The 72,089-nt window shown below is 45.9% G+C and overlaps 2 protein-coding genes across 2 annotated transcripts in view; one reads left to right on the top strand and one right to left on the bottom strand.

The window, feature by feature from the left end:
• LOC119371886 (carboxypeptidase inhibitor SmCI-like) overlaps positions 1–16,301 on the top strand; it is a 20,793-nt gene extending 4,492 nt beyond the window's left edge. Inside the window, exons 2-5 of the mRNA XM_037642335.2 lie at positions 6,082–6,285; positions 10,272–10,466; positions 11,894–12,082; positions 15,972–16,301. Coding sequence (XP_037498263.1) covers positions 6,082–6,285; positions 10,272–10,466; positions 11,894–12,082; positions 15,972–16,174 — 791 coding nt within the window. The 3' untranslated portion in view covers positions 16,175–16,301. The remainder of the gene's footprint in view (positions 1–6,081; positions 6,286–10,271; positions 10,467–11,893; positions 12,083–15,971) is intronic.
• A 12,421-nt stretch (positions 16,302–28,722) lies between these two features.
• LOC119372658 (carboxypeptidase inhibitor SmCI) lies at positions 28,723–57,945 on the bottom strand. The gene is made up of 5 exons (XM_037643114.1): positions 57,808–57,945; positions 47,567–47,770; positions 35,536–35,730; positions 31,743–31,931; positions 28,723–29,082 (listed from the first exon to the last, which is right to left on the bottom strand). The coding sequence occupies exons 1-5, from the start codon at positions 57,845–57,847 to the stop codon at positions 28,841–28,843; spliced, it is 870 nt and encodes a 289-aa protein (XP_037499042.1). The 5' UTR covers positions 57,848–57,945; the 3' UTR covers positions 28,723–28,840.
• Positions 57,946–72,089: the final 14,144 nt, after the last annotated feature.

Raw genomic sequence — 72,089 nt, 5'->3', positions numbered from 1 at the left:
CGCCGAAAACTCTATTGTCGTTTATTGTATCATCATAGGCTGATTACAGTAAGATAAAATGAAGGTGTGAAAGTATCAATTCAAAACTTAGTGCCGAAATGTGCGCACATGACGTCACAAATTTTAAAATGCTTTATTCGTATTTTGATCATATTGGCTCCACGAACTTTCCTGAAACTTTGTATGCTAAGTGTCAGACCCCCTAAGAGGACAATGTACTTCATATTTACCGATTAGGAACAACGTAGGCATTAGTAGACGCCGTCAAAACCTATGACGTCACGGAGATTGGTGCGGGAACTTCAATGTGGTGGCATCACCCGCATTTATTATTTTTTTGCGTGTTCTCTCGCTTAGCAAGCGTCTTCTCGCGGGAAGCGTAGTGATCTTGGTATTCTGAAAGAATAATTTACTGATACGAGAAAAATCGTTTTCCTCTTTAGTACCCTTTTCGGATGACATTGCGAAGGGTTTTGAAGAGCACATCTTCATTCAATTTCCACTTTATTAATATCTGATGAAGGAACGTTCGAGGGAAATATTTTTTTATGATGTGCAGAACCGAGTTTGTGGTTAGCAACATTTGATATTTTGCACATTGTAAAGAGACCGTGTTAGAAATAGCGACAATTGAACACCTATTTACGTCTTTGTAGCACGTGTAACTGAAACGTCGCAGTCATATATCTATTTTAAATAACACTGCGGGCGATTGAAACACAGCACATAATGTTTAAAGTCATTAGCCATTTGTTAGACTACGCTTTGGTTTGATGAAGGTCAGTTCTGGGCAAGTCAACGTTTGATACCTTGGTATTTGGACAATAAATGAACCAGTTGTCTTCGACGCACGTCATGTTCGAACGAATGCTTCTCTGTGGTCGTTAATATGCCAGTAAAAGGAATATGCCATGGAGCTTGCCGTGAGACGTGTCCGAAAAAAATGGCAGCATGATATTTTCTCTGTAACAATTGAAGGCGAAAGCGCGCTGCACACTGGGTAATGCATTGAATTGTATAATCGAGGACTAGACGTCTTCCAATATGCAATAAGGCGCAGTGTGAGAAACATGCGAAAAATTACTTGCTAGGTTCTCAGTCGATTCCGATGTTCATCCCCCCTCCACTGATTCCGATGTTACTCCCCCTCTCCGCATCTCAGGTAGCATTACACTGCTTACGAGATTGGCCTGCCTTTCAGCGATCGACGATGTAAACTGATGACATCATCATGTGACTTCGCGATGACGTCATGATGACGTCATGGTGCGGCATCATCGCTTGCTCGAATGAGGTCATGTGTCTTGTTAGACGGAGGCTTGTGAGACCTCACGAGAACTGACGAGATTTTCGCGAACTTTTACTCTCTCCCAAAATCTCCCGGACGGCAGCGCCAAGATAGCTACGTGAGACGTTTGCCTTAATAATAGCGAAACGGAGAAGACTCATTATATGAGTAAACAAACTGATGGCGGCTAGTGAAGAACAGCTGAATTCATTGCAGTGAATAAGTCACAAATTTAGCACTCGTCTCATGCCTTTTGCTTGTGTCATTGTTCTTTGCGGTACATCCTCAAGTATGAATTAAAACATTAGGGTCATATTTAAGACAATAAAGAACAAAAGAAGGCAGTTAACGTCCTCCGTACCTTCCTTGACCTCATTATCTGTTGGTTTTCATTAGCATTAGGCATGTGTCAAACAAAAACGAGCCCTGTAAATTCCTTTCTTTCGTTCATTCATAGCGAGGGTCTCGTTCCGGCAGACTTGATGCCTTGAGGTAGTATGCGAGGGCTTATTGGTCAGCTGTCCGGTTGTTAAATGTTCTCGTGCATCGTGACGCCAGCTGGCAAAAAAAAGAAGAGTGTTCAACATTCGCTGTCATAGCTACGAGCGGCGCTGACTAACGCTCCCAAGTTTGCATGGACATAAATATCCGATAAAGGGGACAGGACTACCGCCGCCGTAGCTGAACTGGTAGAGCATCGGGCGCGTTATCCGAAGGTTGCAGGTGCGGTCCCTGCCGGCGCCAAGTCGTCATTTCGTCCCCTTTACTTTCTTCACATTTATATCATAATTACTATAATGCAGTTACAACTGTACAATTAACGTCCCCCGTACCTTCCTTGACCTCATTATTTGTTGGTTTTCATTAAAGCTGTGCCAAATAACAACGAGCCCTTAAAATTCCCTTCTTTCGTTTATTCATACCGAGGGTCTCGTTCCGGCAGGCTTGATGCCTTAAGGTAGGTTGCGAGAGCTTATTGGTCAGCTGTCCGCTCGTTGAAAGATCACGTGCTGCGTGATGCCAGCTGGAAAAAGAAGAGGTGGTGACCGTCGAGCCGAATCATGAGACTAAAGTAATCAGAAGAATAAGAATGGGGTGGAGCGCATTCGGTATACATTCTCAAATGATGAATGGTAGTTTACCACTACCCCTAAGAGGAAGGTATATAACCTCTGCATCTTACCGGTACTTACCTACGAAGCAGGAACCTGGAGGCTCACGAAGAGGGTTCAACTTAAATTGATGACGACGCAGAGAGCTATAGAAAGGAAAATGATATATGCAACCCTAACCCCTTGAGGGTTTTCGCCGTACATGTACGGCAGAAGCTTCCTGGTACCAAAGGGTTTTCCTCGTACATGTACAACATAGCGTTTATTTTTAAAACGCGCGCCTTTTTCGATCATTTCTCTTGCTTGGCTTGTGCTGCTACACTTGGGGAATACGTGGAATTTTTTTCACGCGCCGATGTCTCTCCGTTGTACTTTTTTCGTGCTTCCCAAAACGGCGCGCCGGCTATCGCTTGCCCATCCGAGCGCATTCGTGGTGCAGCTGGTTTGAAGTGCGCGCCTTTTTCGATCATTTGTCTTGCTTTGCATGTGCTGCGACGCTTTGGGAATACTTGGAATTTTTTCATGCGCCGACGTCTCTCCGTTGTTACTTTTTTTATGCTTCGCAAATCGGCGCGCCGCGCGCCGGCTATTGGTTGCGCAACCGAGCGCGCCCGCTGTGCAGTTGGTTTCAAACGCGCGCCTTCTTCGATCACTTCTCGTGCTTGGAATGTGCTGCCACGCTTCGGGAGTACGTGGAATTTTTTTAATGCGCCGATGTCTCTCCGTCTTTTTTTTTGTGCTTTCCAAAGAGGCGCGGCAGCTTTCAGTTGAACGCGTGCACGCGGTCCGGCTGGTTTCGGTTTCGTCCTTGGGGTGGTTTTCGCTTCTTGCGCCCGCAAAGCTGATTGCAGTTTGGTTTCTAATCTCTCAAAGGGTGACCGCTTGTCACCCTCTCGTTTATTGCTCCCCGGGGCGTGATTACATCTGTTTCCGTGCGGCGGTAAATTACACAAACGACGCCACCGTGTTGCGTTTCCTGTTTTGGGGCCTCGGAAAAACTAACTACGTACGTCTTGTTGGCGATAAGACGAAGGATTACTGTAGTCTTTTTTCACTCATTTTGCTTTCCGGACGGGCGCACAACCATAGAGTTTTCTTCCGTGCGCTCACTGACGCAGTTCGCTTACGCTATAGAAGCGCGCGCCGGTTGCTCTGCTGCCGCTGAGTCGAGCAGCGATTCTTCCGATGCGGACTATTCCCCAAGTGCCGAATCAGAATCTGATTCATTGGATTTCAGTTTGTCAGAGGATTTTTTGATGAGTTCAGACTCCGATGACGATCAAGGAGCGACATCTGACAAGCGTGCGTGGCGAGCCATGCTTCAAAAGCTATCACACGCTGAAAAGTTTTTAGTGTTTGAGCACGAACATTTTTAACCGGAGAAGTATTCTGGTGCGCCTATTTTTGTATGTCTGTGAGCTATGCTTAATACAATGCATATTTTTTATTTATAAAAAACTGAAGCTTTTTTACGATTTTGCTCAATTTTACTACGAATAAACCATGTGTATGTAACAACAAAAATGATTTTTTTGTCACTTTACGGCCACGAAAAAAAAATTTTAGACAATTTTTTTCTGAAATAGAAACGTCTGAAGAATTTATTTCAGCAATAAAAAATGACACATTTTTGGACTGGATTTTCGGAAAAACTCGATCCCCAAAGGGTTAAGGGATGAGAAGGGAACAGAGTGGGTCAGGGAACAAACGGGTGTTAAGGACATCTTTGTAGAAATCAAGAAGAAGAAATCGGCATGGGCAGGGCATGTGCCGCGTACTAAAGATAACTACTGGTCATTAAAACTAACAGACTGGATTCCAAGAGAAGGCAAGCGTACGAGAGGACGCAGAAAGTTGGGTGGCCAGATGAGAATAAGAAATTTGCGGGGGTAACGTGGCCGCAGCAACCACAGTACCGGGTTGATTGGTGAAACATGGGAGAGGCCTTTGCCCTGCAGTGGTCGTATAGTCAGGCTGATGACGACGATGCATTCCAAGCGCTTGAGAAGAAAAACAAAGCGCGGAAAGAAAAGAACGCAAGATGGGCGCTGGTATTCGTATGTCTTCACTCTACTGAAGTTGAAGTTGAAGTTGATTTCACCACAGTGTTACACCATTTTTTTTCCACTTTTACTTTCAAAATTTTTGTTCTCGAGCACTGGATGCACACCATGGTGGTATTGCAATCATAACAAGCCCATTTTTACGATGTAATGCAAATAAAGTCAGAAACTGCAATAAAAGCAAAATATACAAAAAAAGTCAGTTTCCCCGAAACAGCGAAGCAATGAATGTGATAACAACGCGTAGGAATGCTTAGTAATGATAGCAGCTAACTTTTGGATCCGATCTCGCATAACTCTACAAAACGCTGATGCAAGGGAATGCAGCCACTCCAGGGAGCTAAGCGGTTTTCATGTTGTCTGTCGTCTCAACGCGAAGTAAGCGGTGACCGCACAACACGTGCAAGGGTATATGAGGCGTTTGCGGATTGATTGAAATAATTTTAATGAGGTCCTGCGGGGCGCGCCCTAGCGCGCAGTGGGCGACTCCCACGTCGGGACCGTCAGGCCAAGCCTGTCGGCCGCTTCGCGGGCCTGCTGGACGGCCCAAAGCTGGTCGGCCAGGAGCGGGCTGCGGATGGCCGCCTCCCACCTCTTTTGATCAAAACGCCCTTTTGATCAAAGTTCGCAGTTGCTGCCCCCCCTTTCCCCCTCCCCCTCCGCGGCGCTCATGCATGCTGCTTCGGCTGACGAGAAACGAGGGGCTCGTTTCCTCTCGGCTCGAGGAGCTTCGCACACGGGGCGATATGTTGTAGCATGCGCCCATCGTGCGACAGAGATGGCCGGCTCGTTTCATGTCCGCTTCAGCCGTGTTCGTCGCAAGCGTTCACGCGCTTTCACTCGCGTGTACAACTTACGATGCACGGGGCGATGTTATCGATTTGGAATTTATACGGAACATGACAGCGACGGCAACCCTCTGAGAGTGTACTTTCAATTGCCATCGCAATGAAACAAGAACAAAAACACAACAGCGACTGGCAACTTTTGTTCTACAAGAAAGTTACAATGTTAGTCCACCATATGCAGATGTGAGCACGAATGATACCCAAGAAACTGTAAAATGACTGACTGGTGCTTAAACATGGTGCCATATATGAGGTTTGTATGAGCATGGATACCAATGCCTGAGAAAGTCGCATTCTTTTATGCTGCGTGAATATACATGCATGTTGCACGTGTGCGAAATGCCTCTAAAATCCATCTGAGTTTCGATTATCGTAAAATACGCCAGGAATTCCCAGGTTCTTCTTTATTAATCTCGTTCTGTAAATCACAAACGTGACTGTACGCATAACACGTATGTTCGACTGTAAGTATGTGAGCCTATTGCCAATTGTGCCTTTTCTCCCACTTATTCTTTTCCAAAGTGCAGGGTAGCAAATCGGGCGTCCAGCCGATTAACCTCCTTGTCTTTCCTTGCTTCTCGCTCTCTCTACTGCCAGTTGTGATTGACGTCAGTATATTTACATAAAGACAGAAACAGAAAAAAACGAAGTCCTTTGTAGTGAAGCTTCCCAGTAGCCTATCGAAAAAAAACGTGTTTCAAACGTGATGTCACCTTTCTCTTAGGGCGCCACAAGTAACACTAGTGGCTTTTGTGCTGTTATTATCGCAGGTGTTTTAGGTATGGAAACCGTCGAAAATTCCTGGGACCGCAGTTATTGCTTGCTCGAGCCTGAAGTCGGAGTGTGCCGGGCCGCATTTCCTAGATGGTTCTACAATCACACCGCCGAAGAATGCCAGCGATTTACGTATGGTGGATGCCAAGGAAATGAAAACAATTTCGAGATTAAAGAAGAATGCAAACGAAAATGCTCCGGTAAGACTGCCTTGCCTGATATTTAAAAAAAATTGTTTTGGCCGTGGAGTTTCTCACACTCCGTAAGTGCAACGGGTTTCTAGCAAATGTGAAGAGGTGTCACGACGGAATAGGTTCTGTAAACAGGACGCTCCTATAAACTTGAAAGACTCCACCTCCCCAAGCGCAAGAGAAGGGATGTGAAACAAGTATGTGTCGTTTTAGGGGCGAAGCTCCTTAAAGCGGCACCCGTTCGTCCCTCGTAGTTGTAGTGCGTAACCAGTCGTAACGCTAGTACCAGATCTTGACCTCCAAGGTGGTGCCGGTGGGAGATTTCTCCTGTGCGTTGTTGAACAATAAAAAATTCGCAGCGTGCGCGTTAACTAAAAGCCGAATTCTTCTGTCTCTCATTTCCCATTAGCAGCCATTGGCATGTTCCAGTAGGAAACGTTAGTAGAAGTAGAAGTGTAAGTGTTAGCTGAAAGCCGACTTTTTCTGTCTCTCATTTCCATTAGCAGCCATTGTTTACCTCCAAGGTAGTGCCTGGTGAGATTTCTCCTGTGCGTGATTAAACAATAAAAATTTTGTTCAAAACGCCGTTGATTGATGAAATAAACCAAGGAAAGACGCCAGATGTTTTCTAAATGCAAAACGAAAAGACGCCAGATGTTTCTAAGCAAAACGAAAAGACGCCACCTGCTTAACGAAAGACGCCAGATGTTTTCTAAAGCAATGGTTTTCTAAACAATGAAAATTCACAGCGTACATGTAAAATTAAAGTGAGCTGCAAGTCGTCATAACTCTCAGCGAACCTTTAGTATAAACGCGCCCGATCTGACGTCGGTGACGATGTACTGGGCAGAATTCACGGAAGATTCACGGTTCCGATGAACCTCCGCAGCTTCGCCCACTCATCATCATTCACTCCGTGGATATGCTGTGATTTTTTTCAGCTTTTTGTTCTGATGTACGCACGTGGGAAGGTGCAGCTACGTCCAAGTCAAACAGACAGACAGACAGACAGACAGACAGACAGACAGACAGACAGACAGACAGACAGACAGACAGACAGACAGACAGACAGACAGACAGACAGACAGACAGACAGACAGACAGACAGGGAACTTTTATTTGGTCCCGAGGTGATGATGAGTGCCCCGTCAGGGGGTACCGTCTGGGGGCCGCATCCATGATTGAGCCGGGAGGTTGAGACTCTCGGCTACTTCGCGGGCTCTCTGGACACCCCTGAGCCGTTCTTCCTTGGCGGAGCTGGTGAGGAGCCGGAGCCAGTCTTCCTCTGTAGAGCCCCCGTGCAAGTCGTGACACTGCCAGAGCATGTGCTGAAGGGTTCACCTGGGATGTCCACAGCACGGAGAGCCCGGGTCAATGCCTTCTATGAATTTTGAATAAATAAAATGAGATGGATATGTCTCCGTCTGTAGCATTCGCAGAGTGATTGCCTGGGGCCTGTTTAAGTGTGGTTGTGGAAGCGGAAACTTCTCGACGCCCCAGTTGCTAGAGCTTACAGACCTCGTTAAAAGTGAGAGGAGGGTCCCGTTGCTACTGCCCTCCCTCGGCCTCCGAGTGCCCACTTCCGGCGCGGTGGATGAGACCTCGGGCATGAGAGTGTGCAAGTTCGTTGGCGTTAGGGATGGTTTCATGAGCATCGTTGTTCACGCGACCGGGGAACCAGATTAGGGGTTTTTTGCCTGTCCAAGCTGAAGCAGAGAGAACGCAAACGGCTTCCTTGCATACCGAGCCTTTCATGAATGCTCTAGTGGCAGCTCGCGAGTCTGTGAAAATAGTGGAACGGTTCATAGTGGCCATGGCGATGGCCACTGCCTCCTATTCGGCTTTGCCGGCGTCCGTGTCTTTAGGCGTAAGCAATGTCAGCAGCTCCCCCCGTAGCGACGTAGCCGCTGAAACAAAGTGATTGGAAGATGCGTATTAGGCAGCCTCAACGAAGGCAACGTTGTTCGATATCGTAGCCGCTGCGCTAAGAAGGGCCCTGGCCTCGCTTTGCGTCCACCGTAGTTGTATTGGGGGTGGATATTTCTAGGCATTTGGGATACAGAATACATTTCTCTAATTTTGACGGGGAGCGCGCACTCCCTCTGTATGGTGATTTTAGAACGTATACCAATAAGCGCCAGTAACTCTCTGGCGGCTTCCGTGGCTGCCAGTCTTGCAACTTGTGCCACCATTTGCGCCTCTACTATTTCGTCAAAGGTACTGTGGACACCTAGCTCTAATAGCCGTTCGGTACTGGTGCTCTGTGGAGGACCCAGTACCTTTTTTATGCCCTTGCGAATTATTGATTCTTGTGTAGCTTCGTCCCTTCTGCTCCACTTGTGGGCCAGAGCTATATTTGATGGGGCTTATGAGGAAGGTGTAGAACAGTCACCGAAAGTTCTCCTCGGATAGCCCCCCTCGTTTGTTGACCACCCTATTCATTCATTTTGTCATGGAATCGGCTTTGGTTGCCATGCGCTCTAAGGTATAGGCGTTACTGCCATCCTCCTCCAGGAGCATGCCCAGGAGAATAACTCTGTGTACGACAGGGATAATGGATATGGTTGGCAGAAAAATAGTGGAAGGAAAGCGACGTAAAAGAGATCACATTTGAGTAATTCATCAGTTACTTTAATGAGGCATTAGGCAGTAATTGTAATCACTCGCATTTTCGACCGAAGTAATCGCAGTTGTCTTCAGTTAGCTCTCTCCGTAACGTGTACAAGTCTGTAAACAAATTCTAAGGCGAAAGCCTTGATCGTTTCGTTGAGCGGTTCCTGAAGCGAAACACAGCAGGCGAACAAAGTGGTACAGAAACAAGTGTGGCCTATACCACCATTGCTGTCACGGTGCGGCGTCACAACGTGACGTCGTAGTGAAATTTGTGATACCATCATGACGTCATCGTGATCTCAAATGACGTCACCGTATAACGACAGCACATGACGACGTCATCGCATTGCCTGGTCGCTTGGTCAAAGGTGGACTGATACCGGAGGTATTTCAACGCCACCTGAGGTGCAGGAAACTTCAAGGGGATGTGCGGGGGGACGAACAATCCAATCATCCGAGAGCGTCAACGTAATTTTGTGCGTGGCTACCACACTGTGACTCGGTATGTCTCTCAAGAAGTCTGTTTCCCGACTATATAACTTAATTCGTCGGCAAGTTTTCAGCGTGCATTCGTTTTCAAGGGTTACGGAGTGTAAGGTGCTGCCAATTTCTAAGAGGGAAGCTGTTGTAGCTCGCCGCAATCTGTGCGGTGTTGCAAAAACATCCACAGATGGGTGTGCGCCGCAGGAATTGCACAAGCCCCACTACCGAGTACAGGAGGTGCAAGCGTTAAACGAAAACTCTGCTCGGTGAAGTGGAGCACGTGAAAGACGTGGAAGAGAGAGAGAGAACGAAAGAGATAAAAAGAAAGAGAGAGAGAAAGAAAGACAGAGAGAGAGAGAGAGAGAAGAGAGAGAGACAGAAACAAAGCGACAGACAGAAAGAGAAGGAGAAAAATACAGAGAAATATAGGGAATAAAGACATAAAAAGATAGAGAGACATAGAAAGAGAGAGAACGACACAGAAAGAAATAGACACAGAAAAGACGAATAAAGAGAGAAATAAAGAGAAACAAAAAAAAAGCGAGAAAACGAAGCAGAGATAGACAGAGAAAAAAGAAGGAAGAGAAATAAAGCTAGAGAGAGAAAAAGAAAGAGGCAGATAGGGAAAGAAATAAATAGAAATAAACAGATACAAATAAGTGGTACAAGGAGCAGAGAAAAATAAATACGTAGAAGAAAGAAAGCAAAAAATAAACAGAAACAAGGAAGGCCACCCAGCTGCGCTCTTCCTTCGCGCTTGGCACCACTAGTGGGAAGCAGGTATTTCTTTGTTTAATATCTTCACTTTACTGATTGTTGCCAGTTGTATAAATTTCGTAAAACAGAACATCCTAACAAAGACGTACGTTAAGAACATGCCCTTTTTCTTTTTATTGCAGACAATCTGATTGCGGAGAAACATACACCACGACACATTTGCTTCCTCGAAGCCTCTGTGGGAAGGTGCAGAGGGGCATTCCCAAGATGGCACTTTAATAAGACAACTAGAAGATGTGAAATATTTATTTATGGTGGATGCAAAGGCGGCGACAATCAATTCGTGACCCAAAGCGCATGTGAGCAATTTTGTGAGGGTAAGAAAATCGCTTGTTGCTCGTTTCGAAAACGTGTCTCACAGTGTACAACGCATAGCGACGCACGAGGTATGAAAATTACGTTCGGAATGCAGCACAAGATATACAACGTTGGCATCTAATTATGGTGCGTACACAGCAGCTTAATCATGTTTTAAAAGAAAAAAAGCTAAACAAGATAACTAAAAGAAGCAAACAGCACCTCTAACAAAATTTGCGATCGCTCGTGTTTAACTTTTACGTTATTAGCAGAATGGCGGTGTAGCTGGAAACTGATGAAAGCAGTGGTAGGTGCGGCGCACTTTAGGAGCCTTGATTGTCGTATGCTGTCGTGTGCTGTCGTACGCTGTCGCATGCTGTCATCGCTTGGCGTAACGCAGGCGAAACCACGTATAGCATAGCCATCTGTAGCATATTGAGCGCGTGCTCGCGCCAAGGAGAAGACTTCTTCCTCTTGTTCTTCGAACGCCTTGATGATAATAAGTGCGGAGCACTTTAGGGGCCCGGACTGTCGTATGCTGTGGTCGCTTGGCGTAACGCAGGAAAAACCACGTATAAAAATAGAAAAAAAGAGGAAGCAAGCGACAAAGTGAAAGAGACAAAAAGAAAGGGAAAAGATAGGAAGAACAATAAAACTAAACAGAAATAGAGAGAGGAAAAAGGATAGAAAAAACTGGAAAGAAGAGAAAGAAAGAAAGAGAGGAGGAAAGAAAGAGAAAAGCGAAGAGCAACGAAGAAGGCTGCCCAGCTCCATACTTTCTTGAGGCTTGGCGCCCCTAGTGCAAAGCCACTTTAATTTTTTTTAATTGTTTGTTTTATCTCATCTGTGAAACTGGCTTTGCAGTAGGTAAGCTGAGGATGCGCGACGTTAAAATACAGGAACCGACCTAGTCCTCCTTTGTGTTCTGCGTTGAACTTTCGCGCTGTATACGAAACGTCACGTGCCACCAACCAGCGCAGTAAGGCGGCTCTTGCAGACCTGTGAACTACGTGATTCTTGGATTCTGACGGTGAGCTCATTTGAGGACGAGTAGAAGAAAGCGGGGAGCTCACTGAATAACGGAAGACCTCAGAGACCCAATGGCTAGGGTGGCCCGGCGCTAAAACTATCTATCAGCGAGTTTTAGTGCTTGGTGCGTTGCGTTCACAACGGCTTTGCGTACGATAGGACGCCGCGTTGCTCATAGAGTGCGTGCACAGAACCTCTGCGGATGCCGACTATGCGAGAGGGAAGCGCATTTACCGGCGCAAAGCGCGCATTACTAACACCGGCTATAATTGTAAATGAGCCATAACGGTCACGTAGGACAGCGCATTTCGACACTATAGAAGTGGTGAAACGGATGTGCGAGGTATTTCGGTTGGCACTTATTTGTTTGCTTCTGGCGCTTAAAAATTTCTAATATTTGTTATATTTCTATTCGCAGAGTTCATAACGGATCCTTGTTCACAGCCAATTATTACGGCTTCAAGGAAACCGTGCGATCATCAGAAGGAGGGACTGAGATTTGGCTACAACCGGAAGACGAAAAAATGTGAAAGCTTTTACTATTCTTCATGCAAGGAAAATAAGAACAACTTCAAGACCAGGAAGCAGTGTCTTGAAACATGCGCAAGTGAGTTGAACGTCGAACGTTTGCGCATTCGTAAGCGACGTCCTGCGTAAGCGACGTAAGCGACGGAAGCCAGCGTAAGCGACGTCCTGCTCACACAGGAATTATTCAATTTAAATATTTCTGCATAGTTACTTACAATATATAGTGATCTCCCCAACGGAGCGAATCAGCTGCCAGGTAATATAGAAAACTGCTAAACACTCACATTTTTATATTAAGATTTATCGCATATTGCCACGCGCGTTTTGTTAGTGTTTTGAGTGGCTTAAGAACGGTGCAGTCAGCTTCCTTAATTCTGCAAGCTTCGGTACTCTTCAAACGGGCAGGTTGACCCATACCTTTAGTTTTTATTGCCACAAATGTTTACTGGTAATCACCTATTTGTCTTGCTACAATTAACGCTAAACTACTGCTTTCTTGCTCTGTGAGGGTGCATTACACCGCCAATGCCCTCCTTTTATGAGAGATGCAGAAATCCACGATATTTATTTGAACGAGAGAAGGCGGCTTTTTCGAGTGGCTAAGGGTATCTATTTTGGCAGATCATTGTTTTCCCACTTTCTTTTGATTCTACAATGTCAGGCGCTGTCAGAGGAGTGCTTAAATCACAACTGGTACTGGAACTCCACGACCCACTTCAGTAATCGTGCCGTTTTAATTTCCGAGCAATAGATTCTTTTTTTTTGTTTTCACCGCTGATGCGGATATGATAAGTTTTAAACAATTTCATAGGGACACTTTCACGCACATCGCTTCAATAAAATCTAGTTTTCAAAGCTGCCTGGAGCACTGTTGCTGGGACGACAGGAGTATGCATAATAATAACAGCAAAAAGAACACCAACAGACTTCTTTCCATACGAAGCGATCAGCGGTCACTGACGCCAGCACGTAATTATTGAAACGTTACTCTCTATGTTTTCTGATAGACATATCTAAGGAAATAGAACGTGTACAAATACAACTGAACATTGGTTGCGTACTGTGAGAAGATGGTAGCGTGTTTCAAGCCGGTGTGATCCAGGAAAACGTATGAAAAGGATAGAACAGTGACGAGCCATTGAAAAACTGTCGTTGTCTTGACACATTACGTCCAGTATTGACAAGTTACTAGCGCTCTGTGAAATAGAAACCAAATTATCCCTGAAAAGATTAGTTGCAGTTTTTTTTTTGTTGGAAGTGCAGGCCAAGGTTGTAGTAGAAAAAGGTGGTTTAATGGTAAGAGTAAACATACAACCACTCAGACACACTACCTCTCATTTGTTGTTGTTTTTCTTCAGACACTTGACGCAACCCACTTCGGGGGATAGGTCATGAATCGGACGGTACCTTGCTTAAAGAATTCTACGTCTCAGTGGCGAACACAGAGATGCCTGCGAACATTTTATTCGTTTTGCAAGCAACCAAAGCCATTCTTTTTTCTGGTTGTGTATTCTTAAGCTGCGACAGCCGCAGGCTCACAGCGCGGGCACTGTCTCAACTCAAAGTAGCTACTTGATGATGATGATGACCTACATCGCTGACTCACACCCGCTCAGGGTCGTTGGCCTTGAAACGAATAAATTCCCCCCAAAATACACAAATGTGAACTGTATGGGTATTGAGAAATTTTAGAATAAAAAATATGAATTAATAATGACAGTTTACGAATTTCGAGCAAAAGCCGTCCTTATGCAATTAAATATTTTTCAACAGCGCAGCACACATCCCTGTGACAATGGCCTAATAAGGAGGCTCCCAAGGACAGACTATTTGAAGTATTAAAATCCAATCTAATTCAATTACGTTCTTCTTTTATAGTGTTTTTCCTGGGTAAACGGAAGCGACTACATGATAAAAAAACGGCAGGCAGTTTGCACTAAGCCATGCAACGCTTGGCAAAGCGAAGCACGGAAGCGTCGCCGCTCGTACTCCCCGTCGATTGACACGTCTAGCTTCGAGATGCACGGCTTCTTCCTCGGGAGTACGCAGCCAGGCTATGCACTAAAGAGCGGAGGTTACACGCGATGTCTCCGTCGGCGGGCGTGACTTAGCTACTGCGCCTGCGCGGCTTGACCAGGTGGTGCGGTATATGGTCGCTAGACGACGCGATGCTTACTTCCTCTTTCTTTCTGTCTTTTTTCTCTCTCTACTTCTTTCTCCCTCTTTCGTTGATGTCCTCTTTCCCTCTTTTTCTTTCTGCATATCTTTCTCTTTATTCTCTTTCTCATTCTTTCTGTGCTACGCTTTACTCTCTTCCCTCCTCTTTTCCCTTCCTCCTCACCATCAAATCTCTCTTCACGCTCACTTCCCTTTCCCAGCCCCTTGCTACAATATACTATACAGGGCTATGCTCTGTTAGCGTGCCTGGATGGCCGAGTTGTTAGGACGCTCACCTTCGCATCGAGGGTACGTGGGTATGAATCCCGCCTTGTGAAGAACTTTTTTTTCACCAAGCATTTTTCTTTCTTTTTCTTTATATCTTTCATTCTGTCTCTCTGTTTCTCTCTTTCTTTCTTTCTCTCTCTCTGTACTCGTTCTCAGGTAGCCGCGCAGTGACACATTCCCGTTAAGATAATGATCGCTTTCTGCGATCGACTTACAAGGAACGATTTGCTAAACAGATTCGCTGTTAGAAATAGTGTCCAATTGAATGGTCTCTATTACAATGTGAGGGCCTTCAGGCACTTCCAAGTTTCACCAGCTTTTCGCCAGAAGCACCCCCTGCAATTTCGTTGGAAAATAAAAACATCCCCGATTCTGACTCTGAACACAGAGGGGAAGGAGCCACACGTACTCTAGCATATAAAAGTTTATTTTGGGGACGCGACAGCATAATTTTGTAAACATAACTTCCTCTTCACGCGTAGAGCAGCAATTTCTACACCACCGGAACAGGTGACGTCGGTACTCATTCAGATCAGCAATTGCAGTGTTGCCGCAGTCTTTATTTATTGCTCCAGACCAACGAACACAACCTTTTCTTTCTTTCGTTGCCGTGTTGGCGGCTGTAGCACCCGTAATACGGGCACATATATCACCAATGTCCGAGTCACCGCCGCGCACATCGAAGCTTGTCGTTTACATCGGACTGTCAGCGCCTAAATTTTAGAGTGCATGTTTTAGGCGCCCATTCCTGCGTTGAGCGGTGTCGCCGTCGTCGGCGTAACCGATAGAGCGAACGAGAATGAAAGAGAGCGAACGCGGTGCGCAACGAGCCGCTGTGTTAGCGTCTGGAATGCCTCGTGCCTGGTCGCGCTTCTGACAGCGCTACGTATGCCTTTCGAGCATGGGCACGACGAAGTGAGTTGACCTGCGAGGATTGGGAAAAGACGAGGACGTGTGTTGGTCGAAGGGACACTTTGTTTGTGCAGTGCTGTAGCGGACTCTTAGATTTGACATCTAGTCTTCCGGGCACAAGTTCACCCATAATAAACAAGTTTTAGAGCGCCGCTCTTATACGCCCGTTTCTGCGTTTAGCTGCGTCGGCGTAGTCGTAATCTGCAGAGTGAACGAGGAAAAAAGAGAACGAACGTGGAGCGCCGCGCAGGATTGAAGATGGCGATAGCGAGGAAGTGCGAGAAGAAGAGGAGCGACTCTGGCGAGACAACAGGTTCCGCGGCGGCGACCCACAGCGCCACAGTAGCGCGCGGCGTCGTGCGGTCGCCGATGATGTCATCACTAAGGTATGCGGCGAGGGCGTCCACCGATTCCGTATGTGGAAATAAAGCGCTGCATGAACGGAGGCCTGTCTGCCGCGGCTGTTGTGGAACGCGCCCACGGGCTGCCTTCCGCGGTCTCCCGGCAGTCACGCCTGAACTTATCGCAAAATCAATACACCTGAACAGCAGCACTCAGAATTCGCTTTGGGCAGTATCTTAATTGTCGGTGACATTTTTTGTTTGTTTCAGGGAACTCTCCATGCTTGCTAAAGACGCAGTACCACCGGTGGCGGACATACCCATCATACTTTTACGACGCTAACGAAGGCAAATGTCGAGAAACATTCACGTATTTTTTCAAATCGAAAATGTGGCCGCAAGAAAATAGGTTCAGGACGCGGCAGGAATGCATAAAAGAATGCAAGCCTCAGCATACTTCCCTCTTGATATAGCAGATCAGTAAATTATACTTGGTTTCATTACTCAGGTGCAACGCTCTGGAAGCTGTAGCAAGGTTTGTCGCAGTAGATGCGTTCGCACCAATAAATAGTTAAATGATTATACGGCCGGTAATGTCTTGTTTTTTTTAGGATGAGTAATCAATGAAGACGCTTTGTGCATTAGAGATCTAGAAACCACGTTATTTATACGGTTTTCGATAGGTTGGTCTCCATCGCTTAGCGTCTCTTAGTTTTCGTATTGCGGCCTCCGCGATTAGTTCCAGATCCATTCGTGGAGGCCACATTTAAAATGGCGAAATCCAAGTGCGAGACGCGCGGACTTGCACATTTCGCTGACTGAACTTCTTGTATAGCTTCCACAGCGTTCTACCTGATGTATGAAAAAGAGTATAGCATCGCCTATACCAGAGGGAGCTTATAGTGGTGTCTTGCATTTATTACGGTATTGTATAAACAGTAAAGTACTCTTGAAATAGTATTGTGTTCTGTTCAACTTGTCCTGCAAGTGTCTAATGCCGAGCAATGTCAACAATGCCAAATGCTGCATCCCTTATTGATGGACTAGTCAGTTCACATTGCCCAAACAGTGCATAAACTATAGCCACTTGGTGGGAAGAAAAATAGAGGAAAAAATGGGAGGGGTACGCACATGCGCTTTCCAGTTCCTCTTCTCTTTCTTCTTATTTGTAGACTAAGTGGCCATAACTTACAGTCCTTCTGATATGCTACTGTATTTTTACCTCACTATTTTGTCTATTTTCTTTCAAACAGTGAAGCGCACGTCCGTGCCAGGTTAGTGCTGATAGTAGGGCAATGGATCGTAGCCGTTTGCTTTCGTGCGGGAATCACCGCGGTGGTCTATGCTTATGGTGCCCGACTGCTAACCCAAAGGTCGCGGGATCGAATTCCGGTCGCGACAGCCGCATTTCGATGGAGGCAAAGTGCTAGAGGCCTGTGTGCTTAGATTTAGGTGCACGTTAAAGAACCCCAAGTGGTCGAAATTTTCGGAGACCTCCACTACGGCGCCTCCCTTAATCTCATCGTGATTTTGAGACGCGAAACTCCAACAAATATTCTGCTTTCTCTAGGGTATTTCGGTGTATCCTGTATAGCATAGCGTCGTTTTTTGACTGTCAATTTCAGCGTTTTCTCTCGCTCACTTGACTGGACAATCTTTTCCCGAGTCATCGAGACGCAGTGCCATATTGTTCATTGCGTTCATACAAGAATATACGATAATTGCGGCCTTGGTGAAACTCAATGCTCAATTCGAGGACGCGGGTTCGATTTCTGGTCCACGGCGGCCCCTTCTTGAGGGGCACGAAATGCAAGAACACCCGTGTACCATATATTGAGGTGTACGTTAAGGAGCTCTAGGTGGTCAAAATTATTCCGATGATCACCAGTACGGTGTACCTCAATATCAAATTGTTACGCTAAAGCGGCAACGGAGACAAAGGAAGAAGCGAACGAAGTGCGCCTGTCTTTGAAGCAACACGGTGTCGGCGCAGCAACCCTTCTCCCCTTTGCTGTACTTGGCCATTTAGTGGACGCTAACGGTGTACAACGAGACCCGGCAATAATCAGCGCACTCAAAAAGTGTCCTGTACCACGATCTGCCAAGGATGTTCGCAGCTTTCTCGCACTATGCTCTTACTTCCGATGCTTCGTGAATAATTTTGGGGACAAAGCGAGACCTCTTGCGCAGCTCCTCAAACAAGACGTCCCGCTTTTAGGGAGTTTAGAAGAGGCCTCTGCGTTCTCGAATTTCATCGGGCTCCTCAATACTCCGATTTTGTTCCAGTTTGATCCTGCTGCCCCTACTGAGATCCGTACGGATGCAAGTAGCCGTGGCATCGACGCTGTGCTAGCTCATCGCCAACGTGGCCACGACTGCGTTATTGCACACGCCGGCCGCCTGCTATCCGCCCCTGAACGCAATTACTCCATCAAAGAGAACGAGTGCTGGGCTCTCATTTGGGCGGTCGCGAAATTCAGGCCATACCTCTATGGACGCCCATTTTCGGTAGTTACCGACCAACACGTGCTCTGCTGGCCGAACTCTCTTAAAGATCCACAGGGCGCCTTGGTCGTGCGGCTTTACGTCTGCAAGAATTTCCTTACTCGGTCGTGTACAAATCCACATTGCCTGCATGACTGCTGATGTCTCCACCGATTCAAATGCCTTCTCGTAATCTATGAAGGCTAGGTATAGGGGCTGGTTGTATTCCGCGCATTTCTCTTTCACCTGATTGATAGTATGAATATGGTCTATTGTTGAGAAGCCTGTACGAAATCCTGCCTGGTCCTTTGGTTGATTGAAATCTAATGTCGTATTAATTGTGTTAGCAATTACTTTTGTAAATAGCTTGTAGACAACGGACAGTAAGCTGATGGGCCCGTAATTTTTCAGGTCCTTGACGTCCCCTTTCTTATGGATCAAGGTGATGTTGGCATTCTTACAAGATTCTGGTATCCTCCCCGTCGAGAGACACTTCGTATACAGGGTGGCCAGGTTTTCTAACATAATCTCTCCACCGTCTTTCAACAGGTCTGATGAAACTTCATGTGAGAGGTACCTCCCACATGAAGGGTTATATAATGAAGTCTAAATGACAAGATAACTAGACTGACGAGCGTCATTTTTTATCTAAAAGAGCCAAGTCTACAATAAACTGAACTGAGAAAAACGCAATTAGTTGCTACTGACAATAAGGCCGAGACTGCACGAACAAGTTTTTGTCATGCACTCTTCGCACCAAAAATTCCTGAAAGCTATATTGCAATTAAAATGCATATAGCCAACTATCCCCGGTATTCAGTAGGACGTTGCGGATTTGGCTCTTCAGATATGCCACCCAGTGATTGGCCCGTTTTGCTTGGAGCAATTTATTTGGACTCGAATTGTCTACCCAAAAAAGTTTAAATGGAAGCGATTGAACGGAGTCGGAACACTTGGCGACAGTATTAACATCATCAATGTGAATTCGTCGGTGCCAATCCTCCGTTGCATGGGCGTAATAGTGATGACTAGATTTTTATAGCGGGTGGTTCTTCCTGGCAGCAGGTTGATTGTCCTGGACAGTGTGCAGCGTATTTGTTTTAATTCATAGAATTTTAAAGCTCTAAAATTGCTTGCGCTCTTGTTTTTCTTCTTAGACTCTTCTAAGATGGTTTTAATGCGATAGCGTGAAAGAGCTCATTTCACAGACATTCCGGCGTCGGCGTCGGCGTCATTGGTTGTGAGCCAGAAATCAGCACTGTCCGTGGGAGAAAAATCGAGGTAGAGGTAGACAAAAATAAATAAATAAATAAATAAATAAATAAATAAATAAATAAATAAATAAATAAATAAATAAATAAATAAATAATAAAATAATACAAAACTTTCGGTTCGAGTTCTACTCGAAGCCGGGCCACCTGCGTGGCATGCAGGTGTTCTACCACACGGCCACGCCAATTTGTTTTTTGCTTTCTTGGTATTTAATAAAATGGCTATTGGAATGCACGTTAAAAGAGTACGAACAAAATAAAACAATAGTACTATTATATAGCGACAATAAGCGATCAAGCGTTATTAAGTAAGCACTCGACGGCTAACATAAAGTGCGCTACAACAGCGAGAGTTCTTCATATCGTGTTATACAGCAACGGTGGTGAGGCCGAGCACCTCACCAAGATGGGGTACTAGTCCAGTCTAATGTCTAGTTCGTCATAAATGTCCTTTAGGTGAATAGCCATTCAAATAAAATGTGTGCTTGAAGAAATGGGTTCTGCGTCACGTTCTTGCATACGTGTCTTCCATGAGCTATGCATATGCATAAGGAAAAAGAATCCACAGCATATCCACGGGTGAATGATGAAGAGCTTGGGCGAAGCTCCTGAACCAATCATGGTTACACCGTGAAATCTTCAGTGGTTTCGCCCAGCGGTAATCAGAGCGATAGCCCAGTACATCATCAAAGACGTGACAAACATCGGTGATGGGTCGTAGTGGGGTGTTTGCAAAGACGAAGTAGTGGGCAGTTTGCAAAGGTGGCTTCCGTTCCTGCTTCGTTATAACGGCTTTATGGTCGGTGATGGATCGTAGTGGGATGTTCGCAAAGACGAAGAAGTGGGCAGTTTGCAAAGGATCGGTGATGGGCCGGTTACGCCTTACGCCGGACGCCGGACGCGTGACAAGGTTAGACTAAGAGGAGCCTCGCCCCTAAAACTTATCATACGGCACTTTATCAAGTGATGTTATCCTTTGCCAACACGGCCACGCCAGTGCTTGAAACTGTCTCGTAAAGAACATATATGCGAATGTGATCTAGTGTGAGGAGTGTTTTTAACACATGTAAGGTCGAGTGGCAGAAGCGTTGAATTTCACCAGGCGTCAAAACACATGAATTGCGCAACGAATGAGTGGTTTAAAGGCCTCCCTATGACAAAGCATTCTGCCATAATAATCATCATCTTCAGCAACAGCAGCAATAAACTGCAAAGGTGGGCAGGAGCTAGCGTTGCCTTAAGGATGCGTAGTGGGTCGTTTGCCAAGTGGCGAAAGAAAGAGTTACGGCGTAGGGGGCACTTCGCAACTGTACTAGCAGTAGGCGTTCTAGGAGGGTTTGAAAGGGCCTGCGTTACGCGCACAGACGTTCCTTTCCTTGCGGCTCAGATAAGGTGTCCACCGAGGATCAAAGCGAGGCTAGCGATTGAGAAGGCGATGCGAACGGCACCCGATTACGCAATATGCTTCCAAAGCAACGTCGAGCGGCGCCACTGCTCTTATCGCAACTGGGGGCATCCGTGGCCACGACACTGCCGGCCCCGCTTCCGCGAACCCGCAGAGCTCTCGGATTGGATATGTGGTGCGTAATAATGTAAATATTGCTGACTAACAGTGCTCTGGGCCGAATGAGGAGCACATGCGCGCACGTGTCCTTGCCGCCGCCGCTGGCCAATCCGGCGACATACCGCCTTCGCGGGCAGCGTCTGCCCCCAGTAACGAATAGCTCAGCCGCGCGAGCGTCGTGCACAAACTTGCGCTTGGGTTCCCTATTGCGTTCTATACTCTTGATGACGAAAATCAAGGGTCCCCCTCATTTTGCTTTTATTTCTCTCTCTATCTATTCCTTTATCTTGCTGGCTCTTTTTATATTTATTTCTCTTTCTTCCCTCTCTCTCTCTCTCTCTGCTTCTTTCTCTCTGTTTCATCGTTTCTTTTTCTTCGTTTCTGTTCGTCTTTCTTCGTTTCTCTTCTTCGTGTTTGTTTCTTTCTTTCCATTTTTCTTTCTTTCTATGTCTTTCTCTGTCTTTATTTTTATGTCATTATTGCATCTATTTCTCTCTATTTTCTGTTTTTCTTTCTTTTCATTTTTTTTCTCTTTTTCTTCCTCTCTCTCTTTTTGACGTGTTTCACGTGCTCCACTTCGCCGAGCAAAGTTTTCGTTTGACGCTCGCACCTTCTGTGTTCGGCAGTGGGGCTTGCCCAATTCCTGTGGCGCATACCCACCTGTGGTTTTCCACGGACACCATAATTTTTACGCCCGGCTTAAGCAGCTCCCCTGTTAAAGGTTATCGTAGCGCAAAAGCACGATAGCCAAGCAACTAGGACTCCCACGAAGCGAAACTGTATACGGATATTTACTTACACGATAATTACGATTAATTAGATGAAATGACCATAAATAACATATTACCTCCTTTTCTTTCTTGAATTATAATGTGAAGTACCTTGCAATAATGCTGTTTAAATTTGACACATTTGCAGACTGTCCACAACAATTCGCACCTTAAGGGGACTTCGGGGGACTTATGCGGCTAATTAAATTAATGTTTGACTAAAGGTGGGCGACCAATACATCCAATAATGTGCTAAGCTATACCAGCCGGATTAATTTAGCAGCTGTGGTGTAGCAGCTGTGGTATTGCCGACCACAGCGAGTGCATGAAGACGGGAGTGAAGGGAAAGAACATTCATGTACTCTATGAAGGCTCGTTTTAAAGAACTCAAGGTGATCAATACTAATCCGGAGTCACCATGTTTGGCGTGATTCATAATCTTATTGCTGTTTTCGAAAGTAAGACGCCAGAAATAAATTTTTTACACTACTCTATACTATCGTTCACCTGAAATGCAAATCTGTAAAAAAAAAAGAATAAAGGGCTGTTCGCCGTTGCAGTACGGCTACACTGTACCAAGCACATCGAAATGGGGACGAATTGCAAATCAAATATCAGATAATGTGAAAGTAGCTGACCGTGTACGACCAGTTGCAGTAGAAGCACGTAGCTCTTTACTCTCTGTTTATTTATGTGAAAATGTTAGAATTCTCTCAAAGGGCAAGCGATGGTGTTCTCGCTTTTTCTTGTTTTAGTGCAGCTTATAACGGTAAAAAAAGACAGTTGACAAGAAAAAGCTTTGCGTTGCGTACTTGCGGTTCTTTCTATGTGCTGTTATGCTTAACAAATTTTGTTTTAAACAACTCAAAAAGCCTGAACTAAGTCTTTTACATTTTAAAGAGAAATGTAAGCGTCTGGTTGCGTTTATAGGAACAGCATCCGGAAGTAGACTTGCGGCAGGACAAAATTTGCACAGGTGACCGATTACCGGAGCAGTAAGGTTGCGACTAGGTTTCGCATTGCCGACTTCGGCGCGGTTTATTTTCTGCCGGTCACAGCAACTTGAGAACACGTATTGTGCCTGCCCCTCTTTATTGGCGCACTTGGGAACAAGAGTGCCACCCGTAGCGACTGTGCCACTTCGCTCGTCAGTCACTTGTGCTAAAGTTCTTCCCCATGCAGTTTTACACAGGTGATATATTGAAAAACAAAGTCATCTGAATGATAAAGTCAAGCAGACATCGTCAGATACACATAAAAGGCGGCGAACAGTCCTTATGTTGTAGTCTATCTGATGACATAACGTGTGACACATGCCACGTATTGCATATGCAAGTGCGAAGTGTTTAAAATAAAAACTTCTGCAGATGTGACGCGGCGTAGCTGCATTTGCTATGCGGTTACAAATTTTTCTGCAGCGCGAGATATTTGTTTTTGCTACGTTCTTTGTCACAGACTTAAGGCTTTGAACAGTGCCAAAGATTTTAATGAAATACGTAATATTTAGAAAAGAAGAAGAACCCAGCAGGCATGAACAACAACATATCGAAATTACTTCATCGATATCTTTTGAACGAAGTAGTTTTTGTATCGGCAAAAATAACTGAAGGAGGTTTGAAGTGATACACATACATAAGGCGAGGCTGTGAAGCATCTGCAGCGATAGCATGTGTGAAATCAAATGGGACACTTGACACCTGCTGCTCATGACAGATGTCAAGTGCAAACCTGGCAGCTGGCAGCATTTTATGAGGTACAGCCGCCCATTTTTTTAAACCTGAACGCGCGAGCGTCGACCACCGTGTTGATAAGCGCCGTACAGCGAAGCGCAGCGGCGAAATGAACTAGAATACGCGCATGCTCGCTACGAGCAATCCTGGGCAGCTGTCGTCTGCTAGGCTTTTCCAGGAACCGGACACCACCACTGCTTTTTGATGATGATGATGATGATGTCCTCGTCTTGATGGCGCTCGCCCACAAAGGGGGATGGGCCAAGAACCGGGCGGCAGGATGCTTAAGGTAAACACCTATGGTACTAAACAAATATTTAAATTTAGGTTAAAAATGTAATTGATGAAGGAGCAAGCGGTCAGACTATCTTTTCGGTAGTTTCTAAGATAAATAATAACAGTTTTCAAATCAAGATTATGAACAGAGATAAATAGGCAAACACAGTAATTTTTTGTTTAATTGATGTAATCGAACAGAGCAGAGCAGAAATCCCTGTGGCTATAACCTAACAAAGTGTCGCCAAATGATAAAATTACTGGAACATTCATTGCTAATCCCAACTTCTTAAACGGAGCTACAATTGGTATCTTTTTCTCTGATTAGAGTAGCGGCGACAAAATAAAAAGAAATGCTCTATTGTTTCAGTTTCATTGCAAAACATGCATAACGAGGACGCCTTGAGTCCAGCTTTATGTCGGTAATAATTCAATTGCGGAATTCTACATCGTAATTTGGTGTATGAAACTTCTAACTGTCGAGATAAACACCACTGTTTATTCCAACAATATCTTAGATGTGCGAAGTCTTTAAAGGGGCTATGACACGGTCACCCAAAGATTTGTAGTTTTCAGCGAAAACTAGAAGTAGGGGGTCTATTATACCTATACAGATTTCAAAAGTGGGCCGTAAAAGAATATTTCAGTGCAAAACAAGCCCTAGAAGTCGCCGGCTGTAATCCCCGCCCACCGCCGGCGACCGACATTTTGCGATGGCGCGTGTGACGTCATGTGCAGCACGGAACGGAGCCGTCCTCTTCTACCAAAGTTTCAGCCGCTGCAAATCGTTCAATTTCAGTGCCCAGCTGAAGAAAGCTGAAATATCTCGATGTCGCGTGCAGCTGACCACGGAACAATATTTTCGCCGCAATGCAGACGCTTGCACAGCTAGCTGCTTGTCACGTCACGGTTCGCGAGTGCACCAGTGTTGCCTGACTGTCGGGCCGCTCGCGTGTTTATAAAAATATTCGATTATAAATTGAGTTCTCGACCAATTGCGCCAAAATTTCGCCAGCTTATTTGTGAATGCACAAAGATTAATCTACATAACGCAGATTATGATCGAAAATTGGGTGTCATGGCCCCTTTAAATTTATCCATTGAGAATTTGCCTATTTCGCTTTGAAAACAAGCATTTCTTAATCTTATTGCTGTCACGTAAGCCGTGCTTCTTTTGAGCACCACCATCGTCATCTTGCTTTCTTCTCTAAACTCTGCCATCAAGGTATAAAGAAAAGGTCGAGTGGTCGCGTTTGAGATTGATGGGATGTGATTACACACATTGATTATGCTATGCGCGTATCAGCATTTTTAAAGCGCAGCTGTTAAAGGGGCCCTGCAACACTCCGTGAGAATGGTCAGAAAACCCTGCCGATCGGCAGTCGAGGCTTCTGAGGGCACGCGAGCCAAACATTATAGCGCAGCACGCGGCCCGGAATTCACAAATTATTTTGGAAGTCAGCTAGTTGTCGTTCCCTCTTATTTCAACGAATGATGCCATATACCCCAAATAACCGCGTCGCATGCCCGAATTCACGGCCATTCGCTCAATTGAGCATGGTACGCTGCATAGTTACCGAGGCTGCCGCGGGAGGCTTCCACGTGCCCGCGCGCTCGCTTGCCGAGGTGGCTGGAAATGCCTATTTAAAAAGTGGTGGGCAGGAATCATCGTGCGCAATCATACGCGTGCTCCACAGCTGCCGGAATATTAATGTGAATAAGTTACTAGATCACTTCTTTTCCCAACCGGAAGTCACACTCGCACAGAACATCTCACTTTCTTATGGTGCACACCAATGGCCAAAACAATCGGCACCACCACCGAAGCACTTTTTACAACGTTTTCGTGTGCCAACTGAAGTGCGCCGAAGATAGTCTACCCTGCTTAATCGGTGATCACTAAACGCGGCTTTTATAAAGTCATATTTTTTTCACTTTGTAATGGCTGACAACGCTCTTTGTAACGACTGTGGTTGCGAGGATAATACGCAGTACATTGTATGAGACTTTTCTCACTGTCGTGTGCAGAGACTATCACTCGCAGTCGCCCTAGCTCGGCTTCAGCACAGATCGATGTTAGTAGCAACCATTCTGGAATATCGTCCAGAGAGGTCATCGCGGCTGAGGGCGACAATGGTATTGCTGAAGTTTTTAAAGACAACAGAGAGAGAGAGAGAGAGAGAGAGATAAAAATCGGCGAAGCTTTTTCCGAAGTTTGCACTAAGCACTAAGCCGCGCAAGTCTTGAAACAGCGAAACTGGACGATTCTGAAGACTAACCTGGTTGCTTCTAAGCTGTTTCTAGGCCTTAGCTAGGCAATGGGGGTTGTTTCTAGGTTGCTTCTAGGTCATTGCTAGGCATTAGATAGGTAATGCTAGGTTGTTTATACGTTGATTCTCAGCGCAGAGAGGTTCGAGTTAAACCACACACAGTCACAGACAATACACGGATGTCCCAACTTCAGACACAGAAACTTGCGCTGAAACCAAACGTTCGCACCTCTCATACAGTCACAGACACGACATGGATGTCCAACCAGAGACAAACTCGTCCTGAAACCAAGCATTCGCTCCTCTCATAGATCTACGGGCACGTCGCCGCTGGCGTAGCCCTTCCAACTATGTCGCGATAGAGCCTGAGCATGTGATGATGTGACGTGTGGTTTTTACATGTATAAGTATCAGTGTTTCCTGAAATAAACTTCAGTTGATAGTTTGCGCTTGTCTGTTTGTTCCTTTCTAGTCCTCGTGTACGTTGCGCAACGTTAAATTTTACCAGTATGCTTCACCAACTCGCCCACATCAAGCTCCTTTTGCCTTCCATCGCTTCGGGGTGTTCTCGCAGCCGCCGTTTCCTTTCCCGTTCGCTATTGTTGGGCTAACTGTTGCCTTCTTCCATTTTAGTGGGCCAGTGTGAGTAGTGGGATTCACCCAATTTCTGTGGCACATACCCGTTTATGATGATGACAGTTTCTCGCAGCCGCCGTTGCCTTTCCCGTTCCCTAGCGTTGGTCTAACTGTTGCCTTCTTTCTTAGTAAACCAGTGGGTGAGTAATGTAATCTAGCAAGTTTCTGTGGCACATATCCGTTTATGATGATGACAGTTTTCTGAGAGGCCACAAAAATTTATGTGGCACATACCCGTTTGTTCGGCTAGCTGTTGTCTTCTTCATTTTTAGTGGACTGGTGGTGAGTAGTGAGACTTATCCGATTTCTGTGGCACATACCTGATAGGCCACGCAGGGCAGGTCACACAGGATAGGCCGCACAAATTACGGCAGGCTTAAAGAGCTTCGCTTATAAAAATTAGGGAAACTAGGGAGGTCAACCACAATTATAACACCCGGTTTGCTACCCTGCACTATGCGGAGGGAGAAGCGGAAAGAAAGATGGAAAGAAGAGCGGAGAAAAGAGCAGGCGTGGGAAAACAAACAAAAGAAGTGCGGAGCGGGAGTACTACAGCCTGTCCATTAGGCCACTGCCTCGCAAGAAGTTCAGTAAGGCTTTAATAGATTTCAGGCGCGACGACAGTTAGGGTCGGTATTCTAGTACTGATTGTTCCGACAGGAGTCTGTCGTCAATGCGGTCCAACAGAGCAGCCAGCGGCAGTCTGTGCGCGCAGCATCGAGGACAGCGACAGAGAACGTGTTCTTAAGACAGCACGCTCGCACAAGCGGCTGTAGGCTGATGTCGCATACCGCACAAGAGTGATTAACCGCGACGTTGCCTCCCTGCCTCTCTCGCTCTCGGTGTTGTTGCTGTTGTTGCTCAGACACTTAGCGCAACCCACTTCGGGGGATATGCCATGACTCGGACGGTGCCTTGCTTAAAAAATAATTCCTTGCGCCTTTATCTCTCGAACTTTTTCGTCTTTATTCCCAGTGCAGGGTGGCACACTGGTTATTCGGAACTACAAGCCTTTCCCCTCTCTCCTCGCTCCTTCTTTTCGAACTTAAGAAGGAATGTACGTGCGAAGAGGAAGATTATATAGTGAAACACACAGCGCGAAACTGCGATGGTGACACAGGAAGGAAACACACAGCGCTGACTTACGGTGTTACTGTGTGTGTCCTTCCTGTGTCCCCGTCGTAGTTTCGCGCTGTGTGTTGCGCTATGCTACACCAACATGCCAGAATTCGCTCTATTGCAAGATTACATAGTTGAACGAAAAATAAGATATATATATATATATATATATATATATATATATATATATATATATATATATATATATAATGCGGTGAAATATTTCTTTCTCTGAAACATGAGTAAATGCAGAAACAAAAATAATCACAATCACAAAATAATCGCCCTGACTGGGCACGGACTCCACTGGACTGAGTGATGCCGACGGTTTCCCATCCGTCTCATCTTGCGCGTCATTGAGCTGCGACGTGTGCAACGTTACTGGCGATGCTCTTCACTTAGATAGCACCTTGAGACGTCTAGTAACTGCTATCGGGGCGTAGTGCCTTCTACCCAGCATGAGATGTTTGCTTCGCAAGCTGCGATGTACCAGTACGTCAAACGAGTGTTTCAATAAGACCACCGCGTGAGGTGTTCAGCAATATATGCTAGACCGGGCTGGAAATGTGAGCCCTTCTCCATATGGAATTGTCATGTGCCTTTGCGCGCCGGCGCAAATATTGCCCACAGCCTTATTGCCAGTTTGTGCTGTCCGCTTAGAATGAAAATTATGCAACACGTTGATGCGAAGCACTGCAGGTGTTTCGAATTCGACGATGAGTCGACATACGCGAGTTGTCCGCAGCTGCGTTGAAATGGAGCCGGTCAATATCAATGGCTCTGTGCATATTGCTGCTGTTAGTTATTGAACACGAGTTACGTCTACTAATAGACGCACATATTTCAGAGGTAAGGTAGTAAGGAGCCACAAGAAATAAAGAGATCCAAACGAACCAGAAGCCGTTGATATTTATGTGTGTTAGACTTACACTAAACACTTTGTACAGACTGCCGGCTTTGTGTATGCAGATTTGATTATCTCAGCACATATAATCTCACCAGAAAAATACTTGGTTTGGTTACTCCAGAACGACAAGAGGAATTGCCGGCTTCTTTGTGGCTTTCAGAGGCGCTGTATAATTTGGCATGCATTCCTTTAAGCACTCGTTCAATTTTGCGAACCGATTGTCTCTCGGCCAGAGGTTCTTTTTTGGAAGAAATGTCGTTGTTTTAAGACACTTATCGTCGTCGGCGTTGTAGAAATATGATTCGTACCACCTCGACCTGTGGTACTTCGTTCTGCGCAAGCAAGGAGATTGTTCTGAAATAAAAAGACACTGTTTTATACGCTGAGAATTTGATAAAATGACGAAGTTTCTAGAAGCGCAGCTTGAGTGCAGATTGCTGCAGTTAATACATCCGATGCGGCAATGTCGCTGTACAAAGCTAGCCAGGCTGTGAGCAGCCAAAACATATCAATCACAGATTTATTTATTTATTTGCTTTTTTATTTCGTTTAAATACCCATTTGTCAGTAGCGCGCTGTTGCGCTACCTTGCAAACATACATGCTTAAGGAAGTCCTGAACTACTTTTCTAACTGACAATAAAATGACCTCAGTATCGAAGTTTAGTGCCTTACCAATCGATCGCCGCAAAAATTTTCGAATCCGTCAAGAACGAGCGGAGTTGCAGGTACTTGCCGCACGCTTTAAGCGCTTTCTCTCTACTTTCGTGCCAACCAGCAAGGTTGAGGCTACACAGGGAGGGATAAAGGGGAGAGAAGCTGCGTCACGCGCGCGTCGTGACCCTGAGCGCGCGTTGTGGAAAATGATCGCACTCTCCAGGTGCGATTCTGGTACGTGCTAGCGTTGCTACTGCGTAATTTTTGCACACGAACGAGCAGAGATAGACGTTACGTAGACCGAAAGGTGCTTTCTCCGATTCCGAACATATCAATGACGCCAGATAGCTTTTTCTGTAAGATTATTGCTCTATCATTCTTTGCTTCTTTCTTCGTATCTTTTTTGTGTTTTTTCTATTTAACTAAAGTCAGTATAGATAACCTGGACTTACATTGCCAGTTTCTCGTAGTTCAGGGCTTTGAGCTCAACAAGATAGTACCGCTGGTTATAGCAGGAAGTATAGCCTAGCCCCGGGCGCAAGTAGCAACCGTTTAACAAATAAACTTTATTCAACTCAACTCAAACGAAAGGACAAGGCAGACAGAGCCGAGTGAAGGTGCATCGACCTGTCGTTTATGTTTCGCAGTACAAACCTTACCTATACCCGCCACGGTGGTCTGGTGGTTACGGTGCTCGACTGCTGATCCGAAGGTCGTGGGATCGAATCCCCGCCGCGGCGGCTGCATTTTCGATGGAGGCGAAAACGCCTGAGGCCCGTGTACTTCAATTTAGGTGCACGTTAAGAAACCCCAGGTGGTCAAAATTTCCGGAGCCCTCCACTACGGCGTCTCTCGTAATCATACCGTGGTTTTGGGATGTTAAACCCCAACCATGATTAAAACACTCACCTATAATAAGCTACCAACTAGTCCGAGCTGCCACCCTATCAAGATAGGTTACGGGCGTACTGTTTACTAAGGTCTATTTGAGCCACACCTAAGCAGAAATGTTCAGTTATGGTAATGATGCGTGATACTCAGCACAGATGACAGCATATTAACATAGGTCTAGCCATATGATCATTACCATCATTTTTATTTGTGGCGTACGGAGGACTTGTCTCAGAGATACAGCTGAGGATTAGTCATGATTCGGGCAAAGCACGTAAGAGTTCTAAACGAATGAGAAATATTAATGAAACAATCAACTAGGGAGGCTCATTAAAAATAATGCATAAAATTAAATTAGGAAGGGTTACAGCGAGATGAGCATCAGGAATATAACAGATAATATACGGAAGAAAAAATAGCAGAAAAAAGTATACAGTTAAGGAGATTGCGGCACTCTGTTATATATATTCATCCTGACGTGCGCGTTCTTTTAACAATGCCTGATATTCGAGGTGTGAAGGGTTACAGCGTAGAAATAGACAGATGGTAACAATATAACAATTGAATCGTACTTCTGTATTCTTGGAAACGCACAGATTTATTTCCTTGCAGAATAGGAGGCAATTAAACAAGGCATTTTTGAGTTCCTTGAGGAAAGAGTAAAACAAATGCCAGAAACGTTATGTAAAAAAGCGAGAACACTACCTGTCGTTCATAGAAAATATGGAAAAAAAAACTTCAATGCCGTTTCATCACGAAGTCATTAGTTAAAAAAGAATCATAAAAAGAAATTGGTGATGTGATTATCTCTTTTATCGTCTCGACCTACAGGTAGGCCATCATTTCAATATTCTAACAAGAGACGCACTTCTATTGTTAACTACAGATTTTTAGTGCGCTAAATTTTTTACGCATGGAAATAAATGTAAATTGCGCCCTGTCCAAGAATATGAGCCTAAATTTTGCAAATATTAACACCATTCAGACGTCGGTACTTCGGAACCACCAAGCCAGACAAGCGCCTCCGAGGCAGAAGAATGAATAAATGCGCCATTTGGTATGCGTCCACCTTCAAATCACATTAAATACAACAAAATACGGATCAAGAGAAAAACATAGCGAGACTGTTTGCCATATTTTTCTTGTTTACCGTCTCCTGTAGCGCTGAGTTTTAAAGGGAAATACGAAAACGCAGAGGTATTAGGAAAATTGTAGGGGTGTTACGTCTCAAAACCACGATGTGATTATGAGGGACGCCGTAGTGGAGGGGTCCGGAAATTTTGACCACCTTGGGTTCTTTTACGTTCACCTAAATCGAAGTACACGGACCTCAAGGATTTCGCCTCCATCGAAATGCGGCCGCCGTGGCGGGGATTAGATCCCGCGACCTTTGGGTCAGCAGCCGGGCACCACAACCACTAGAGCTATGTCGGAGGGAAACGCAGAGGTATTGAACGTGGTACTCACTCGCACAAATTTCGAGGCATTTCTTCCTGGTTACGAAGTTGTTCTTGTTTTCCTTGCAGGTGGATGAAAGAAATTTTTCGCATTTTTCTGTCCTTTGGTTGTAGCCAAACCTGTATTCTTTGACTTCGTGTTTGCATGGCTTCTCCGAAGCCGGGATAATTGGCTGCCTACAGCGATCCTTTAGGAACTCTGAAAATGGGAAATTTGTGCAACGAGTTACATTGATATAACATGCCCATTTCGGGTAATCTAACTGGTCATATTAGTGGGCGGGAATCGGCCATCGAGATCGGAAAGTAATGCATCACTTTAATCTGTGCCGTGTTCGTAAAACCCGTTTATAAAATATCCTTTTGTAATGACCACACAAGGCGCAAATAAATGAGATGTATCTGGTGGTGTTCGTGCGTGTGTAGCTATATATCTAGTTGCGCGCACAGAAATAAAATACATAACGATGGCAAAGGTAGAGCTGGAACGAATACAAAAGAAACGAGAAGAAGGCAGGACATGCGTTGTCCTGTCTTCACCTTCCTTTTGTATTCATTCCAGCGCTGCGTATGCCACCATTATGAACCCAAAGGAAATTGCCCGTCTATCCGTTATTCCAAAATAAAATTTACTTGTTTGTACAGTGGCGTCCTTTTCTGTCCTACCGTTGTCACTGGTTTTTCAGTTCCTCTGGCCAAACTATTACTACCAATTCGGGGGCTTGCGTACGATGCAGTATATCTTCCGCAGATTTTTCAATAGAACTTCTGGCGGTACGAGTAATGAGTGACAGTCTTGTTTCTCTTCCAAGTGGTGCCCGTCGATCACTTACTTCTTCTTTTCCTGATATTGAGGAACAGTCTTCTAAAAATGAAACAGGCATGGACTCGATGTATCTGGTTGAAGTTAAGAGTTATATTAGATACATATGATTTTGAAGCATAAGTTTACTTAAGATCAGCGCGGAGTAACTGTGAGGATAAATAATGAAAATTGTTTGAACAAGTTCACTCAGGGAGCGGACGCTTTTCTTGCGAGCAGCTGGGATCGTAGCGGAACCTGGCGGAGAGGATCTCAACCACGCCCTTATTTCTACGTGGCCTCTGAGATCCGCTTCAATGAAAATTAACCCAAGGAATGCACTCGTCTTACGTGGCAGAGGGATTGATATACGAACGGACAGTTTTCTCTTATAGTCAACATAAGAATGCTTACGGACTTAAAACAGATATTTTTTCTTTCGAAGCAACTTAAAATGCGTTTATTTTTTTTTGGATCAACAGGCCTAAATGGAAGTGCCACCTTTTAAACTGTACATGTAAATTGTAGCATAACTTTGCTGTGAAAGGGCTTTTATATCCTTATTTATTCCGTAGCCGAAGATAGATATTCAGTCAGTGTTTTGAATAGGATGTGGAAAAAAAAGATGGTTGATCCCTCCGTCATAGGAATGGGAATAACACGAAAGTAAAGCATGTCCTACAGAAGCAACTTAATGTTTACTGTACATTGATATAAGAAAGTTTGCACAGTGTATACTGATGTCTGGCAGCTATAGCATCGTTTAGCGTGGATGCACCCAATTTGATGATTGGTGGTACATCTCCATCCCGACGACTAACGTCCATGTTAACTGATTACACAAAACCTTGTGATAGCTGTAGTAGTTAACGGTGAAAGCGTGATCAGAGAACGAGGTGTGATAGCCAGAAGAGCGTCGCATATTGGACGCTAAACTTGATCGCCATCCCGCGGCATGTAAAAATGTGATTAAACACCACGGCCGGACTAGAGGGAAACGCAAAGCGCGGCGTGCCGCTCTCCCGGCCATGATTTTAGGGGCGAAGCTCCTTAAAGCGGCACCCGTTCGTCCCCGTCGTAGTGCGTAACCAGTCTTAACGCTAGTACCAGATCTTGACCTCCAAGGTGGTGACGGTGGGAGATTTCTCCTGTGCGTTGTTGAACAATTAAAAATTCGCAGCGTGCGCGTTAACTAAAAGCCGAATTCTTCTGTCTCATTCCCTATTAGCAGCCATGCATGTTCCAGTAGGAAACGTTAGTAGAAGTAGAAGTGTAAGTGTTAGCTAAAAGCCGACTTCATCTGTCTCTTATTCCCATTAGCAGCCATTGTTTACCTCCAAGGTAGTGCCTGGTGAGATTTCTCCTGCGCGTGATTAAAGAATAAACATTTTGTTCAAAACGCCGTTGATTCATGAAGTAAACCAACGAAAGACGCCAGATGTTTTCTAAAAGCAAAACGAAAAGACGCCAGATGTTTCTAAAGCAAAACGAAAAGACGCCAGCTGCTTAACGAAAGGCGCCAGATGTTTTCTAAAGCAATGGTTTTTTAAACAATGAAAATTCACAGCGTACATGTAAAATTAAAGTGAGCTGCAAGTCGTCATAACTCTCATCGAACCTTTAGTATAAACGCGCCCGATCTCACGTCGGTGATGATGTACTGGCCAGAATTCACGGAAGATTCACTGTTTACCGATGAACCTCTGCAGCTTCGCCCACTCATCATTATTCACTCCGTGGATATGCAGTGATTTTTTTTTTCTCGGGGCGAGCGCGTGAGCGGGGAACGCGGTGTAACAGCCAGGTGAGGCAGGCGCGTGTCACAAAGCTGTTTTTGCTTTGGATTAACGCGATGCTATAAACCAGGCCGATGCTTTTACGACGCTTAGGGAGCCTACATGAAACGGCCGGTCATGTAGGCTCCCTACGATGCTTGGACTGAAATCGCCACCTCGCTGTGTGTTAAGGAAGTGACAGAATTGAAATTCTATTGAAAACACGCCGAATGGGACGGACGTGTAACGCTTTGCAGGTGTTAATCGCGGAGGCCACAGTAATGACGAATTACTTTACTTTACCGCTTCCAGAGGGAAACACCACCCCGCCGGACGGTAGAGTGGTAGATATAAAAGGCGCGTTTGTAAAGCCTCTGGAGTCTGTGACCGTGGCGCAGTGCCCGGCATCTGTTGCTGCGGACCGAGCGGTCGTGGGTTCGATGCCCGTTGACGGAACTTTTTTTGCCATCTGATCGTGTAAATTTTTTCGAAGTCATTTCCGTGACGGAAATACGTCACTGAAGTCTTGGTGGACCCCGGCATAAAACACTTTAGTGTTAAAGAACATTGCTGCCCATATTTCCATTATTATTGGTTGCTTAAAAAGAGGCGATGAACACCTTGTTTCGACTTCGTGAAGCGCGCACAGTTTCTTCTCGATTTTGCTTGTTGAAAATACGTTTAATATATATTTGCCGTTTGTTATGAAAAATGCGTTTGTAAGATGTACTGCTGGGGATGACACTTGCTGGGTGACGAGTTACCATCTGTTCATCTGCCAGATACACTGTTCATCTACAACTCGTCGCACTAGCTAAAAAGTGGTGTTCGTATTTAAAATGAGTATAACTAGCGTCGTTACTGCCATTACTGAATAGTAGCCCAGGCACAGTGTGGTCGTTAATTATTTTCATTTATTCACCTAACGGGGCTTGTGCTAACTCATGCCAGGCCTTTGAATATAGTACCGTGAGTGAATGCAGCAAATGCGGTATCGTTCGATGTCTTGTTGAGAAAGGTAGGTGTTTTAACTCTGAACTTAAGCCACTATGATTAAAATTGGATCGCTTTGGGGTGCTGGGTTCAAGGCAAGATTTCGCTACAGAAATCACACGTCGTGTTGAGAAATATAAAAAAGAATTATTCTCTATGAGATAGATTCATTAGTTGTTGCACCACGCCGATATTATTTAGAGATATAAGCAGATAAGAAGATGAATTCTTACCCTGGCAAAAGGCTTCACATTCTGTCTGGCTGTGAAAGTTGTTCTGATTGGCACCACAGCCACCGTAAACGAACTGTTCGCACGCACCTTTCACCATACTAAAGTACCACCTTGTGAAAGCCGCTCTGCACTTCCCCACAACTTTTCTCTGAGAGCAAACCTCAGATGGTTGAAGGTTCTCTTGAATATGATTACCTGTAATGAAAGCAAAGACCACTTTTCTACGCATTCGGCACCTACGTTCTTTAAAAAAAAGCCGAATACCTAAGGCAGCGAAACTGCACACACTTTCCCAAAACTTCTCAAGGACTTAGCTGCTTTACTGTTATAGTTCTTGTCCTACGTATGTTGCACCACTACGAAGAATGGTTCTTCATGGCTTTCGCATTATCAATCGCGGTTTTAAACCTAAGATGATCTTCCCCAGTTTGTTACTGTATCTCATTTAATTTTTTACGTTTCTTTTTGCGGCATCTTGTTTTTCACAGCGGAGAGAAAGAGAGAGAAAGGTCTTTAATAAAAAACAGAAATCTTCCGTTGTATATAAAGGCGCATACATGCTACTCTGTATAGGGGAGGAGATTGAGGATAGAAAGGCCCTAGGAGGAGGAGGGCAGAAAAGGAGAAGAAAAAAAAGGGGATATTAGGGAGTTTTAGCTTGTAACGTATACTTTTTACGTTACCGTTACCGGATTACGTTTACCGTTTTACCGGAACTCGAGTTTTAGTAAAGTTTTTTAGCTGCCCAAACATAAACTTTTACGTACGTACGTAAAAGTTTACGTACGTACAAATACGCTAGTGGTTCGCGCAAACGTAAACCTTTACGTTTGCGCAAACCACTAAATGATGATGATAACAGCATTTAATACTGTTGTTTATTAATACTGTTTAATAGCACTGTTTAATAGTACTATTTAATAATAATATACTTATTGTGTTATTTTTTGCTCATTATGTATTATTGACATTTTCTAACGTTTGCACGCGTTTCGCGTTGTTTAATGCATTTCTTTGTACATTCGCCCCCTGCTTGGGCCCCTTTTTGGGCCTGCAGTATTCTGTAAATAAAAATAAAATAAATAAACTACATTTAATTTAGATAATATTGAGTTACGCTGCGGCAAAATCATTAAAGAGGTTTTTAGCGTGTGCAGTATTCTGGTATAAGCGAAGGGGTGTAGCAATACCAGGTTACCAGGCGATGGTGTCGACATCTTGTGACGCTTCTCGCAACCACAATCATGGACACGTTTGTTTTCGCTTAGTGTTCTTGAGGAAAAAAATGATTAAAAAGGCAACTCATTCGTAATTGTGCCGCTGCAAGGCATTTACATTGGGAGTAGAATGCCCGATGTTTCTGCAATAACAATTTTGTGCTCGTCTGGTACACCTTGGCCCCGCTAGATGGCGCCACCTATCCAGCCTGTCAGCGTCTTTAGGCCTCTCACGTTTGCGGATTCGGTATTCTACGTCGCTCTAGCCTCGGTAGCCTCGGTAATCCGGCTGAAATAAGGTGATCGTAAGTGGCGCTCGCACTTCGGCTTATTTTGACTCGGCGGCTGGAGTCTCCGCGAAGCGGATATCGCGAGTAGCCACGAACGAAGGTGGATTTGCGAGATAGGGCCGTAAACGTAAAGCCTATCCAGCGAGCAGTTTACGTTCCGTAAACCTTTACGTTCCGTAAAGGTGCGCGCATGCGCAGATTCTATCCGGTATCCGGTAACACGGTAACGTAAAGAAGTATACATTACAAGCTAAAACTCCCTATTATGATCTTGGTATGTACGTGCCACAACGTAATGGTGGTGATGTAAGTTACGTTACACTTTATCAGTTCGGTTAATGTCCTCGAGTAATCTGAGCAGAAATTTTAAAATCTGACGTTGCTGAGAAGCAGAAGACGTAGGTCCAAGTATTTTTCCGAGATCAAGTAGTGCTTAGGAACTTGAGCATATTCTACTTTAGAGACAAGTTCTTTCTTCTCTGTATGTCTGGCAATCTAATAAAATATGTTTATTGATTCTAAAGCACCACAGTTGCCACAGTATGGGTTAGCGGTCAAATCAATGCGGCACATGTACCTATTAGTGAATGCTACGTTGAGGTGAAGTCGATGATAGAGTGTCTCAAAGTGAAAACCAAGGTGATGCGGAAGTCATCGTTTTAAGTCAGGGTCTATAGAGCGGAGAAAGAGGTCTTGAAGCAAAAGATTGCATAATTGATCCCTCTCTCGGTGGGCGTACTTCTTTGCCATTGCTGATGCATACGATTTAGTGAAGTATGTTCACCAATTTTCCTTAAATGCATACCTCTACGTGCAGCTAGATCCGCTTTTTCACTTCCGCATATGCCGCAGTGTCCGGATGTAAAGCCGCTGGATGTAAAGAATGGCTCCCTTTACCGCATGCAGTGCATCTGACGTGCTTGTTGTTAGTCGTTCAAGATGGTAAGAGGAACATTGGTCAGTTGAAGATATGTATAAACCACATGAAGAACTATGGGCAGAGCAAGACCCGTCGGTAAAGATGTGAGGCGAACTGGAGTATTTCTTGGTGATGTATTCTAGGGTGATTTGCAAAATCTCAGCTTGTGGCATATTCTTTTTTGCGTTGATACCGCGGATGTGTGAACGGACTTGCATGTATGACAGTGTCCACGGTGGAAAATTCAAGGGAATGAGCTGACGCTTCACTGCAGGAATGGGGGCAGCTATTTCTCGGACTGCTTGTCCAAAGCTTGAGTTAGCGCAGCTTTTAGCAATGCGGCCAAGGAAGTGTTTTTCACCCTGGGTGATGTGTCGGAGATGACTCCGCAAGACTTCTTGCCTACTGAGGACGTCAAGAGGAAAGCATGTTGCTTCCGCTACCGTTCCGACGCACGATGACCCTTCTGGTAGGCCAATGCATATTCGTAGAGAGTTGTTACGTGCGGCATCAAGTTTATTTTTGCTGGTCAACGATATTCGTTGCAGTACTGGCAGGCTGCAGCGCAAAATACCGTCGACGTAAGCTTTTTGTAGAAGTATCATGGAGTGGCAGTCGCTACCCCATCGTGCTCCTGCCATGTAGCGGCGTACTTGTGAGATTGCAGAGATCTTTGCACAATGTTTATTCACCTGTGGTGACCAAGACAGGCTTCTGTCACTGATCACGCCAAAAAAGGAAGAGCGCGTCCACTGACTCTTAATGAGTACTTTTTCACGCTCTTCCGAGAGAAAGCCATGACAGTGCTCTTTTCTGGAGATAGGTGCAGACGTCTGTGTGTCAAATAGAGGGAGGTGTTTGCCAGCGCTTTCTGTAACCTCTGCTGAGTGACATAACGAGAAGGTGAGGCGCTCCCTACTCAGATATCGTCTGCGCACATTGTGATGTGGACACCACGTGGTAACTGTTTCCTAAGATGAATAAGAACAAGATGGAACAATAAAGGGCTAAGCAGCGCGCCCTGTGGTACACCCTTCTTGATAGCGTAGTATGCAGTACGGCCTTCTGTGGTGCTCATGAATAGTTGTCACCCTTGCTAATAGCCCGCAATCCATGTGTATACTCTTCCTCCAAGACGGATGGCAATCAGGGCTTCAATTATTGCACTGTGGGACACATAATCGAATGCTGCCTTGGTATCCAGAAAATGGCAATTGGTATGTGTCCCTGGGTAAGTTCTTCTTCAATTGATCAGATGAAGGCTATAACATTGTCAATAGCTGACCGGTGTTGCCTAACTCCATTATTTCTTGGGGGTAAGGTTTCCTGCTTTCAAGTAACCATGTTAGTCTTTTGTGTACTATTTTCTGTTTGAGTTTTCCGATGCAACTTAAAAGAGCTATAGGTCTGAAAGAGGCATAGCTCGTTGGATGTTTGCGTGGTTTCATGACTGGGATTATTTTTTCCAGCTTCCATTCAGCACGAACAGCCGAGCTGTTCAAGCGGCAGGTTAGGTCGTGCAGGGTGAAAAAAAAAGTCAGCTTCGCGCTAGTGGCGCCAAGCCTGAAGCAGCGCTGAACTGGGTGGTCTTCCTTGTTTCTCTTTATTTTTACTAATTCTTCATTATATCTTTCTTTCCTTTTTCTCTTGTCTCTGTATTTCTTTTATTTCTTCGTTGTCTCTGTTTATTTATATGTCTTTCTTCCACCACATATATATTTCTTTTTATTTATCGCTACTTCTATCTTTCTTTCTATTTCCTTTCTCTCTATTTCTCGCTTCCTGTTTCTTTCGATGTCTTTCTCCTTCTGATTTTCTTCTCTCTATTTCTCTCTTTCTTTCTACGCTATGCTTTACTCTCTCCCTCCTCTTGTCCCTCCTCCTCACCTTCACTTTCCTTTCCAACCCTCGTCGTATACTATACTATGCAAGGCTATGTTATGCTCTACTAGCGAGCCTGGATAGCCGAGTGGTTGCGCAGGTTCGTATCCCGCCTCATCAAGGAATTCTTTTCGCGAGGAATTCCTCCTTTTCTCTTTCTTTCGAACACTTTCTTTGTTTTTGTCTTTCTCTCTCTGTACTCGTTCTCCCACCCATCAGAGTTCTTCCATGGCACGCCGGACAAATCGGCGCACGTGTTCTGGGAGCGAAGCAGAAGGTGAAGGGGACGAAGGTAGCGCGTGCCAGTTCATGATGATGATGGTTTTCTCTTCGCGGATTACGAACAACGGCTCGCGTAAACAGCGCCACTGTTAAAGGGGTCATGAACCACTTTTCCAAGTAATGATCTAATGGCCTCAGTATCGGAGTGTACTGCCTCCCGAATCGATTGCCGCAAAAATTTCTCGAATCCGTCAAGAATCAGCGGAGTTACGGGGGTTTGGCGCACGCTCCCAGCGCTTTCTCTCTTTTCTCGTGCCGGCGGGCGCACTGGAAGCTAGACAGGGAGGGATGGCATGGGGGAAAGAAGTTACGCCAGCGCGCGTCATGAAACGCGATCGCTCTCCCGCTGTGATTCGCTTGCGCGAGTGCGGCTACCGTGTACTGAGGAGTGCGGCGCCGGCAAGTGGCGGCACCCCGCGGCAAGAAGCGCATCTGATCCGAACGCCGCTCTCGATTTACGTCGGCTATCGGCCAATAAGCATGCTATGTCTCTTGCGACGTACAGCGGACAGACGCCCCGCCCACCGACGAGAGTGAGAACCGGCCTCTGTTTGAAAAGAGGGTGCCTGGGGAAACGGCAACTTCGCGCTCCGCTTGTGGCCATTACGCGGCGCGCACGACTGTAATATTTGGCAGAGCAGTTCATAGCCGTGTCAGCTTTCCGCAGGATGTGTTTTTTCAATCAGTCCAAGGGGTGCTTCATGACCCCTTTAAAGCTATCATAATCATGATCTGCCTCTCCCTTCTCGTGCCGGGGTCGGCAAACATTTGAGGCGAAGGGCCGAGTTGCATGAAGCCGACACGGCGGGGGCCGGGCGTCAAATCGATGAGGGGAGGGGGGACGTTGCAGGGAAACAGAGAAAAATTGGGCGAGTTTACAATATTGGTGGGGTGTGATTCTCGAGTCGTGTCGGGGGCTGCATAATACTGCCCCGCAGGTTGCCGACCCCTGTTCTAGGGCGTTGCTTGGCCGGCGCTCGCTCGCTTTCTCTTCTTCATCTTCCTAAAACCGGTCTATTTAAGGTTAAATAACAGTAACTTATAATGAAGACCCTGGTAATTAAGGCCTTGCTAGTTACGAACTTGCTATTTAAGAACGTAATAATTAATGCAGTTGTAAGTGAGACCATGCTTTTGAGCACCTTGCTAATTCAGACCGTGCTAATTAAAACATCGCGAATTAAGAAGGAGCTAATTACGAACATAATAATTAATCGTACTCTTCACGTAGCCACAACGACACTTCGCCAAGCAATAAGTTCTACGCTCCACATAGCCAAACGTTGCAATGTCTAGCCAAACCTAGCAACGGCTTAGAAGAGAAAAAAAAATGTCAAACAGTTACATATCTGATGAAAACATAAGCGTGAAAGAAGGGAGAAGAATTGGGGGACGCTTAAGCTTCGCCTTTAGGAGTTGAATGCCATAGCGATATCCGGCGCCATCTTCTTTGTGCTCTGTTTCGCTTGTCATTATGCTGAGTCGCACGGTCTCACACACACACACACACACGCGCGCGCGCACACACACACACACTCGACATACCTTTAGTAAAGGTAAAGGTTTCCGCCCTCTTGACAGCATTTTTTGGACAACACTGTACCCACTACGTGTGTGTAAGAGAATGCGCGCACTAATGTGTATGCCCTTTGTAATGGGTGGCATGCTTTACACCAGCAGCAATTACGCGCGTGACACTTTTTCGATGATGCGATGCACCTACTGCGTGTTCATAAGGGAATACGCGCAGTAGTGTATGTGGCTTTTGTAATGGGTGGCTGGCTTTAAACCACCAACTCTACGCAGTTCACATGGTGTGAAGCCAATGGTAATATACGCTTGTACTCCGTTTCACTGCGATATTACATCTCGTACTGTGACACCTTTATACACAGGACGCGTATGTTTGTGAAGCATTAAAGTTAATTTCAGTGCAGTTTCAAGCAATGGAGTGGCACTGTGTATAAAGAAAAAAAAATGGAGTGGCTATGTGGTAGAACACCTGCTTGCCACGCAGACGGCCTGGGTTCAATTCTCACTGGAACCTAAGGTTTTTTTATTATTTATTTTGTGCAAGATTATGATTTTTCGCTCACAACCAACGACAGCGACGCTGACACCGGCATTTTGTGAAACGAGCTCTTTAGCGTATCTCGTTAAAATATGGAGAAGAAAAAAATTCGGCAGATCTCACGTACCGTGGGAGTCGATGTTATGCAAAGCATACGGCGGGTAGGTGACTGTGGCGTAACCTTTTTTTACTGAGCGACACGTTACAAAATGACGCTAAAGATTTGTATAAATTTTATTCGCACACATATATGTTGAAGAGCCGCATATGTGTTATATAACCAGTTGTTTACGGTTGGGTAACGCTGCCAATGGCAACGTGGGTATTACCAACACCAGAAGCGGTAAGCTGTTATGTAGTGCTTATACATGTCCCGAGAACGCACGCACGTTTCACGAACCCGTGTTCATGTGTGCAAGAAGTTCCTGACAGTTCTTGAACAAAGGCATCACCGTGATTAGTGAGCACCAGCAGCTGGTTACGACTTGTTATAGGATCCGGTCGTGATAGTGGTGACGACGGGTCCATGTGTAGTGAAGTATGTGCTATAGTAGAGCTGTTGGAATTCGTGGGTGCCTCGGTCATTTCGTCGACAAATTGTCTGTCGACAGAGTCGGCGACATGTCGGAACCTGAAGCCACCCTTCGCGTTGGTGAGGTATAGGCCGTCGAGGCTGGTAGGCCTGGATAGCGCTACGTAGACCAACATCAGTGGATGGTGTTTGTCGTATTTGTAAACTACCTGGGCGTATGTGGCCTACGTAGCCTAGTCTACAAAGCGGCTGTCAATCAGTCTGGCATCATCCTCAGTCAGCATGAGGCCATCGCCCAGCCTCGTAAGAAATGAAGAGGACACTGCGTCGTCCTGGCGGACGAAGTGCACTTTACGGTGTGGTGATGTGGATATCATATGTAACTTTCGCTAATGTATTCCCCCGGGGTCGAGCAATGCTTCAATATAGCTTGCTGAATCATAGGAATAAAAACGTAATGTTTATTAGACTGCTATAAAAGCGGACCCAGCACTAGAACCACAGACGTTAATCGGATATGACGCCTGTATCGTAGGAGTACGTAACGTAGGAGTATCATGTAGTGTTTATTGCTTTCTTGTAAAATTAGATAGCCAGCACCACAACCACAATTGACGTTGCACCGGTATTACGCCTGCGTAGGCTGTTTTTCCAAACTAATTGATAGACCTGGCGTGGCTCAGTGGTAGAATACCTGATTGCCACGCAGAGTGCTTGGGTTCGCTTCCTGCTGGGATCCTAATTTTCATTCTTTCCATTCGTTGAGTCAACACTGCCGATGTTGGTTTTCCTTAACGCTCTAGCATTTAAGTTAACAATGTCTGTTCTCGCCGTTCCTGGGTAGATATAAACTGTCAATCACCTGTGGCGCATACCCGAACACCACGGCCCGTTGTGAACGGGTATGTGCTACACGTGTCTAGTGGAAAGGGTTTGACGACGTACGCGACAAGATTTTAATGTTATTCATGTAATGACCCGGCAATCATATTCGTCAAGTCCTCTTACCCTCCCATGCAAATTTTGGTCTACACCGAGTTAAGGAGGCAATCATGAGAGCACCCAGACGTAGGCGGCTAGATAGATAGATAGATAGATAGATAGATAGATAGACAGATAGATAGATAGATAGATATAGATAGATAGATAGATAGATAGATAGATAGATAGATAGATAGAAACGCTCAAAGTGCCAGAGGTTCGCTAAGAAATGCTTCGCATTTAAAAGGAAAACATGGCTGAACCCTGCGTCATAGGAATGGGTATAGCACAACAGTGAAACGTGCCTTCACAGAAGTAGTGCTTATTGTGTAGTGATATATGAGAGATTGTACAATGCCTATTGGTGTTTGGCAGCTATAGCACCGTCAACGTGGATGCACCCACGTTGACGCCTACAGTGGGATATCTGCATCGCGGCGATTAACGTGCACAAAGGTGACATCAACACGGACAAATAAATAATGGTGCTCGATATGCACTCTTTCAGAGCGTCGTGAATTAAGGAGAGAAAGGGCACGGTGTGCGCGCCCGAGTAATAGAGTAAACTGCGCCTGTGCTCATGCATACACTACTACACTGCGCTTCGCCATTACTGGAGGCAGAGACTCCTAGCTTGAGCCGCGAACGCACGCAGGCGTTCCGCGTCCCGCTGGCCTCTGTCTTGCTCGTCGACATCGCTCGTCGAGATGCGCTCGTCGACATCGTTGCCTTTCTGAAGCGCCTACTGCAACAGTTTTATAAATCGGTGCTATCGCTCTCGAAGCAGTCGGCGCCGAAACACCGTTGGTGCATTGGAAGCTGCACTACTGCGACAACGAGCCGTAACACGCCAACACGAAGCGAAAGGCAAAGAACGTAACTGCAACTAGGGCGACTCCGCGATGCTGGCGCGGCCAGTGTTTTTCGCTGGCATCGAGGTGCTTTAACCACGGCGTTGGCGCGCAATTTTCGAGGCCATGATTTAACTACGTCGTCGCCGAATCGTTCTCTCACGGCGCTAGTAAGTAGCACGCCGCGTTACTTCACTTCCCCGCTCACAGACGGCGGCACCACCCGCCCCTCCTAGCTCCGCCAACAGAGAACATCTTGCGAGAGAGAATGTGTGATAGACATAATGCGCGTTTGGGGCATGGCGTGCATCTGCCTGGGTAGCTTTGTCGGTAGAGCGCCGGGCGCCTATCACGTCTGCCAAGAAGCCGTAGGTTCGATTCTCGGCGGGGAAACTCTTTGTTACATTTTTTTCTTCGTCATCTGTTAGCGTCCATTTTGTCAACGTCATATCCGTGACGGAAGTACGTCACTAGGAATACGTCAAAAAAGAAGGAGATTGTAGGCACTTAAGTACCACTATCTTGTTACCCTTACGCTGCGGAATGACAAATAAGAAAAGTAAAGGGCAATGGAGCGAGAGAGAAGACTGAAAGCAAGAATGAGGAAAAGGAACAGAGGTTGAGTAGGCATTGACGGGTCTCCACCCTACAAAGGCTTTAGGAGTCGATAATTGAGAGCAGATTATTCGCGCCAACCAAGCAAGGTGCACTGAATCTGCAGTCGTCAACTCCATCATGTACGTGACCTTTTCATATTGTAGAAATAGCCAAGCCGAGTCATTGGTGTGAACCAGTTAGTCCCCTATGCTATCCTTGGCTTCATTATTTGTTGGCCTCATTAGGTACTGTCTACAAGAAAACGAGACCCTTTAGCCACTTGCTTTCGTTCTTTCAACCATTTAGTGGTTTGAGGTTAAGAAGGACGCTTACATTGGAAGCCTATAAGCATGAAAGGAGGGGGTTTTGAAAGGTAGAAGCAAACGGAAAGGGGAGACCACCTTCTCGACATAGGTACCTATAGCACAATACTGAACGCCAGGCTTAGGTACATCATCAACATTAGAAGAAGCAATGCGTGTCCGGCGCGGAGATGGAAATCGAACCCAGCCCTTACAACACTAGAGCCGGATGGTTCTGGGTATTGAGCTCAACGAGACGCACGTACTATTACCTACGATGCACCATAAGGAAGTTATAGAATAGTAAAACGAGTCGTGGGGACATTTACAGGACGACAATAAGTTTACAAATGGTTGGTGAGGCATGTTAATGTTAAGTACACTGGCGACGGCTACATTACTATCCGCGCCATCGAACAGAAAATTGTGTGGCTTTCTAGGTTCCTGAACTACAATTCTAAGCACCCAGGGCCGTTGCTTCTGTAAAAGGCCGAACATTCTAGCGACTTAAGGGACTATGTAGAGTCTGGCGTTGTCTGTTGAAGCCAGAAAGGCTTCACAGCCGATGATCGATGTTTTCTCGACATCTGATGGGCACGTGTGTGCGCTAGGTGCAAATAATGTTGTGGACTTTAATAAAAGAATACTCTGTATTTACATTATATTCCAGAAATACAGCTTTCGCACAACCTATTCGTGTGTGAGCTTTATTTGTCGCGAAGTATTTCCGCTAAGCACTTTGAGCTCAAACGCTCAAAATGCTATCTATCTATCTATCTATCTATCTATCTATCTATCTATCTATCTATCTATCTATCTATCTATCTATCTATCTATCTATCTATCTATCTATCTATCTATCTATCTATCTATCTATCTATCTATCTATCTATCTATCTATCTATCTATCTATCTATCTATCTATCTATCTATCTATCTATCTATCTATCTATCTATCTATCTATCTATCTATCTGTCTGTCTGTCTGTCTGTCTGTCTGTCTGTCTGTCTGTCTGTCTGTCTGTCTGTCTGTCTGTCTGTCTGTCTGTCTGTCTGTCTGTCTGTCTGTCTGTGTCCTCCTTAACTTGGTGTAGACCGGAATTGGCATGGGAGGGTAAGAGGATTTGACAAATATGACTGTCCGGTCATGACATGAATAACGTGAAAATCATGTCGTCAAACCCTTTCTTCTAGACATGTGTGGCACATACCCGTATACCACGGGTCGTGGTATACGGGTATGCGCCGGAGGTGATTGATGGTTTACATCTACCTAGGAAAGGCGAAAACATACATTAGTTCTTTAAATACGAGAGCGTTAAGAAAAACTGACATCTGCAGCGTTGACCCGGAGAATGCAAAAAATAAAGTTTGGATCCCAGCAGGAATCGAACCTAAGAATTCTGAGTGGAAGTCAGGTATTCTGCCACAGAGCCACACCAGGTCTACGGAAACGGCTTTAGAAAAACACTCTCTGAAGGTGTGCTGTCGGTGGAAACGTCATTTGTGGTTGTGGTGCTGGATATCTAATTCTATAGCAAAGCAATAAGCACTGCATGTGTACTCCTACGATACAGGCGTCATTTCAGGTTAACCTTCGTGGTTCCAGTGTTGGCTCCGCTTTCATAGCTGTCTAATAAACATTACGTTTGTGTTCCTATGATTCGGCAAGCTATATCCAAGCGTTGTTTGTCCCCGGATGAATACGCTAACGAAAGTGTTACGTGTGATATTCACGTCATTAGACCGTAGAGTGTACTTCGTTTCGATAATACTGATGTGTGTGCTCTAGCGTGAGCGCTGACGTTAAGACAGACCATAAGTTACCCTTTAAACGCCGGGGTGGTCGACGTGCCTGGTAAGCCCACGATGTGCACACAACTCCTTCATTTACAAAAACACGTCGATCCAGCTCGTAACGCTATACCCAAAGCAAAAACATGCAGCATAGAACTACTCGCGGACTTCTTCGCATGAAACTGATTGACATAAGGCGTGGGATCTGCCGAATTTTCGATTATCAATGTAAATGCGCCAAGCAAGGATATTGCGTAAGCGTGTGAAAGAACGAATAACTTTCCCATAAAAATAACTTAATTTCTTCTTACCTTGACAATATTGCTCGCATTTCGGTTTAGTCTGGAAGTTGTTTTGATTGCCCTTGCAACCACCATAAATAAAGCTCTGGCATTTGCCTGCAGTGTAATTGTAGAACCACCTGGGCCATGCGGCCCTGCACGATCCGGCATCCATTTTCAGGAAACAGCGGGTTCTGGCCTCGATTTTTTCCAATGTTATGAAAACGAAAATACCTAAAAGAAAAACAAGACGCGAGCATTGCTGTGATAAGTTAGGTTAACGCTGTTGAACATATGTTTTAAAGCCATGCTTCCACATAAGCAAACTAGACGTGTCTCAAGATCACTTTGCTTTTCGATTCCTTTCCTATAAGAAAAATGTCCACGTCATTCACAATTACCTGCCACTTTGCGCATTTCATGCCGATCTATCTGAACGGCCAAGTTTAGAGAGAGAGAGAAACTTTATTGAGTGAAATTCATTCTTTCTGCCGGAGGTAAGCTTCAATGAAGTTTTCGCAACGAAACTAGCAGACCAACAAATCTATCAATCGTTTACTATTCCATGACTAATTGAAGGTAAAGCAATATTCAGACTGTTTCACATGCAAGCTCGCGAAACAGCTATTTTGACAGACATAGGAGCTCGCGGATTTCGAGCTCTTCTGTTGTCTTCTCTGCAAAGGGGCGTCGGAAAAAAGACTGCAGTGTTTGTTCTCATGTTTTGTCCAGGAAAACTGAGTTGCGCTCACGCCAGAATTTCTGGTTCTTGTTCTTATGTAGAAAAATTGGGAGGTGAACTACGTCAAATCCGGCGATCGCAGAACGCCAAATTCATTGCTGATGCTGAAATAAAAAAAGGAAAGAAAATTAACGAAACCGCTATGCCTATACAAATACTAATGCACGAAAGCTTTGTGTATGGGTATTCGCACCAGAAACCCTGTCGAGTAACAACAGTGTGGTGGTCCATTACACAGGAATAAAAGTATGCACAAAAGTGTTTTTCTTCGAATACATGACAACATCAACCTCCAGGTCAGCCTTTGGCGAAGAATCACAACGTGGATTATATAGGAAAAAACATGGTTGATTCCTTTGTCATAGGAATCGGTATAACACGAAAGTGAAACGTGTCCTCATAGAAATAGTTGAATTTTTATTACTCATTGGTATACGAGAGCTTGTACAATGCCTATTGGTGTTTGGCAGATATAGTACTTTGATGGAGGTTCTTTTTCTTGTTTGTATTAGCTCTCTATGGCTAGAGCATACCGAAGGACAAGGCCGTCTGTTTGAGAGAAACCACACAAAACATTTAATAAACAAGTAAAGCGAAAAAACAATGTACACAGAATTCAACACTTCACAGAAAGGTCAATGCACACAATACATCTCCTATCAAAATGAAAGTTCAGAGACTTAAACTAAGCTTTACAGTTTGGCGCAGATGAGCGGCGAAGCAGTGGTAGAAATGGTGGTCATTCTCACCAAAACGTTGAAGACTTGGCAGAAGCATTCACAACCAGAAGTGGTAGCTCCTGCGTACGAAGTGGGCGCAGGCTGGCTGGTTATGACGAAGGAAGGTTGGGTGCTGGCTGACACGATGATAAGCCAGGAAAACATGACCAGCAACCGGCCAGCAACATGGCCAACAATGACGTCGACGTTCGTCGTTGCCTTTCTGCGGCGCTTATTGCAGCTGTTTTATTAGACGGTGTCACCGCACTCGAAGCAATAGGCTACGGAGAAACACCGTTCGTCCATTTGGAAGCTGCCCTATGCTGGCACGGAGGAGTCACACGCTGACGTGAACGACAAATCACGTAACTGCATCGTCACCGAATCGAATGACCGCGCACGCAGTATTTCACCGACCATAGAGTTTGTTACAATATTGCAGCAAAGGCCACCGCTGCGCGGAGACTCCCGAAGCGCTCCTAGTCGGCTTTCATGTGTCATGATGTATTGCGTCACTTTACCGCTTCCAGATGGCGACACCACCGCGCCAACCAAGGGCACGGTGAGATGAAAGCGTGAATGATAAAAGGCCCGCAAAAGCCTCCTGCATGTGTGAATGTAGCGAGGTGGGTAGACCGCCCGGGAGCTATCGTCGCGGTCGTGGGTTTGACTGCCGCCAAGGAAAGTTTTTCTTCTAGTTTTTCGTGGTCATCTGATCGTGTGCATTTTAGCGACGTCATTTCCGTGATGGAAATACGTCAGTGGAGTGTTGGTGGACCCCGGCATAAAATACTTTCGTGTTAAAAAGAAATGTTACTCGCAGATGCAATTGCGAGTTGCGAGTTGAGATGCAATTGCGAAACAACGGAAGGCAGTACCGTAATGTAACCAAAGGGCACAATGCAGAGAAGGCAGAATAATACTTCAACTTTAGGCACAATGAAGAATAGAAGCAACGGTAATATCAGTGACGGGCACTATGCAGAAAAGGTTGAAGATTAAAGCGACTTATGCATATTACAGAGAATACAGAACCATAATGTTACTTAGAGGCACTACGCAGTGGAGGCAGAACGGTAACGACGCTTATAGGCAATACATAACATTATCGTCCACAAAATAACGCGATGGGCTCACACTACTTGCCCCAGCTGATCGGTGAATGACCATGGTCAAAGCCTTGTGCAATGTCAGAGTTTCTACCCCGCCGAACAGTACGTCTATAAAAGGTTGGCCTCCTGGATAGACGGAGTATATGCTAAAGCGGTTTAAGCTTCTTTTGCCAACCCTGCTCAGCCACACTGATGAGGTCGGCCATCCACTAATTTCCACCTTCATGGAGAAGCCCTCACGTAAGAACTACCCTGGCTACAATGAGGTCATCACAAACTACATCGACATGAGGACAATCCATGAGAATGTCAAGAACAATAAAGATTCTTCTGAGGAATCCATGGTGACTGACCTGAAGCTGATGTACTCCAACTGTCGGATGTATAAAGAAGAGGGTTCACAGATATACCGCGATGCTTACACTTTGGAGCATGCTCTCTTTGACAAAGTTCGCGAGCTGGGCTCCTTGTATTTCACTGCCACCTCGTGCCGTGCGGCGACCTAGACGGAACAAGAGCCGGAACCACAAGCTTCGCGTTCTTTATGATACCTTTAAGGATTACGGATGATACCTTTAAAGATGATACCCTTAGGATAAGAATGGCTGTCAACCATTCTTATGAAGTTGGCCTCCTGGTCGGAGTATACTGATTAATACGAGGAGATCAAGAATCTCATTGTCACGGAGAGGATAGCTGCTCGTCTACGTAAGTACAACCAGTAAGGCCCGTAAAAAAGTTTTCACACAGTTGCGTAGACAAATCCGCTATTAGTGATATTCATTATAGGTGCTCACAGAATATTTAGGAACGCCGGACAGGCGGACACCCGAGTAGAACAAACCTATGATCTACGCGTGTGCGGTCTCCCTAGCATGCCAGTTTCGCTCCCTAGTGCATCTGGACTGGCGTTTTTTTGAGGCAAATGCTTGCGTTAGGTGCACCTTTGCGTTGTGACAGGATGGCTGGGTGGATGGGGTCATTGACAAGTGGTGTGTGCGCGTGTGTTGAAGCTTGCGCTTCCGTGCGTGCGGGCTTGAGTGCTTGGCCGCCTATTATATTTTGTTCCGCTTGGCGCCATTTAGCTTTTCGACACGTCCTGGCTAGGCAGTATATGGTGCGCGATTGTGAATAGCACCCGCAAATGGCGGCGTTTTGCTTAACGCTATAAAGCACCAAAAACAAAATTTACGGCGCACGCAATGCCATGCAGGATGCACCATGAAGCGAGGCTTGCTCCCTAGGGAGCAAGCGCAGACCATGGCACTATTTCTAAATGCGTAGCACTTTTGGGACACGGCTTGTCGTCCATCCATAAATATTATCTGGCGTGATCAGGCCCGCAATTAAGCGCTCAATACTGGCCTAAAACAAGGCTAGCATTTCTCAAAACTCTGTTAACATAAGCGAACAAGGTCCACAGTAATACAGTTAACAGAAATAACCAAGAAGTCATCGTAATATTTAACTTAAAATCCCTATATACACTTTAGAAACATGCGGCTGATTTCAGCGCCGCGCAAGAGAGGGCGCCATGGCCTCGCTAAGCAAGCGATCACTCCACCCACCGGCTTTTCTATGACGCTAGATCTGCAGAGGGAAACAACCTCACAGAAGTCGCTGCAGAAACGCGTATCTCCTGCCGTAACGAGCAGGAAGTCAGTAAAGCGAAGCAAAAAATTCGGCAGATCCCCCGTACCGTGGGAATGGATGTAATGCGAAGCATGCGGCGGGAAGGTGGCTATGGCGTACTTTTTGACATTGAGCGAGACGTTGCGAAATAACGCTAAAGGTAGGCGCAAGTGGTATGCGCGCACACATATGTTGAAGAGTCGCACATGTGTTATATAACCAGTTGTTTACGTTTGCGTAACGATGCCAACAACAACATAGGTATTACCAACATCAGGCTAGGCAAGCCGATATGTCGTGCTTATACTTGTCCGTTATGATGGAAAACGCACGCACATTTCACGAACGCATGTCCATGTGTGGAAGGGGTGCTTCCATCTCTTCCCCACATGGACACGGCAAATGCCATAGTTATGGCATTTGCTTGCGCAAGGGGAAACTGTGCCCTCGTACACGAGATATTTGTCTGGCGTATACACCAATTTCACCAGGAGGCTGCCATTTTTAAAGCTCTCCACCGCCGCAGCGCCGTCTAGCGTCTGCGATGTTTCGCCGCCCTTCCGGTGTGTGGGGTTTCGCGGCGGTGTATGCAGCGTATACGCTCAGTTCGCAAGGTATTGCTGTTCTTCGTGGTACACGGGCAAAACACAGCAACGCTTCGCGAGTGTAAAGGGGCTAAGCTGTCAGCTTCAAAAGAGCTGAAACAGCAAGCAGCGGTGGCCCACGAGACGTTCCCGCAGCAGCGCTGACGATGAGTAGAATGTAGGGGTGTGCGAATATTCGAAAGTTTCGAATATTTGTCGAATATTACATTCGAAATATTCGTATTCGATTCGAAAATCGTGTATTCGAAAAGTTTCGAATATTCGATAACTTCGAATAATCGAAAAATTCGAATATGCGATTCCATTATCATGCATAAAATAACTCGTCTTCCACATTTCTGCTGCATTCCTATCGCTAAAAGCGTTGCCGAAAGGAGCGATAAACATCGTAAGTACACGGAGGCACGATATCTGCCTGCGACGAGCGCCCCAATACGTATGATTTATTGCTGGTGCATCTCCGACGTGCAGCGCTGTTGGCGATCATGTAACCGTACATTTTCAATATTATGCGGCCGTAACGTGCCGCACTACCACTCGTTCACTATGCGGGACCACTTATGAAGAAATAGAGTGACCTATGTGACTGGTGGCGGACTGTAGGCACCTTCAGATACCACAGCCAAGCGAGCGTGCCTTTTCAGTGGCAGGGGGGGGGGGGCGTCTCTGTTACAAGGGAGCGCCTGCTGCCTGATCATGTGGAGCAACTCATATTTCTTCATGATAACATGTAGTCATTACTTTCATTGTGCCGTGATATTTGCTTGTGTTGTGATGTGCATTGTGCTAGCCTTGACATTGTGTTCCGGAGATAGAAGTGTATGTTGTGTTGCCAGTCAGGCTGTTAATGTTTTTTTTGTTTTCAAATAGCTTCATGTTAAATAAAATATTGTTACTGTGGAAGCATTTTTCCTTTGGTATTCGATATTCGATTCGATATTCGAAGGTGGATATTCGTATTCGATTCGTATTCGAAAAATTTGATATTCGCACACCCCTAGTAGAATGCCAATGCAGTTCTTAAGCAGCATGTGTAAATTGGTAATTGCTTTCTATATTTTGTTATATCTGGCCTTGGTGTCACTATAAGAGAGCGTTAACATTTAGGACAACCCTCGAAGTAATCGGAGAAATGTAAATGGAGACGAGCGAACACGTAGGCCATTGTCCGGCTGCGCGCGAGGTGCGCGCATTAGTGTTTAAGATGGCTCCCGGGTTTCGGTGCCGTGATTATTCAGGTTAAACGTAACTCTAATCCATAACAGACCATTCGCTTCCGCTTGGCACGTAGCAATGCAATGTTCATGGAACGACATGAGCACAAACACCGATGCCTGTGTTGATTCGTGTCGCCGTCGTAGTTAAAATCTTGTGGCCTCTGATCTTTGCACAGGATAAAAAACAGATGTACGACGGGTGAGCTCAAAATTCGGCGTAGAAACAACACGATGATAAAATGAAAATAAGCCTGTTGCACATATGGAAGCATGACATGGCGTAAGGGCGTAAGTTCGCTTCGGCGCCAGCCGCCGCCACTAGCGATACGCCGAAAGGGCGCCCATTTTTTGTAACATTATTGTCAGTTTGTTTTCTGGCGAGTATTTGAGAAGCATTACGACGAGCACACGTGTCCAGGTAACGACCTGGCTTTAGCGAACGTGGGCCGATTGTTCACGGCACCCAGGTTGCCGCGCGAAAAAAAAAAAAAGGTGTGGTTGTTATAACTCTATCCCAGTTATAGTAAAAAATTGACAAGTCGAGAAAGAACGTGCTCTCGACAAAACGTTAGAGACGCGTACCTGCGCCAAAGCACACATGTCATGCGGGCCTTTCTGTAATGTAGATTGGAAAGTGCTAATTCGATAATCTCGAAATTGCAGGCACTAAGATGGAACGTTTTCTAGCCGCAGACATTGTAAATCGTGTGCAGTAGCATAGAAATCAGAGAGGTTGATGTTATGAGAGAACAACTCTTGGCTAAACATGTGCATTAATCGTCAGCCTTGACATCGGTTGCTTTGGTGCAGATGATAAAGTGTACCAGCACCCAAGCACAATCACAAGCTGGTGTGATGACTTGAAAAAGTGGCCATAAGTGAAGACACCACATATAATATACGATTTGCGGGAGAAGAAGACGTGCGACCTAAGAGAAGCGAAGTCATTCAATTAAAAGCATTGTGCACTTCGCATGCCTCGGCTGCCAGTCTTTTACGTTTTTTTTCCGCCGCAGCCAAACACAGCGCAGTGGTAGTTGGTCTACCAGTTCTCGTCCGAGATTTCGATTTGTGGCCGCACAATTGCTTCAGCGCGTCGAAAAATGGAAACACGCTGACGTCTCACGTACCACGCAATGCAAAACTCGGGAATCCGCACACACCAGCGGCAGCGGTCGGACGGTTGGACACGCGGTGGAGAGAGAGAGAGAGAGCCGCCAAAATACACCGGTTCGAGGCTACGCTCCTCCTCTCCGTGAAAACGGTCTATATCGTGGTTGTGGTGGTTCGCATTACCACGGGCACCCATTTCACTTCTGTTGAGGGTGTGCGGTACTGATGTGCTTCGTCTTGGCTGGGACGACAATGCCTATCGTAGACATTGGAAATTCAGGCCACAGTCGCGAGAGGTTGCCGTGTTCTGTACGCTCGATGTACCACAAGGTGCCATTGTTTCCACTAGCGAGGCCGTCGCTTACGTCGATGTTGACCGTGATCACGTACGGCTTACTGATGCTCAGGTAAATTGAGGCCGGCAGGCTACCCATGTCGCTTGCGTTCATGTTGACCACCTTGGTCAAGGCATCCGTGTGTACCTGCTCGTTCTTATAGCGAGTTATGTTATCGTATGCGGGATGACATAACACGCCCGCTGCGTCCGCAACGTGCGTTATAGCGGTTGACGTCCGCACTGCTGTAGTATAGGCGTATGTCGTCAGGCCACTTAGCGGTGGCTCTGCGCGTGTCAGAAAGCGGCTCTCAAAATCTGACGTCATCCTGGGTCCGCATGAGGCCATCATGCGGATGGCCTCATGGCAGTCGAGCGTCTTCCACGGGTGTTCTGTCTTCGGCTCCCTCACCTGCCTTGACTTTCAATGTTTATGTTCGCCGTTAATGTGTTGAGAGTGTGAATCACATGTGGCACATACCCGCATAACGTGAAGTGTGATATGCGGGTATGTGCCGCACGTGACTGAGGCAAAGGATTTCATAACATGCGCGACACGCGTTTTGAGTAGTAAATGTCATGACCAGTGAATCATGTTCAAGCCAATTTTGGTACGTCGTAAATGCCAATTTTGGTATATTACAAGTTATGGTGACAATTAGGAGAGCGCCCAGACATAGGCGGCTAGATAGATAGATAGATGCGTAGAAAAGTCACAGTTTCACCTCAAGCTTTAGTGCTGTGCACAGCACAGGCGGACTCATCATAAACCCAGTGCTCTGTCTGCAGTCCATCATCATGATTTACTAACACATTAGTAGATCTCGCTATGTTTAATTCTCATAGCTCTTCATACAAAAATGATTTCTTCTGAGAATGATGTGATGAGAAAACACGCACACGCTAGTGTTTGTCTCTGAACACTACATTGTGGATAGTTGCACAAAACGTGATGACGTGTCTACCCTTGACCGTAGTTAGGCCGTGTTGTCAGCCATTCCGGTGCGTTGTGGGCGAGATTGTGTTCTATAGCCGTAGCCGACAAAGCGTTGCATCGCGTCAATGGAGTCTTGGTGGGATGCACAGGTGGAGCGACGTAACCGCGGCCTTATGGGTTACGAGCGGGCGGATAGCGCGGTTAAGACGCCTTTGAAAGACACAACCCAAGACCTTGCTCCTCTGTCGTAAACAGGTGCAGGTAGAATGTTCCACGTACTGGCACGAGACATCACGCTCTTTGTGTGAGCCTCCACTCTAAAGCATTGCAGTTATGAAAGTAACTACAGTAAAGGAATATCCTTTTTTCGATGCTCTACAAGAAGCAAATAATGTGGGCTGCGTCTAAGTGTAGAAAATGAAACAGCGCGTCGAATTCGTCGTGGATTTCTCGGTTCGACGAAAACTGCTAGAATGGGTAAACTCTCCACAGGGGGTCAACTCTTCACTTCGCGTGTTTGTCAAACACGTATCCTTGTAAATTTTATGCCCCAGAGGGAAAACGACAGTCTTGTTTGTCAAAGAAGGAAACTCGGGCGGGTTTAAAGACATAGGTAAATGATGCACCGAGACATCCCAATTTCGCTGATAATTACGGTAGAGTTGTACACCGGATGCTGCATCTTTATAAATAAAACATTGAACGAAAATATCCTCCCTATCGGATGGGCACGAAACCGCATGCGGACCAAATGTCGATGTATGCAAAGGTTCCACAACTGCCGTAATTAATAAAAAGAAAAGTAAAAAATTCGAATAAATTGTTTATCCTAAATCATCTCAAAAGTAAGAAATATTGTGCGGGCCAAGATGTAAGTTCAAACTATATTTATTGAGTACACTTCAGAAGAACATTGTTAGCCCAAATATTGTGAAGCAGTTGGTATAAAGATCGTTTACGAAAGCAGGCGATGACCGGCCGTAATGATCAAAGGAAATATGCTGTCGCTTCAATTCAGCCAAACATATTTATTGAAGAACTGTACACTGAAACAAGATTCAGTTTCTTAGAATGTGCATCTGTATTGTAAAGCAGTTACAACTTCTACCATTGGACGGGAGGTGAGAAATAGGGTGTGCAGAAATTTTAACGCGATAGCGTTAAAGAGCTCGTATCGCAGAAATTGCGCTGTCGGCGTCGGGGCCGTTGGTTGTGAGCGAAAAATCATCATCATGTCCGTGACCGAAAAATCGAAAAAGCTGCAAATAAAATAAATAATAAAAATGTTGGGTCCGAATGAAAATCGAACCCAGGCCGTCTGCGTGGCAAGCAGGTGTTCTACCACACAGCCACGCCTCTGCTTGAAGCTGCACTGAAAGTAACTTTCATGCTTCCCAAAAATACGCGTCCTGTATACAGGTGTCACAGTACGAGATGTAATATCGCAGTAATACTGAGTGGTACAAGTGTACATTGCCATAGGGCGTCACACCATGCCAATATCATAACGACTTCGTGGTTTAAAGACAGCCACCCATTACAAAAGGCGCACACATTAGTGCGCGTATTCCCTTAAGACCACGTAGTGGGTGCATCGCAACTTCGAAGAAGTTTCTCGCGCATAATTGCTCCTGGTTTAAAGCATGCTACCCATTACATAAGGCACACGCCTTAGTGGGCGCATTCTGTTAAACCCTCGTAGTGTTCGAACTGCGCACTAGGAACAGAATATCGCTGTCGCGTTCAGCTCTTAAAGGCGAAGCTTAAGCGTCCCCGAATTTTCATCAATATTCTTTATCTCAAAGATTATTTATAGAATATATCTGTAGCGTGTAAATTGAGATCGGAAAAGGTACTTACCCCCGAGCCATAATTTTACAGCAAAAGCCAGCAGTTGCATTTCGTGCTATCTTCTGCGACTTGACTCTTCTCACTAAAATAACATTTGCGTTCAGAACCTTTAAGCTCGCCCTCTCTTATTTGCTGTGAGCTCCAATCATATTTCACAAACGCAAACATAGTCGAATGACGATGCCAGATTCGCCTTAAATAACACAGTGTGGCTGTGTTATTAGGTCTGTCAGCTGTCATGCCCAGATAGGCATTAATAAATTCCACGGGCTCAAGGAAGATTTAGAGAACATCTGTTCCACGATACACCATACAGCACTGCTTAGAACCGCATATGAGTCGTAACTTTTGTTTGATATTGAAGTTAAGGTAAGCACTTATCACTTGTGCAGCGTCACTAATACTGCTGCGACGAACGTTGTTTCGAAACTTGACCTCCCTCGCGGACGAAACACTTGTTTCCTCACTTTATCTTCAAGGCACATAAACTTCAAGTTCATTAAAGTTGCATAAAACAAGTAGCCTTCGTATCTTGCCATCTTTCTAGATGGTATGCTATGAACGCTTTTGTATCATATAGCTTTGTTCGTATTGCCCAATTGTGTGGCCTCGAAAGCGTTCCTTACGGAGCGCTAAGTTGATTATGATATTGGCCTCCTAAAGAAAAACTCGTAGGGTATCTTATGCATTCATCAAACGACTCGAAGGCGAAAGCCATCTTCTTTTAAATTAGCACAGACGCAAAAATTTTGCATCTTGTTTTTTCTGTTGCATTAGGTAGCTAACGACCCGCTTATCACGGCTGGAAAGCTCGTTTGCACGAACACCACGGTTAATTATTTGGAGGTGGTTTCGCACTTTCGGTTTCAGAGAGCGCCGAGTGAGGCGGGTACCCGAGTAGCTTTCATATAAACCTAACTGACAACGGGAGCACACAAAACCGCGTGCACATGAGCACCGCGCTGACAACTCTTTTCAACGAATTCTTCCTGGGTGCTGTTATAATCCCCTCTGAGACGTTGTAGACATGCGTGACCCCCGAAAATGCACTGCCGAGGTGTGGACATCAGCCTTTTTTCTCCTGTGAAAGTTAGCTCACTCTTTCCGTTGAAAAGGTCTGCTAGGAGAGAGCACTCGAAAAGATCGTGGCAGCCAACACAAACTCGTGACGCAGGTGGCGGTTGGTTGTTTAAACGAAAACCAAAGCCACGTTTCCCGTGCGGTGGCGCGACACGCAATTTAAAACTGATTTGAAATATGTTGTAAGCTATATTATCCGGCGATATTTCGTAGATGATGCATGTATGTCAACGCAAATCTATCCCACAAGTTAACTCGCCTTCGAAATTTTTTGTCCCTACTCCTTTAAGTGCGTAGCACTTTAGGGGCCGAGGCTTGTGGTCCATCTATAGATATCATTTGGCGTGATCACGCTCACGATCAAGTAAATACAGGCCTAACACAAGGCTAGCAGTGCTCAAAACAGGGTTAAAATAAAGGAACAAGGTCTAAAATTATATAATTAGCAGAAATAAACACGATGTAGTCGCAATAATTAACTTAAAGTCACTAAAAGTGCTTCGGAAACGTGCAGTTGACACACGCGCCGTTCAAGAGAGGTCGCAAATGCTACGCTGAGCGCGCTATCGCTTCTCCTACCGGCGCTTTTCCGGCGCCCAATCAGCGCGCGCCGTGTAGCAGCCGCACCTGGAAAGAGAGCATCGACGCCAGGCAAATCCCGAGCAAATTACCTACTATAGAGATATCAGAGCATTATTAACCAATCTAAAAAAATTGTTTCACTTCAGTGTCCCATTAATAACAAATACCATATCTGGGACTGGAAATCCTCTCTAAGAAGTACAACCTTTACCGTCAATGGAAGATGTGTGAAGGCGCTCTCGAGAAAAAAAAAGAAGTCACATGGTCCCTTATGCATTTGCCTATGACGACTCAAACGCGAAAGCCATTTTCACTTTAGATGCGAAAGCATCTTACGTTCCGGGCAGTATCCGTTCTGTGGCGTCCGCACCCATACTGCGCATGCGCCAACTCTGCCCCCTCTCCTCGCGTGAGCACGAGGAGGTGGTAGGAGGTGCCGTGCGCGCTGCCTCCGCTTCGTTTCTCCTCTCTTCTCTCCGCCACAGCTGTGCGCTCGTATATATTGCGGCGTGCGCTCGCTCCCGTTGCACTCTCCTTCGCAACGGCGCTATGGGCGCTCGCGAAGCTGAGCGTAAACGGCAACGCCGGCAAACGTAGCACTCTCCTTCGCAACGGCGCTATGGACGCTCGCGAAGCTGAACATAAACGGCAACGCCGGCAAGCGACTATCGAAGCTGCGAGGCTGCGAAAGCGCGCGTTCGCTGTGCTTCCGTCATTCTATTTCTGTGCAGCGGTGTGCGAAACGCCATGAACAACGTCAACGTCGGCGCTAGTTGCAGCGGCAGCGCCACCGCCGCGGAGCAGAGGAAGGCTCGGGAAGCCGAACGTAAACGTCAGCGTCGGCAAGCGGTAATTCAAACGCCTCGACAACCACCGTCTCATAAGTCGCATAAGAGAAACGGAAACTCGATGCGCACCCCCCGCGATGCTTTCGCATCCCGCCATGGTTGCCCGTAGGAATGATGTGTAATTTTCTTCTTAGTCGATTATACTCACTCCCCATTCCATCCTGCCGAACGCTCTCTGCACCCAAGGTGGTTTTGCTCTGCCTCCGGGATCAGAGGCATTGGAAGCTTTGTTCGCCTCACGTGCTTTTGCAGGGGATCGGCCCACCTTTGCCCAAGCGATGATGTTATCTGATGACGTCATCACGAGACAGCACGTCGCGTCAGGAGATTTTTTGCATAACTCGTGTTGACGCCGACGCTGACGGTCACTTCTCGCATTTGATGCGGCGTCTAAGGCTTTCGCCTTAATAAATATTGTCTTGCGCCTGAAATGTGATAACTTCGGCAGAAATCCAAACCCAGCGAACCGCAATGTCTATTAAATGCGTAGAGGATTTATTTAGCTACCTCCCAGATATATTAACAGACAGACCGCGAAAACAACGCTTCTCGTTCGCGGGTGATACAGAATTGTGATTGTATCACCCGTGAGACTGCCCGACGGGTGCGCTTTAAAGCAACACTCCTACATTTTCCGTCAGACGCGCACTAAAAAGCGACCCAGTTCTGTACCCACTGACGATGTGGAACGCCGAGTAAACGATGCGTCGAACGCCATCGTGCGGCAGGAGACGCGGAGGGGTCAATCCACGTGCCGCAGTTTTAAAGAAAAATAAGTCTAAGAGCTGTGATTTTTTTTAACACGAAAGTGTTTTATGCCGGGGTCCACCAAGTACATCCGTCACGGATATGACGTTGATAAAATGGATGGCAGCGGGTGAGAAAGAAGAAAAACCAAGAAAAAGATACCCCGCTGGGATTTGAACCCACGACGTTGGGGCCGCGACCGCAAGCGCCCGACGCCCTACCGACTAAGCTAACTCGGGAGATGCTAGACATGGCGCGAACGCACCTTATATCTCTCACACATTCTCTTTCGCGGCGGGCGGAGCGGGGCGGTGCTGCCGTCCGTGAGATGTGAAAAGAAGTAATGCTTCACGATCGATACTTACTAGCGCTTACTCCGAGATAGCACGCGATATCGGAGGTCATGGTTAAAGCGTCTCGTTACCGGAGAGGTAGACTGGCCGCGCTCAACGTTTTTAGAACTAGTACAGTTTCGCAGCTCCGCTCGCGAGCCGGCACCACTGATCTCCACCAGGAGGAGCTGGATGGCGCATCGAGCCAGAGTCACTGGAAAATTTTCAGAGTATCGCATCTGTTTTCCGCGCGCCGCCGCCGACGCGATTGGCTTACTCGCATCACGTGCCCTTTCGCCGCCATCTCCCTTCCAAGCGCTTTGGGTGCAGGCGCGTTCGATGCAGAGCGTGGCCGGACATTTAGGAGTACCACGGTCCCCAGAAGTACTTCGTCGCTTTTTTAAACGCGTCGTGCAGACAGGGACGTAAGCAGACATTTTTTTCGGGGGGGGGGGCACCTCCTTGATCTGAAGTGGGGGCCTGGCAGGCAGATGTGATCGAGTGTCATTTCGTGCTATGTATGCCACGGAAAAAGAAATGGGGGGGGGGGGGGGGGGGAGGCGGGGGAGGGGCACGGGCCCGGTGTGCCACCCCCTGGCTACGCCACTGCATGCAGATGCCAGAAGAGAGTAGCTCACCGTCAATCGAACGTTACTGGTGAGCTACTCTGGGAATCTCGTTTGCCGTGTGGAAAAAATTAATGTCAAAGAGCGCCGTTCTACGTGGCTGCATATTTCGCCTGAACGAATTCGCCCCCATCGAATAACACTCCTTCCTGCAGTGAACTACACTAACTTTGCTGGAAAAGATCTTATGCGACAGGATGCTTCACCTTTTCGGTTCGCTATGGTCAGCGATATTGAAAACTACATACCTTTCTATTTGCTCGGCTTTCATATCTCGATCTGTTGAACAGATTACGCATGCTATCCGAGTTATAAGCGTGTCACGCACGAAGAGCGAAATCGAAGATTTATTAAAATAATAACTGTTTACTGGTATACCTTGAAGGCAATTTTGGCATGATCATTTGGCATTGCACGAAACAGAAGCGTGGAACTCTGTTGATAAACTTGGTATAAGACAATGTTATCAAGCGTATTTTCAATTTGTTGCAAAAAATGCTGCTAATGCTGTATTGCGCCGAGCGTACCCTTAAAATACTGTATAGTTGGTGAGAAATGGTAACAGCAAAAAAAAAAAAAAAAAAGCAGATCCCACGCATTGAGGGAGTCGATTTTATGCGCGCCCTAGCTTTATATACATACTGTGTTGCAGTAGCATGCGCTTTAAAAATTCGGGGATGTGCTATTTCTGATCAAAAGAACATAAAGCACCGTGCCGAGGAAGTTTTGATAAGAGTGCATTATGAAAAAAAAGTGCAGCAGTGCAGAAACCGAACCCCAGCTGTTTACGCGCTGGCAACGCCAAAAAAAGAACTGTTTGTCGGAACACAGCAAAATATTTGCAAATTCATTGCAACGTTGGGAATATTAAGGAGACAAGAAATAGGAAATGAAACAATTAAATAGTGATGTCAATCATTTTTGATGGCCTATTTTCTACGTATCGTAAGATAAGATGCACCTTACCTACAGCACGCCGATTCGCCCGTGCGTTCGGGTGCTGACGTACCGAATCAAGACGTCGAGCACAACTTACAATTATCGTACACACAAAACTTCTATTACACATATCAACCAGTTGAACAGCAAGCATGGTGCGCAAGCAAGCTATGCGTCAGCGATCAGTCGAAGGACGCATTGTTGAATGTCCTCGATGTTGTTTGATAACGTTCTCGAGTGCAGCAAACCTGGAACACCGACTGCAAAGCTAGCGCAAAGTCTAGATTCACCAAATGTCGAAGTAATTGGCATCTCGCACGATGTCACTGCGCTAATGCAACTATGTGTACAGCTCCGGACCTAGCGAACACGCCCGGGCGTGACACGAAAAGAGACCGATGAAGCCATGAAGAGAGTTCGCGAGCACATGGCAACATTCGCCGTACGTTTCATTAGTTACACCGCTAACCGCGCTGTCGATCCATATCTGTCGATGACTCGAAATCACTTCTAATATCCTCTTGAAGAAACACACACACATAATGCCGTTCTGCCGAGCGTAACACGGCACTGAGGCTAAATGATCGGTCACTTCTGAACACACGCTAGCAACGCGCCGGACGGTCTGGAAGGGACATGGCCGCCGCCACCCACTGTTGCCCGCGTGCAGCCTACCTTTGCGGTACTCTGATTTTCAGTGGCCGGCACACGCGGCTAACGCGTGAACTTACGGCGCTGCTGTTCCATTTTGCTTCACTTGTCGTGGCCCCCTGGATACGGCAGCGCACCGTTGCTCTCAATGGCGAGTTGCCGAAGCTAATCGTGGAGGCGACGCACATGCCTCAGTGAGCTGAGGCGCGCGAGGAGTAGCCGCTTGCGACGCGTTGCGCGTTTCTGCGTGCTCGCTTTCTCCGTACTCCGTGCGTGATTTGCGAACGCGTGAGGCATGATGCAAGATGGAACTGCAGCGCCGCTAGTTCTTGCGTCGGCCGTCGCGTCCACTTCGGAGAGCAAGCGTCTATGGGAAGCTGAAATGTTGGCCGCGCTGGCGTCGCTGAGGCACCCTTGGCGCAGTTACGTTCTTTGCCTTTGGCTTCGTGTTAGCGAGCGTCAGCTCATCGGAGTAGTGCAGCTTCCACCTGCACCAACGGGATTTCTCCGCCGCCGACTGCTTCAATTGCGAGAGCACCGACTAACAAAACTGCTGCAATATGCTTTGCAGAAAGGACGTGATTTCGACGGGCGAATGTCGTGCCTTGGTGGAGCGAGAGCAGCGCTTGCGAGACTGAGGCCAGCGGGACGCACGCGTTGCGGCTCAGACTACGAAGCTCTACCTCCCGTGTTGCTGAAGCGCAGTGTGTGTTATGTATGCATGAGCACAGGCGTCGGCTACCCATTACTAGAAAGCGCACACCGTGCCGTTTCACTCCTTAATTGACGACGCTTTGAAGAAGTGCATACCAGGTACCAGTGTTGATTATGAGCTTGTTGATATCATCCTTACGCGGGATTCACGATTCGCTGTATCTAAATATATGTTCACACCTTCAGCTACCACAACAGTTTAATCATGATCATGGGCGTTAGTCGTCGCGATAGAGACATGCTGTCAACATGGGTGCATCCACGTCAAACGGTGCTATAGCTGCCAAACACGAATAGACATTGTACAAGCTCTCACATACCACTACACAATAAGCACTACTTCTGTGAAGACACGTTTCACTTTCGTGTTATACCGATTCCTATGACGGAGGGATCAGCCATGTTTTTTTTCTTTTTCTTTTTTTTGCGTCGGGTTTTCTGCGCATGGCATTTTATTCCGTGCGTTGAGGCAAATCGCCTCAGGCCAGTTCGTTCTCTAAAAGCGTATGCTGAATGTGTATGCCGTGCCGATCGACCACATCGAGGACTTACCGGCTTTTCCTTTTAGTTTAATTTCGATTTGATGGAAAAACGACATAAGCGAAGTCATTCTGTAGTCGACGTGCTGCGTGAACCCGAGTTCAATGGTCTAAAGTGTTCCGTCTGCAGCATTCCGTACGACAACGTATATCAGTCGAGGAGACGAAGAAATAATTGGTTAGCGCGTTCACGAATTTATTAAGCATTTTGAAAAATCTGTGCCTTCTTATGACAACACACTTCTTCCCCCCTGCTCTCTGCACCCAAGGTGGTTTTGCTCTGCCTCCGGGATCGGAGGCATTGGAAGCTTTGTTTGCCTCACGTGGGTGGCATGCCCGCCAGCAGTCTAGGCATTGTAGAGAGCTTCGGAAACAAATAAAAAGAAAACATGACAGAGGAGGTGAAATGAGAGTTTTCTGTTGGACATGTCAATTATGACATGTCATTCCGCACATGACATGTCATAATTTTTATGTTACCACTTGTCATTTATGTTCGTCATACAGTCACCTCGCGCGTACCAATTTTGGTGCATATCAAGCCAGCGAAACGGCTGCTAGCGCGCCATGAGCGTTGTATGTAATTCATGGCGTATATGACATTTATTTCATGACTTTCATGTTAGCACCTGTAATTTATGTTCGTCATACAGTCACGTCGCGCATACCAATTTTGGTGCATATTAAGCCAGCGAAACGGCTGCTAGTGCGGCATGAGCATGGCATCAATGTCATGCTATACATGACATGCACGTCATGATTTCCATATTACCACCTGCCATTTGTTAGTCATACAGAAATGTCTCGTCATACCAATTATATATCTGTTTAATTAAACGGCCGCGAGTGCCCCGAGGCTATGCCATGTAAATGATGCTGTACATGACACGCGTGTCATAATTTGCACTTTAGGACCTGTCACTTATATTCGTCATACACTATTGTCACTCGATACCAGTTTTGGTATATATGAAGACAACGAAACGGCCGAAAGAGCACCAAGGCTATGGCATGCAAATCATGTCGTTCATGACAAGCATGTCATGATTCTCGTGGTATGACCTAGGCGGCTAGATAGATAGATAGATAGATAGATAGATAGATAGATAGATAGATAGATAGATAGATAGATAGATAGATAGATAGATAGATAGATACGCTAAAAGTCGCAGAAGTTCGCTAAAAAATTCTTCGCGTATAAAAAAAAGATCCAGAACATCACGTCGCCATGAAAGAACGTGAAGTTCACTCTAAATGTCCAGGCGAAAGCTGGGCGGCATTCACGATGTCCTTTCAAGAGCCAAGCTGACAACTTCCATTTGTTTTCGCGAGGCTGTTGCAAACACTATTGTATATCTTGTAGAAGATTTTAAATGCCGACTCAACGAGAAAACTGTCCGTCCGTCTGTCTGTCACATGAGACGATCGCCGCGATAAAGAAACAAATGATAAGAAGAAAATAAGTTTTCACTCGGGCGCTTGGATTTGAACCCGGGCCCTAGCGCTCCGAAGGCCAGTGTCTTAACAAGTACGCTACGGGTCCCTTCTTTCATTTTTTTTTAGAGCGCAGCTCTTGGGCGCCCGTTCCTGCGTTGAGCGGCGTCGCCGTTGGCTCGCGTCGGCGTAGCCGATGAAGTGAGCGAGGGGAAAACAGAGCGAACGCAGCGTCTGTGGATATCACGCGCCATTGGCCTCTATCTTTGCTATCTTACTCCGTCACGCGCCCTGGCCCCTTGATCGGAGCTCGTGCGCATGCCGGGCTGGCACATGTACTGCGGCTGGCTTGGCTTGTCGCAACGGTGCTGTTGGCGTTTCGCTTGGCTCGCTATGCCTGCAATGCACAGAGTGGTGAGCGTAGCACTCGAGCGCTGGCAGTTTCTGTGGTAATATGTAACGAATGTTACATTGCTACAACTGCGGATAGACAGAACTTCAAACACAGTTAGCATTGCGCCAACACGAAGCTGCGCTCAGAATTCGCATTAGGCAGTATCGTAACCGTCGGTGAATTTCTTTTTCTGTATTTCTCCCTACGCTACGCATCCATGTTTGGAAAATATGAACATATGTGACCTACGTTACTGCCTTGTACCCGCGGTGCAGAACAAATGTTGCAAGATAACACTCTATATAATGGCTTCGTTGAATTTGATTAAATTGGGATAAAAGCATCTGCTTTTAAAGCCGACTCGGAGGACTGTGTACGTAAGAAAAATTCCAAGTTTGCGAATCTTTCATGCAGGACACACGTTTCAGTGGTCGCGGGATGCGCGTGCGATGCGACAGCGTTCTAAGCCACGCGCATGAGTGCCATCAGTGCTACAGCAACGCCTCCTACTTGCTACAGAGCAAAAGTCAAAGAACGTAACTGCGTCTAGGGTGCCTCGGTGACGCGAGCGCGGCCAGTGTCCCTCGCTGGTATCGAGACGCTTTAACCATGACCTCCGATATCGCGTGCAGTCTCGGAGTAAGCGCTAGTAAGAGTCGATCGTGACGCATTATTTCTTTTCAACTCTCACACACGGCGGCACCGCCCCGCTCCGCCTACGTACACTGCCAAAAGAAAGCACCGGCTTAGAGAGAATGTGTGAAAGATATAAGGAGCGTTCGTGAAGTGTCCAGCATGATTCAAGGTAGCTTAGTCGGTTGAGCGTCGGGCGCTTACCGTCGCGGCCACAAGGTCATGGGTTTGATTCCCAGTGGCGGATCTTATTCTAGATTTTTTCTTCCTTACTCGTTGGCGTCCATTTTATCAACGTCATATCCGTAACGGATGTGCTTGGTGGACCCAGGCATAAAACACTTTCGTGTTAAAAGAAAATCCACGAAGAATCTTCTCAGGGAGTTGGGTAAGTGATACGTAAACGTAGAGTATTTTAGTGTTATCGCAGCCTTCTCTAGAACATTGTTTTCGGGTGGCACCGGCATGACGTCCTTCATCTTCTTTTTATAGTCCATCTCACAAGCTGGTTGCAGCAATTTGGAGGCTACAGGGCTGCTCGGCCAATAGGAAGAGCGAATAGCGCTCACGATTTATTTATCCGCGCCTCGGCGTCCCCGTATTGTGAGCGCTCACGCGTTGGGCGAAAAGAGCGAGTACACGGCAGCAACCAACGCTTTTGGCGCTGTGTGGCAACGGCAGCGCCGGAAAAAAAAGTCACCGAATCTCCACTAATGTGAATCATGACGAATGGCGAAGCACTGGGTATCGTACCGGTATGTCGCCGTACGTCACTTGCGCGTTTCCACTGCGAATGTAAATTGAGTGACATACAGTGTATATACAGGGTGTTTCAAGAAATGTGTCCAACCTTCTCAAAAAATTAGGAAAATGCGATATTTGCTCGGGGCTTTCAGAATTGCTTTTTCTGTAGCAGCAGGAATCTTAACGTAGTTAAGGACATCATTTAGGACAGTAATTAAGAAAGTTACATTAATTAACTTTTTAATTAGCGGAGTTAGGTGATTGTGTCAAATGGGAGAATTGAAGTTCTTCATACGAGGAACCCATCTAAGCTTTGAAATTTCGAAAAAGCGTTTTCTACTAATTGTTGTGGCGTAATGAAATTCAACGAAATGCAACGGCTTTCAACAGCGAAAGCCATCGAATTCGGTTGAATTTCATTACTTCGTAATTATTACTAGATGCCGCATTTTCGAAATCTGAATGTTGGGATTTGTTTCTGGCACGAAGAACTTCAATTCCCCAATTTGACACAGTCACCTAACTCCACTAATTAAAATGTTAATTAATTTAACTTTATTAATTACTCTCTCAAGTCCTGTCTCTAACCATCTTAAGATGCCTAGCGCTACAGAAAAAGTCATTCACTCATTTTGGACGTCTCAGAAGAATATGGCAGTTACGTTCTTCCATGTTTCTGTTTAGGTTTCGCCATTGAATTTGGTTGAAATTCATTACATTGTAATTATTACTAGATGCCACTTTTTCGAAATCTGAAGGTTGGGTTAGGTTTCTGGCATGAAGAACTGCAATTCTCCTATTTGACACAACCACCTAACTCCACTAATTAAAAAGTTAATTAATTTAACTTTTTTAACTACAGTCCCAAATAATTTCTTTAACCAACTTAAAATTCCTGCCTCTACAGAAAAACCAATTCTGAAGGCAGCAATCAAATGTCGCATTTTCCTTATTTTTTGAGAAGGTTGGACACATTTCTTGAAACACCCTGTATATTGAAATGTATTTATTTGGTTCCTCTTTAATACTCTTATATTTTAATCCTCTTGTTATAATTCGTATATCGTCTTGAGTTCTGGATTGCGTTTTCCCTTCATCATTACTGCTTTGTGGTCTGTGAAATGGAGAGCCAATGTTGCATCGAGTGGATCTAAACTAAAGTTGGCAAAGACAACGTGTATGCATGTTCCTCGGGTGGTTGTTCGTTGTTTCCAGTCATATGAAATGCATCGTAGAGCGTATCGAGACATCATATACTGCATAATCCAGTCGCTTTCCATAATCTCTACCTTGAAGTCGCCGACTAGTATAAAGGGTGTGTGCTTATACTCTGTTTCGTAATCGTAATCGCCAGATACACACATATGTTTTGCCTTTGACGAGAAAATGCCGCGGACTTCTAAAGTTGTCCTCGACTCAAGCTATAACGAAAGCATATCTTCAGGGCTTCTCGTTCAAGACGAACTGTCAGGCACGATACCTTCCACATCGCACTGTACACATCATTGAGAAGTGTGATACCCAGATTTGTTGATTTCGGGAACATAGTGCCTGTAATCATTATTCGATTTCATTTTTATTAAGATATTTCAGAAAGGTTTTGAGTACTGCATATGACTTATATTTGAGACTTTATAATCTTAATTGTAATCGCAACATACACTGATATGTTTCGTCTATAGCAACGGTTTTCTGTATACCGTGACAGCGTACAGTGAGAGTCGGCGACAAAGCTAGGTCCTAAGGTGCTTCGCCCCTAAAGCAACACCACGCGACCACGCGTTGGGCGAGTAAAGTCAACGCCTCCTATTTTTAATGGAGGCGTTGGTAAAGCGAGCGCATGGTAGCAACCAACGCTCTTAGCGTCGGGCAGCAACAAGCGCCGAAAAAAAACAACAACATGGCGGCACCCGTCGAGGCTCGTTCCTTGCACTTCGAAATGCTGAAGTCGCCGTCGTGAACTGCGTGGCCCATAAGTTCTATACCGGCGCTTTGGGTATTATAAATGTTTTCCTGATCAAGGCTGGTCTAAAGAGGCGTGCGGGCAGTACTGAAGTAACTCCCGCACGCCTCTCCAGCCTGGCTATGGCGTGATGTTCGGTTTGTTTACCAAGGGAATCTGAATGACTCCACTATGACGCGAACTAATGCCACCCTCTCCACTATGACACTGGCATCCGGTCGTACAGCAACGCATCCAGCCTGCGACACGGTACGTGTTTGCTAAGGCATTGTACCCACTCCGATAGGTGCAAGATCAACATCTGCTTGCTCAGACTGCGACGTCAGCAACGCAGTTCAACTCGCCGGCGTGGCCACAGGCAACGCGCGTTTATTTTTTTGTAACCGTAATTGTTTCTGCCTTTCTTTGTTCAGAAAGGGACCTTGGAATAGCACCAGCCACACAGGCGCGTCGGGCGAACGTGGCGACGTAATGGTCGGAACAAGCTGGCATTACTTACTCTCTACTAGGCGTTGGTAATGTGACCGGTCATTGAGTACTGCGCATTGGCTATGAGTGATGCGGTAAGAAACGGACGTTTTTACGCATGAAATGATTTTAGTTCCCGTTGTCCGCGGCCCTCAAGCGACCTTGAGCCAAATGCCTGCGCCGTTATCCGGGCACATTAAACGCCCGGATAACGCCCATCCTGGCATTCAGACGAGATCATTCGGGTATTTTCAACGATACATCTGGGCAATGAGCCCAAAAGTTTAAAAAAGAGCGGTCTTTTGCAGTCACACCTTCTTACAGGACATCTTTAGATACCATACCAGTGGTCCAAACAAGTTAGAAAATATATTACTTCACAGTTCTTCTCAGTGTGTGTTCACATTACTACTGAAGCTGTAACTACTATGCGGAACCTTTAGTTCCACATAGAAGCTCAAAAGGGAGACAGGACAGCATACACCTACTCTCTTAAAGGGACGCTAAAGAGAAACAATGAATAGGTTTCGATTGATAAATTGTACTCTAAGAAGTCTAATGCCGTTAAGTTCACATCAAAGGTTTATAATAGAGGAGAAAATCAACTTCAGAGTTTCATTTTTAAATTTTGCGCCGGAATCTCCGTGCGTGACGTCATGAATTTCAAAGTGTATTTATCGTAGTCTGACGCCATTAGGTCAAAAGAATTTCCTCTAACTTGGTATGTTAGGTCTATGGCCGTCTCAGAGGACAATGTACTTCATATTTACCGATTAGGAACTACGTAGGCCCTAGTAGACACCGTTAAAATATGTGACGTCACGGCGAATGGAGCGGAAACTTCTAGGTGGCGTCGCCACCCACGTTTTCTTTCTGCACGTTTTCTCGCTTACTAAGCGTCTTCTCGCAGCAAGCGTGGTGTTTTTGGTATTGTCAAAGAGTAGTTTACTAATACGAGAAAAAAATGTTTTGCTCTTTCGTGTCCCCCTAAGTGCCAGCGCCCAGCGTGTACGCCTTTGAACACCAGCGGTTGGCAATTAAACGGATTTCGCGGCGCGAGTTGACGCATTCTTCGGTAGATGGCGCCACGGTGCGTGCGGCGCACCAGCCTTCTGTCGCTTGGTAGCCACATCCGCCGGATACGCTAGGCAACATTTATCTTGATGTAAGACTGATAAATGGGCAAGTTGGTATGTATCCATATTTAAACTTTTTAGCGCGTACAAAAGACAACGAAAAGAAAGAGACACACGAGCGCAGCTGAGAGTTAGAGCTCGTGTGTTGGGGGGGGGGGGCGACGTTTCGAAGAAGTGCATATCGGGTACCAGTGTTGATTATGAGCTTGTTGATGTCATTTTTATGCAGGATTCACGATTCGCTGTGTCCAAATACATGTTCACAACTTCAATTACCGCAACGGTTTAATCATGATTATGAATGTAAGGCGTCGTGATGGAGACATGGCACTAGGCGTCAACATAGGTACATCCACGTCAAACGGTGCTATAGCTGCCAAACATCAACAGACATTCTAAAAGCTCTCGTATATCACTACACAATAAGCACTACTTCTGTGAAGAGACGTTTCAATTTCGTT

The sequence above is a fragment of the Rhipicephalus sanguineus genome, chromosome 10 (genome assembly GCF_013339695.2).
Source record: "Rhipicephalus sanguineus isolate Rsan-2018 chromosome 10, BIME_Rsan_1.4, whole genome shotgun sequence".
NCBI classification, from domain to species: domain Eukaryota; kingdom Metazoa; phylum Arthropoda; class Arachnida; order Ixodida; family Ixodidae; genus Rhipicephalus; species Rhipicephalus sanguineus.
This window is presented reverse-complemented; position numbering and strand designations above follow the sequence as displayed.

What these genes read in the sequence shown, in the direction of transcription:
- LOC119372658 (XM_037643114.1), bottom strand. Translation starts at nt 57,847, where the DNA reads ATGCAACTGCTGGCTTTTGCTGTAAAATTATGGCTCGGGG. An exon ending in ATGTGAAGCCTTTTGCCAGG is followed by an intron (nt 31,932 to 35,535) that starts GTAAGAATTCAT and finishes TCCCATTTTCAG; the next exon opens with AGTTCCTAAAGGATCGCTGT. An exon ending in ATGCCTCGAAATTTGTGCGA is followed by an intron (nt 29,083 to 31,742) that starts GTGAGTACCACG and finishes TTTTTATTTCAG; the next exon opens with AACAATCTCCTTGCTTGCGC.